At 43.1% G+C, this 72,089-nt stretch overlaps 1 protein-coding gene and 2 non-coding genes across 5 annotated transcripts; 2 read left to right on the top strand and 1 right to left on the bottom strand.

Annotated features, from left to right (window-relative positions):
• The first annotated feature begins 13,581 nt into the window (after positions 1–13,581).
• ZNF365 (zinc finger protein 365) lies at positions 13,582–41,200 on the top strand. 3 transcript variants are annotated; one of them, XM_038744343.1, is made up of 5 exons: positions 13,582–13,602; positions 14,809–15,552; positions 30,566–30,746; positions 37,051–37,088; positions 37,946–41,200. In XM_038744343.1, the coding sequence occupies exons 2-5, from the start codon at positions 14,822–14,824 to the stop codon at positions 38,205–38,207; spliced, it is 1,212 nt and encodes a 403-aa protein (XP_038600271.1). In that variant the 5' UTR covers positions 13,582–13,602; positions 14,809–14,821; the 3' UTR covers positions 38,208–41,200. The 3 variants fall into 3 exon arrangements, with proteins under 3 accessions (XP_038600271.1, XP_038600272.1, XP_038600270.1); XM_038744344.1 differs by lacking the exon at positions 13,582–13,602 and adding an exon at positions 13,647–13,700; XM_038744342.1 differs by lacking the exon at positions 13,582–13,602 and adding an exon at positions 14,070–14,116.
• On the top strand, positions 18,760–18,897 carry LOC119925969. The gene has a single exon (XR_005449889.1). It is a non-coding gene; the product is annotated as a small nucleolar RNA SNORA7 (small nucleolar RNA).
• Positions 41,201–48,525: 7,325 nt separating the features above from the next.
• Positions 48,526–48,662, bottom strand: LOC119926188. Its single transcript, XR_005450085.1, has one exon. It is a non-coding gene; the product is annotated as a small nucleolar RNA SNORA7 (small nucleolar RNA).
• Positions 48,663–72,089: the final 23,427 nt, after the last annotated feature.

The following is a 72,089-nucleotide window of genomic DNA, read 5'->3' as shown; positions in this document are numbered from 1 at the left end:
GGTTCTTCAATTCTCATAACAAAGCAGGGCTGGCCAAATGGTGACCCCTTCTCAGCAAGCCACAGGGAATGTCAGAGGAGAAGATATTCATGCCTGAAGATGGAACCCACCAGACAGGAGACTGTCATCATTCATGTTCTGTCACATTCCTATGGGCAGGAAATACATCTCAGTTCTCTATAATACTTTTCCCAAACAGTTGGTACAGTGCATTACACCCAATAGACACTCAATAAATAACATTAATAAATAATTATTATTATTATTATAGTATTTGTTAATTGCTTACAATGTGTGAGGCACTGCACTAAGCACTGGGCTGTATATGAGCAAATCAGGTTGGATACAGTCCCTGTCCCACATAGGGCTCACAGTCTTATTCCCTATTTTACAGATGAGGTAACTGAGGAACAGAGAAGTGAAGGGTTTAGGAAAAATCCTTGACTTGCCTAAGGTCACACAGCAGACAAGTGGCAGAGCTGGGATTAGAACTCATGACCTTCTGACTCCCAGGGCTGTGCTCTATCCACTACGCCATGCTGCTACTCTAGTACTGCTGCTACTAGTAGTACTACTGTCAAAGGACTATCCCCTTGCCCTGAAAAATTGCTTATCTCTAATAATGGGGAATAAAAGTTGCAAGAATAACTGAAGTGGTCATAATCCAAAACTTCATCTTTTTGTGATTCCAATCTTCTCCCCTTCTTTGTCTTTTGGACAGTCAATCAATCAATAACATTTATTGAGAACTTATTGTGTGCATAGCACAGTACTAAGCGCTTGGGAGAATACACACAAATTCGTGAAGCGTTCCATATTTTTAAGCCCTACTGAGAGCTCACCTCCTCCAGGAGGCCTTCCTAGACTGAGCCCTCTCCTTCCTCTTCCCCTCCTCCCCCTCCCCATCCCCTCTGCCCTACCTCCTTCCCCTCCTCACAGCACCTGTATATATGTTTGTACATATTTATTACTCTATTTTACTTGTACATATTTACTATTCTATTTATTTTATTTTGTTAATATGTTTTGTTTTGTTGTGTGCCCCCCCCTTCTAGACTGTGAGCCTGCTGTTGGGTAGGGACCATCTCTATATGTTGCCAACTTGTACTTCCCAAGTGCTTAGTACAGTGCTCTGCACAAAGTAAGCGCTCAATAAATACGATTGAATGAATGAATGAATGAATGAGCACAACACAGCAATATAGCACACACATTCCCTGCTCACAATGAGTTTACTGTCAGAATGGCAAAAAGATGCAACATGTGACACATTTGAAGTTTGAAGTTTGATACTACTTTATCCTTTAGGAGTTTAGTTAACCTGTAAAGAAATGGCCTAAAGAGGGCAGCAAGAGAAAAAAGGAGAAATTAAGAGCCTGTATAATCCACAAACTCAGTCTTTGGATATTTTCTTTAAGGGAAAAAGAGTTTTAGAATTTGTTGTTGGTAAATTTTCAGCACAGCAAACTATATTTTCCTTCCATTTTCCACAGAATATGATATGCTAAAGATTTTGAATCATTTCCTGTAGCCCCCATCTGTTGGGGGGGAGGGGGGGCGGGAGAGGGTGTAGTTGCTTTTAGAGATGTGCTATGAGCAATTAATCCAATGTACTTACTCACCATTCAGGAGTGATGGAGAAACTAATTAGTATTTTTGAAGTAGGAGGAGTAGGGCTAAGGAACTTTATAAATAGTGGTTGATTTAATTTTATGAGAGTAAGGAGAGGGACATATACTAATATGTTGATTAAAATATATTTATTTCCTTTAATGTTTATCTAGAGTGAAAGCAAAATGCTTTTATATATCTTTTTTAAAAAAGCTAACAAAGTGAAAGTTTTAAAGAACATCAGAATTTGATGAATATCTTCAAATTATATGTGTAAGTAACAATAATATGAGAAAACTTTACTTACAACAGAATCTCTTCTCAATAATTTGGACTTCGGCAAATAAGCAGTAAAACATAATAATAAGGGGGAAAGCATAAAAATTAATGAAAAAAAATAATAACAACACCAATATAGCAACTGCAATGAGGATATACTATAAAGAAGTTGGATTTTTTATAAGATCAATCAATCAATCAATTATATTTATTGAGTGTTTACTGTGTGCAGAGCACTGTATAAGCACTTGGGAGAGTACAGTTGGTAGACATGTTCCCTGCCTACAAAGAGCTTGCAGTCTAGCTGGGGAGACAGACAGTGTATGTGTTGTGGGGCTGAGGGAGAGGTGAATGAAGGGAGCAAATCCAAGTGCAAGAGTGAAATGGGAGGGAGTGGGAGTAGAGGAAGTGAGGCTCTTGGAAGAGATGTGCCCTTAATAAGGGTTTGAAGGTGTGGAGAGTGATCATCTGTTGGATTTGAAGGGGGAGGGCGTTCCAAGCCAGAGGCAGGATGTGGGCAAAAGACTGGCAGTGAGATAGGTGAGATCAAGGTACAGTGAGTAGGTTGGCATTAGAGGACTGAAGTTTGCAGTCTGGGTTGTAGTAGAACATCAGAGAGGTAAGGTAGGAGAGGGCAAGGTGATTGAGTACTTTAAAGCTGATGGCAGGTGGATGGACAACAAGTGGGGGGTCTTGAGAAGTGGAGAAACATGGAATGAACATTTTTTTTGAAAAATGATCCTGCTAGTAGAGTGAAGTATGGACTGGAGTGGGAAGAGACAGGAGACAGGGAAGTCAGCAAGGAGGCTGATTTAGCAGTCAAAGCAGGCTAGGATAACTGCTTGAATTAATGTGAAAGCAGTTTGGATGAAGAGGAAAGGGCAGATTTTAGCACTGTGAAGGTTGAACCGACATGATTTGATGATGGATTGAACGTGTAGGTTGAATAAGAGAGATGATTCAAGCTTGTGAGACAGGGAGGATGGTGGTGCTGTATACAGTGATGGGAAAATCGAGAATGATTGAGAAGCAGCATTGCCTAGTGGATAGAGCATGGATCTGGGACTCAGAAGGACCTGAGTTCAAATCCCTTCTCTGTCACTCGTCTGCTGCATGATCTTGGGCAAGTCACTTACCTCATCTGTAAAATGGGAATTAAGACTGTGAGTCCCTTGTGGGTCATGGACTTTGTCCAATCTGATTAACTTGTATCTATCCCAGAGCTTAGTACAGTGTCTGACACGTAATAAGCTCTTCACAAATACGTTAAAAAAAGTCACAGGGAGGACAGGGTTTGGGTGGGAAGATAAGGAGCTCTGTTTTGGACATGTTCAGATTTGAGGTGTTAGTGGGCCATCTAAGTAGGGATGTCCTGAAGGCGGGAAGAAATACAAGACTGCAAAGAAGGAGAGAAATCAAGCCTGGAGATTGACAGGCAATAGAGGAGTGAGTGAGGTAAGTTCAGTAGAGAGAGTGATGTTGAGGGTGTCAATTTGGTCATCTAGGGAAAGTAGTTTGGGTATGAAAACTAAATGGGGCTTGGTGACTTGAGAAAAATGGATGGGGTCAAAAGATTGGTGGTCTCTATGGGGGAACAGGATGGATTTGTGAGGAGGGGTTGTGTGGGAGAGAAGGCAAGTGAGGAGGCCATGTTTGGATACAGGGATTTCAGAGTTGGTGAGGGTAGAAATTGTACAAGTGACTAGAGATGATGAGATCGAGTGGGTACCTAAGTTGATGAGTGGATGAGGTGGGGTAAAGTAGGAGGTTAGTAGAGTTGAAGGGTGAGAGGCAGAGGGCAGTGGAAGGGTCAGGGTCATCAGGAACATCCGCATGGATATTGAAGTTCCCAAGGATTAATGTAGGAATAGAGAAAGAATGTGTGAGAAAGGGGAAGGCGAGGGGAGAGCAAGGGGGCCACTAGGACAGGATAATAGAGATGGAGTTGGGGCGTGGGAGGAGGCCCAAGAGTTGGAGAGGGTTGGTTGGAGGGCTGAGGGGGAGTGCAGTGAAGGGAGGACAGGGATGGTTCATTCATTCATTCAATCGTATTTATTGAGTGCTTACTGTGTGCAAAGCACTGTACTAAGCGCTTGGGAAGTACAAGTTGGCAACATATAGAGACGGTCCCTACCCAACAGCGGGCTCACAGTCTAGAAGGGGGAGACAGACAAAGGGGATTGGGGGGAATATGGTGGGATCAGAGAGGTTTAAGGGTTATAAAGTGGGGTTGTCAACAGCAGTAACTACTTAAGCTGTAGTTCTTGAGTAATTGCTGACTTGAATCCGGGTACTTGAGACTGAAGAGGTGAATGTTTAGGACTCAGCAGAGGGCTGGGGTGATGTAAAGGCTGGCACCTGCTGATGTGTAAAAATCCTGGTCATTGTCATGGGGTGTCAGACAGACACACCTAACCTGTGGATTTAGGCCCGGGGTGCAGGGAGATGGAAGATGAAGGAAAGTCTGCTTCTCAGCCACAGAAGTTTGGGAGCAAAATCTCTTTGACCTGGCGGGCTGATGGATAGCAGTGGTTCCAATCAATCGATCAATCAACCGTATGTTAGTTGACCTGGACAGGCTGAGGTCCTGGTCATTGAATAGTATTCTTGGTATGGTTATTGGCTTTCCAATTTACATTTCTACTTAGGTTTCTTGCTATGACAGATGCATAAAAACGTGAAATATTCTATCTTTGTACCTATATAAGGATGATTCCTATTTCATCCCATGCACAAGAGAGACTCAGTTACCTAATGCAACTTGGGACCTCTCTAATTTCCCACCTACCTATATGGTTGAATGTTTTTAAATGATCCTTCAAGGTAATGATTTTTATGCTCATTTAGTGCTATGCACTCAACTTTTCAACTCTACACTCCGAAAGAGAAAGTTAAAGACATAATCCATTTTTCAAACTTTATATACTGAATTGTGGACTGTGTGCTTTCTCAGTTCCTGCTTTTCATTTTTCTCCTAAAAATAACATGCCTAAATAGCTAAATGACCCTCCTTTTTGCCCTTGATGCTTGGATTTTTTTTTATGTAACATTTGCACCAAATGATGCACCCCTCCCTGTAATTCACAACTTCTCACTTTCTTCCCCTACTCCTCCCTCCTTATTCCCCTAGACTGCAAGCTCACTGTGGGCAGGGAATGTGTCTGTTTATTGTTACACTGTACTCTCCCAAGCACTTAGTACAGCGCTCTACAAACAGTAAGCACTCAATAAATATGATTGAAAGAATGAATAAGTGCCCTGCACACAGAAGGTGGTATGATGTCAATCACCTTCCTTCCTGCTCCAAAAATCTACCATGCAGGCTTGGCATGTGGTAATTTGTTATATATGATTGGTATGACCCTTTTAGAGACTTTGGTGCCATCAAAATTGTTATCCTTGCTTATGTGCCTGTTTGGTTGCCATGGTGAGTTGAAAGGGTTGGTCAAGCTTTGCTGAAAGTGTTCTGGCCTGGAATTATAAATAACCAGTTTCAGGTAGTGGCTGGACCCTTCATGGTCCCCGTCTTCATAAGTTGTCACCTCAGCTGTTATAAAAATAAAAAAATAGTCTTATTCCCTCTCTGCTAACTTTTGGAGTTTAATACTTCCTTTGCCCAACAATCAATCAATCAATCATATTTATTGAGTGCTTACTATATGCAGAGCACTGTACTAAGAGCTTGGGAGAGTACAATATAACAGATTTGGTAGGTATGTTCCCTGAATCATCATCATGAACAGCATTTACTGAGTGTGTGCTTACTGGAAACAGACAGAAATAAAACCCACAGTCCCTATCTTACAATCAAATGTGATGTTTTAATATAAGAATGTAAGAAATGTCACAGTGCCACAAAACATTGACCTAGTGAGTCCAATATTCTTCCTTCAGTGGCTCTAGGTTGGTTGGAAGAATAATGTGATGAAGATCTCTCCAGAGAAACAATGAGGCCTTCCCAGACTAAGCCCCCACTTTCCATGTCCCCTCAACTCATTCTCTTTGCTCTCCCCCACCTCCCCACCCCACAGCACTTGTGTATATATATACATATCTATAATTCTATTTATTTATATTCATGACTGTTTACTTGTTTTGATTTTACTGTCTATAATTCTATTTACTCATATTGACACCTGTTTACTTGTTTTAATGTCTGTCTCCCCCCTTCTAGACTGTAAGCCTGGTGTGGACAGGGATTGTCTCTCTTCATTGCTGAATTGTACTTTCCAAGAGCTTAGTACAATGCTCTGCACACAGTGAGCACTCAATAAATACGATTGATTGAATGAATGAATGAACCTTATATTTATGAATGTGCCTTCTAGAAATTCTAAACGTTCCCTTGAATCATGCATCCTGGATCCATCTAATGATCTTATGCCTTCTAGCCCACAGAGTACCTAAATGGTTCATTCTGGAATTATTAGAACTCTCCCTTTCCTTCATTTACAATGGGGACTCAGCTATATTTCAACAACCCTTGATCATGGTGGACATGAATTCCTGACATTCCCAGATATTGACCAAACTTCATTTTCCCACTAATTCCCACTCTAATAGTTTTGCTCTTTAAACTGAAACTGGCCCCTCCTTGGATTGAAACCTATAGTTATTGTTTTGGGGCTCCAACATTGCCCTCAAGCTTGGCTTAAAGAGTGAACCCAAAGAGTGGACTCGTTCGCTCCCATGGCTTCAACTACCATCTCTATGCAGATGACTCCCAATACTACATCTCCAGCCCTGACCTCTCTCCTACCCTGCAAATTCATATTTCCTCCTGCCTTCAGGACATCAATACCTGAATGTCCGGCCGACGCCTCAAACAAAGCATGTCCAAAACTGAACTCCTTATCTTCCCACCCAAACTCCATCCTCCCAGATCTTTTCTATCACTGTAGACAATACCACAACCCTCCCCATCTCACCAGCCCATAACCTTGGCGTTGTCCTTGACTCATCTCTGTCACTCCATCCACATATTCAATCACTAAATCCTGTCTCAACATTACTAAAATCCACCCTTTCCTCTCCATCCAAACTGCTATCATGCTGATCCAAGCACTTATCCTAACACACCTTGACAAGTGCATCTGCTTCCAGGATGACCTCCCGGCCTCCTGCCTATCCCCACACCAGTCCATATTTCACTCTTCTGTTCAGATCATTTTTTCAACAAAAATGATCAGTTCATGTCTCCCCACTCCTCAAGAACCTCCAATGGCTACCCATCTACTTCAACATCAAACAGAAACTCCTTACTATCATTTTTAAAGCACTCAATCAGCTGGTCTCATCCTGCCTCACCTCAGTGATCTCCTACTAAAGCCCAGCTCCTGCTGGGCTTTCCACTCCTCTAGCACCAACATACTACCTCTGCCCCAATCTCATTCATTCATTCATTCAATTGTATTTACTGAGTGCTTACTGTGGGAACAGCACTGTACAAAGTACTTGGGGAAGTACAATAAAACAAAAGAAGCAGCTTGGCCTAGAGAGCAGAGCATGGGCTTGGGAGTCAGAGGACACGGGTTCTAATCCTGACTCCACCACATGTCCGCTGTGTGACCTTGAGCAAGTCACTTCACTTCTCTGTGCCTGTTACCTCATCTGTTAAATGGGGATTAAGACTGTGAGCCCCACGTGGGACAGGGATTATGTCCAACCTGATTATCTACCCCAGCGCTTAGAACAGTGCTAGGCACATAGTAATTGCTTAATAAATACCAGAATTCTTCTTATTATTATTATTAAACAGACACATTCCCTACCCACAACAAACTTACAGGCTAGAGTGGGGAGGCAGATATCAATACAAAGAAATAAATTTGGAGATATGTATGTAAGTGCTGTAGGACTGGGACGGGGGAAGAACTAAGGGAGTAAGTCAGGGTGATGCAGAAAGGAGTGGAAGAAGAGGAAAGCATGAGACTAGTCTGGGAAGGCCTGTTGGAGGAGATGTGCCTTCAATAAGGCTTTGAAGGAGTGGGAGAGTAATTGTCCAATGAACTTGAGGAGGGAGGGTGTTCCAGGCCAGAGGCAGGATGTGGGCCAGGAGTCGACAGTGAGAGGCGACGCCAAGGAACAGTGAGAAGGCTAGCACTATTGGAGAGAAGTGTGTGAGCTGGGTTGTAGCTGGAGTAATGAGGTGAGTTAGGAGGGGCAAGGTGGTGGACTACTTTAAAGACAATGGTGAGGAGTTTTAGTTCGATGGGAGGGTGAATGGGCAACCACTTGAGTTTTTTGAGGAGTGGGGTGACATGTCCTGAACAATTCTGTAGAAAAATGATCCAGGCAGCAGAGTGAAGTATAGGCTGGAAGGTAAGCAAGGAAGCTGATGCAGTAATCCAGGTGGGATAGGATGAGTTATTAATATGGTAGCAGTTTGGATGGAGAGGAAAGGGCGGATTTTAGCGATGTTGTGAAGATGGGACTGACAGGATTTAGTGCAGGATTGAGTATTTCTCATCTACCTTGGCACTAATCTGTTTCCTGTGTTCTTCCTCTAGCCTGAAACTCCCTTCTCCTGCACATATGCCAGACCACCACTCTCCCCATCTTCAAAGCATTATTAAGGTCATGTCTCCTCCAAGAGGTCTTCCTCAATTAAGTCCTCTTTTCTCTGACTTGCTCTCTCTTCTGCGTCGATTTGGATCTGGGACCTTTGGGCATTTGATATCTGCCCCACCCCCAACCCCACAGCACCTATGTAATCATGGATTAATCAATTGTACTTTTAACCTTAATCCATTGTATTTATTGAGTGCTGCTGTGTGTGGGGCACTCTACTAAGTGCTTGGGAGACTACAATATAACAAGATAACAGAGTTGGTAGATATGTTCCCTGCCCACAACGAGCTTACAGTCTATGTAGATATTATTAAATTTTATATTATCAATGATTTACTTATATTAAAGTCTATCTCCCTCTTCAGACTGTAAGTTCCTTATGGGCAGGGAATGTGTGCTAATTCTGTTGTACATAATAATAATAATAATGATGGTATTTGTTAAGCCCTTACTATGTGTAAAGCACTGTTCTAAGTGCTGGAGAGATACAAGGTGATCAGGTTGTCCCACATGGGGCTCACAATCTTAATCCCCATTTTACAGATGAGGGAACTGAGGCATAGAGAAGTTAAGTGACTTGCCCAAAGTCACATAGCTGACAATTGGTGGAGGCAGAATTTGAACCCATGACCTCTGACTCCAAAGCCCATGCTCTTTCTACTGAGCCACGTACGTACTCTCCCAAGTGCTTATTATAGTGCTCTGCACATAATAAATACTCAATAAATACCATCGATTCACTGATTATGCTGTTTATCTTTATGCTGTTTAACTTTTCCCCTTTTATCCCTAGCCTAAGACTGAAAGATGTCAGCTTGTCTGAGGCCCCTGAACACCTGCAATGGCAGGGCAGAAAGGAATCAAGCAGGGGGCTTGGCCACTTGTAGAAAGTGGCAGGGCCTGGAAACAGGAGCCCGGTGAAATTGATAGTTCTAGGAAACTGCCCATTTTGCCATGCACTAAAATCGGCTCTGGTTCCAATCATCTCCCCTTTGGCCAGAACTGTTCTGGAGGAGCAAAACTAACAGGTTTGAATTTCAACACCACTCCTTGCCCCAGCTGATGTAGATGCAAATAAGTAGTGAAAAAGCCAAAATACAGGTAGCTAGATTGGAGAGGGAAGGAAAATTGGGAAGGAGGAGCAAGAGACCTAGACAATCCATAGATCAGATAGTCAGCCCTGGAATACCCTGTATGGAGATAGTCAATCAGCCACAGACGTATTAGACACCCAAAGCTGTATAATAGACGATTGATTCTTTTTCTTATTCAAGAAAACACACCAAACGGGTCCTAGCTTGGCAATGGAAATATGGGCAGCCTTGTCCTAGGAGAATACTATTTTTAGTTCTTCACTCAGGACTGGGTTTCTGCTGATGCACTCAGAGAACTGCTGGATTAATGGAACTCATTGGATGCTGCTTTTCAGTTGCCATGCCAACTAAATGCATCTATGTAGGGATTTCTTTCACGCCATTCTTATGGTCGTGGCTTTTAAAGGGACTCCAAAACTCTAATCCTTCTGGATAATGCATTTGGATGGGAAAATGGTTTGTCAATCAGTCAGTATTATTTGTTAAACATTAACAGTGTGCGACACCCTGTACTCAGGGCTGGGAAGAGGACATGGAAATTGATTAAGATCCTCTTCTTGACCCACAAGAGGCTCATAATTGAAAGAGGGGAGGACTGATTCACAGGGAAATGTGGTTCAGATTTCAAAGTAACAATAACAATTCCATAACATCAACAACTAAATAATGGTTCATTACTGCTCAGAGACCCCAGTCAGGATCAAATCTGGAGAGTTTCCAGTACTCTACCCATCTCAGCTATGGGAGGAAGAGTCAAGTGGAGACATACCCATTCCATTCCTAGCTTGGGCAGTGGCTAGTGAGTGGAAGGTAATTTGCCACAAGTCAAAACTCACCTGCACTGGGCAGTAGCGGCATAGTAGAGAGTCGACAGCAGAGATTCAAGTTTACTGCATGGAAGAAGGCAATGGTAAACCACTTCTGAATTTTTACCAAGAAAACTCGATGGATACACTACCCAAATGACTGCAGGTGGAGATGGGGCATTCTGGAGACATGTGCCCATGGAATTGCTAAGGGTTGGAGATGGCATAAGACAAGGTGAGACTGCTCAGAGGGACACCTTGATCCAAACAGCACAGAACCAACATTTGAAGGGGCTCAGTAATCTAAATCCCTACACTGATGAAACAAGTTTACTATTACCTTCCAGTGGTGGTACAAAGTTGAGTTATAATTTAGTACTTCCTCTAAAACTATTTTATGATTCACTGGACAGGGTCTGATCATCAGGCTACTTATAACTCTATAACAAGGGGCATCATTTATATTGCCCAAAATTGCAAACAGAGTTGTTGGAATGTAAGTAGTGTAAATGAATACCACTGTACAATTTACAATTTACAATATGCAAATACTATTTGCATAGCTATCTTTTATCCAAGGTACATCAACCGTTTTTCTAACAATATGTCATTTGCATCTCTCCCATTTCTCTGTGGCAGATCGTTGCCGAGCATTGTTATCTGTATTTTATACAAAATGGATTTCATGCTGAACTAGTTGTCCAGCTAAAGCAGTTTCCCATGGGACAAACACATTCTATTATATTGTCTTCACCAGTGGATTCGGGCTGAAACATCTTGGGGAGGAAGAACCCTCTAGCTCCTTCTTCATTCCATGGGATAGCTGGAGAAAAGTAGATCATGGAAGGGCTGGGCTTTGGATACCTTTCAGGGAAGTTAAAATATTCTGCATAAAGAGCACAAAAAATGTAATCCTTTTAGTGTCCTGTTCAGTGAAATCAATGGATCACAGTTCTTTCCATCATATACCATTAAACCTTACCCAGAGAGGTAGGATTGTCTAGTGATTATCGTGGGTACAAGTACATGTGCCTAACAAAAGACCAGATAGTAGTTCAAAGGGACGAGATTAGTTCTAAGTTATAAACAACTATGTTGCAATGATATTTAACACTGAGCAAAGGGTGGAGGGTAGAGTCTAACAAAAGATCATTTGACAGATGAGCAAAATGGTTTCCTGTGAAACAAAAATTAAATTGTAGCTCTTTATTGTTGTACAGTCAAAAGGGATTTGCTGATAATTGAGCCATCTACCAAGCAGGCTCTTCTTGGGAAAAGCTCAGACTGGGAAAGAATGAACGACATACAGTGAAGTCATGGTCGGGGAGATTTCTGACACCTACTGATCTCAGGTAGGCAAGATCTGGATTGAACAATATCGCAAATCTGAGACCTTTTCCTTTGACGGGGAGAAAGATGGGGGTGAGAAGGTATAATCATAGCATATAAAATGCACTGCTGTTGGCCCTAGGGGGAGGAAGATATTGTCTGTCTCCCCCCTTCTGGACTGTGAGCCCTTTGTTGGGTAGGGACCGTCTCTATATGTTGCCGATTTGTACTTCCCAAGCACTTAGTACAGTGCTCTGCACACACTAAGCGCTCAATAAAGACGATTAAATGAATGAATGAATGATCTGAAATGAAAAAAAGTCTGCTGAGAGGGAACTTCAAAATAATCCAGTATGCACAGTTGCATGACACAGGCATTACTGCTGAAACCAATGCCAGGGAGAGTTACTGTCTAGAAATCAATCGATCAATCAATCGATGGTATTTCTGGAGTGCTTCCTATGTGCAGCGCACTGTACCAAGTTCTTGGGAGAGAACGATACAGCAGAATTATCAGACACATTCCCTGCCCATACCCCAGGGACTTTCTAAAGGTCGCCCCAGGTAGGCACCCCTAGGCCCTGCACCCTGTGGGGTGCAAACCCAGTCTTGGGCTGTAATTTCAACGTGTCCCTGGGGGAGATAGTGCACTATGTTTAGAGCACATTCCCGGGGCAGGCTATTTGTTCAATCATATTTATTATAATAATACTAATGATAGCATTTATTAAGCGCTTACTATGTGCAAAGCACTGTTCTAAACGCTGGGGAGTTACAAGGTAATGAGGTTGTCCCAAGGGGGGCTCACAGTCTTAATCCCCATTTTACAGATGAGGGAACTGAGGTCCAGAGAAGTTAAGTGACTTGTACAAAGTCACACAGCTGACAATTGATGATGATGATGATGATGATGATGGAAACCGCTCCTCCCTCCCTCCTCCTCCTTTACCTCCTCCTTCTCCTCCTCCCTTTTTCCCTCCTCCCCCTTCTCTTCCTCCCTCTCTCCTCCATCTGTCCTCCTCCTCTCCTCTTCCACCTCCTCTCCCTTTCCTCCTTCCCCTCCTCCTCCTCCTCCTCTCCCTTTCCTCCTCCTCCCTCTTTCCCTCCCCCTCTCTCCTCCTCCCCCTCCTCTTCAACCTTTCCTCCTCCTCCCCCTCTCCTCCTCCCCCTCTCCTCCTCCCCCTCTCCCTTTCCTCCTCCTTATTCACTCAATCGTATTTATTGAGCGCTTACTGTGTGCAGAGCACTATACAAAGCGCTTGGAAGGTACAAGTCGGCAACATATAGAGACGGTCCCTACCCAACAACGGTCTCCCAGTCTCCCTCTCTCCTCCTCCCTCCCTTTCATCCTCCTTCTCCTCCTCCATCTCTCCTCCTCCTCTCCCTTTCCTCCTCCTCCTCCCTCCCTTCCCTCCTCCTCCTCCCTCCCTTCCCTCCTCCCTCTTTCCCTCCTCCCTCTCTCCTCCTTTCCCTCTCCCCTTCCTTATTCATTCAATCGTATTTACTGAGCGCTGACTGTGTGCCGAGCACTGTACTAAGCGCTTGGGAAGTACAAGTCGGCAACATATGGAGACGGTCCCTACCCAACAACGAGCTCCCAGTCTCCCTCTCTCCTCCTCCCTCCCTTTCCTCCTCCTTGTCTTCCTCCCTCTTTCCCTCCTCCTCCCCCTCCTCCTCCTCCTCCCTCTTTCCCTCCTCCTCGCCCCCTCCTGGTTCTCCTCCTTCTCCCTCTTTCCCTCCTCCCTCTCCTCCTCCTCCTCCCCCCTCCCCCAGGTCCTCCTCCTCCTCCTCCTCCTCCTGCAGCCCGAGCAGCAGCAGCAGCAGCAGCAGCAGCAGCAGGTCGGGCCCCGGCTCCGTCTGCAGCGGCGGGGGCGGGGGCGGCAGCAATAGCAGCAGCAGCAGCAACAAGTCCGGTAGGGCCGGGGTCGCTCTCTGCACCGGGCAGTGGCAGGGGCAGGACCCAGGAGGAGAGGGAATTGGCCGCAGGGGCAGCCGCCGCCGCCGGGAGAGAGTGAGGCCGCGGGCTCAGAGGGGACCCCCCTCCCTCCCTCCCTCCCCCCACCTCCCCCTCGCCCTCTACCTCCATCTCCCTCCTGCCCCGGCAGAGGAGAACCAGGGCTCCTCCGGGGCGTCACCTAGGTTTGGGCCCCAGGAAGCTTCCTTGCACCCACTGCAGTGCTCAAAACGTGTGATGCGCCCCCCCCCCCCAAACACAAATGCATACTGCCCCCTCAAAAAGCGAGGTTCCCCCGCACCCCCATCTGTACGCTAATATACCCTTCTGCCTCCGAGAGCATGTACCTAGGCTTTCTTCCTGCACCCTGGCTAAGCCTCTCTGCCATCTTCATGCCCAAGGAGAAATTGCATGTCAACATATTTACCTGACAACCTGCATACCTACCAGTGCAGTACCCTGGCTGTATATATGTATGTATGTATGTATGTATGTATGTATGTGTGAGTGTGTGTTTGCATGCAGTCCTTAGGTAGATTTCTGTCTATAAGGCTGGATTCCCCTGGCAGGCCTGCCTTTCAGTGTATGCCCTTTTTACATGTGGGTTGCACAAACATATTGGCTTCTGATGGCAACCATTACTTAGGATGAGATGGGGCTGCCCTCGTTGACCAGCTGCTAAGGTGAAAATAATGATTTTTATGTAAAAATAATAAAAGCCCTCCATGCTTCAAAGAGTTATACCAGAGGTTAACCTCGAAAAACTAGATATTTCCGTACTGTGCCTTCCTAAAATATTCTGCTATGGTCATAAATTGTTTTAATATGGCTACAATTGATAGTTTGTCTAAGGACAGTTGGGATGTGGAGTTTGCAAGTTAGAAAATGATAAATTGATGATTGCTTATTTTTCGTTTCAGGCTCATTCGCAATAGCTCATGATTGGGGAAAAAAGTTTTCTTGTTTTTCCTTGCGACTAAACAGGCCTCTCTAGCAAATTTCCATCATCCATCATCACCCCCAGTTATATACATAGTTGTCATTGGTCACATCATTGAAGCATGCGGCCTTCTTGTGTGTGTGTGTGTGTGTGTGTGTAAATAGGTCACCCATGCTTTGTAAGGTAACTTGGGAACTAGTTGATCTTTATTTGCCCCCTCCCCAGGATTTTGAGAGTAATGCAACAGAAGACGTTTGAGGAAAGCAGATACCCCTGGCAGGAGTCATTTGAAAATGTCACCATTTGCCTACCTTTCCGGTGCCCAAGATGCGGCGACCACACCAGGTTCAGAAGTCTGTCTTCCTTGAGGGCCCATTTGGAGTACAGCCATACCTATGATGATAGAAGCCTTCTGACCAATTGCAGCCTGTTCGCTTCCCTCAAAGACACGGACCTGATAGCTCCTTCAGAACCTCTGATCCAGGGAAACCTGGGAAGTGATTTCAAAGTGGTCAGACAAAAACCGGCCTGTGTTAATTTATGTGACCTAGTGTATGAAAATGCCAAGAACAGGAAGCCAGTTGAGGTGTTAGCCGAAAGACCCATCTCTTTCGGACCAGCTTATACCTCCACAGACTCCTTAGATGACCGCCTATCGAGCCCTGGGGTCCCAAACGCAGACTCCAAAGTTTCTTTTGAAGCTCACGTGAGGGAGAAGTTCAATCGGATGGTAGAAGCTGTGGATAAGACGATAGAGAAGAGGATCGATAAACTTACGAAGGAGCTGACTCAAAAGACTGCCGAACTGTTGGAAGTCCGGGCGGCTTTTGTGCAACTGACTCAGAAAAAGCAAGAAGTTCAGAGGCGAGAGAGGGCCTTGAACAGACAGGTTGATGTTGCAGTTGAGATGATTGCTGTGCTGAGACAGCGCCTCTCAGAGTCTGAGGAGGAGCTTCTCAGAAAAGACGAGTAAGTGGAATTGAAAGGTTATTAACGAAGCGGAGCTTTGTGATCTTTGATGTTCTTGGATCCAGTGTCAAGTACAGCATTTGTATTTGGAAGGAAAAAACAGAATCAGGAAATACCATAGTACAGGCCTAAACGGCAGTCTCATCTCCTTTGGCCTGAAGAATTCTTATGTTTATATTCTAGAATTTCGCATGTTGTTTGAGAGGGTGTAAGATATCCCACAGACTTACCTAGATTTCAAACTCAGATAGATGGCCTTTGCCAAGAGAATCCTGTTAGAATGAAATATCATTTAGCATTTTCCCTATAGTTCTTACGGCATCCAGCAGGTAGCAAGCATTTGCATATTATTGGGTAAAGTAGAGTTACTTCAACCTTGAGTTCATCAAAGGAATCCAAATCCAAAGAATTGCCACTCACCCTTCCAGTAAGGCAGAAAATTAACTTTTCAAATGTTAACTTAAATTATTAGTTATTTTTGCTGACTGTTAGATATGAATTTGTCTAGCTTTGACATGTTCAGCAATTAAGCTAAGTACCACGTAGTGGGGGCAGATGGCCAAGTCTCTGCAGTGTTGGCACAACAAAGATGTTGGTTGGTTTTTAGAAGCTCCAGTGGGCACGTCAGGAGTTTTGGACCTGTCAGTATCTACCTTGTCACTGAAGGTTCAGAGTGGAGCTTGGAAGTTCTAGGGAAAGAGCCAGCCAGGAAGAGTCAGATCTCTTACTGGCCCTCCTGCTTCCCCTCCCTGAAACTCCCCTAGGTGGTTTCTCAAGCCTTCTCCCCCACCACTGTATCATCATCATCATCAACAACAATTGTGTTTTTTGAGAGCTTACTATGTGCAGAACACTTCACTAAGCGCTTGGGAGAGTGCAGTAATACAGAGTTGGCCTACATGTTCCCTGCCTAAATGAACTTACAGTGAAGATGGTCTCCCCTCCCCTCAGTTTCCCATGGCTCCTGTTCCTGCAGCTCACTCATGCCCAATGAAGCCCTTACACTAGTTAAGGGATCAGAAAGATTTGGAGGAGGGGTGGTGAAAACACATATGTATTTATGGTTCTGTTTTTCCCAGCATTCCATATTATCCCTGATGGCAATAATAATAATTGTGGTATTTATTAAGCACTTAGTATGTGCCAGGCACTGTACTTAGCACTGGGGTGGATACAAGCAGATCGGGTTGGACATAGTCCCTGTCCCACATGGGGCTCACAGTCTTAATCCCCATTTTACAGATGAGGTAACAATCTCCATTTTTCAGACGAGGTACAGATGAGGCACAGAGAAGTGAAGTGACATGCCCAAGGCCACACAGCAGACAAGTGGCAGAGATGGGATTAGAACCCATGACTCTCAGGCCTGTACTCTATCCACTATGCCATTCTGCTTCCACTATGCCATGCTGCTTCATGTCCCTCAGCTCAGTCCAGGGTGGGAGCCCAGGGATCATTGTGTGCCACTGTGGACCCTTCAGACCTAGAACTGGCACGGAGCCACCTGAAGTCCTTATGTTGGGCCTCACTTAACATGACTGCCTCCTTGGGGCTCTATTTGTAATGGCAGAGGACACCAAGAAACCCCCTGTTTCCACCATATGCCCATAGGGCAATAGAACCCTAGAATGCTAGAGAGGTAGGTTGAGCCTGAGGCCTCTCAAAGCATCGACCCAAAGGGAACCTTGAACTGACCCAGGCTTCCCACAGGGCTTTGGGCTGGAACAGTGCGGATCCACACTGATCAGTACTGATCAGTAAATCCGGATCTTCCTTTGACTGGAACTGAGCCAAATGGGAGCCACCTGCCATTCTGCTCTTGGTTTCCTGCACTCAGTCATGCACCAGTAGGCCCAACAGGTGTTCACAAAGCTCTCTTTGTCTACCAACTCTATTGTATTGTACTCTCCGAAGCACTAAGTACAGTGTTCTGCACATAGTAAGCTTTTGATAAATACCATTGGTTGATTGATAGACTCAGAAGTGCCCTGGGGGAGAGGGTGGGGTGAATGTCAAAAGTCAAAAGGTACAGATCCAAATGCATAGGTGACACAGAAGGGAGTAGGGGAGATGAGGGCTTATTTGGGGATGGCCTCTTGGAGATGTGATTTTAATAAGGCTTTAAAGGTGAGGAGAGTGGTGGTCTATTGGTCATAAAGTGGGAGGGAGTTCAAGGTCAGTGGGAGGATATGGGCAAGAATATCGGTGGTGAAACAAACCAGACCCAGGTACCATGAGCAGGATTTTGTTAGAGGAGCAAAATGTGTGGACTGAGTTGTTGTAGATCAGCAAAGTGAGGTCGGAGGGGGTGAGCTGACTGAGTGCTTTAAAGCCAATGGTAAGGCATTTCTGTTTGATTCAGAGGTGGATGGGCAACCACTGGAGGTTCTTGAAGAGTTGGGAGACATGGACTGAAAGTTTTTTTAGAAAAATGATCCCGGAAGCAGAGTGTAGTAAGGACTAGATGGGGAGAGATAGGAGACTGCGAGGTCAGTGAAGAGCACTTGGATCAGCTGAGTATAAGTTTGGGTGAGAGAGAAGGGCAGATTTTAGCGATGCTGTGAAGTTAGGGAGAGGTAAAATGAATGAATTGCTGCTTCTGAGCCACAGCAGTTTGGGAGTGAGGTCCCACAGGCAGTGGTTCTGATGTTAGATGGTCCTGGGCCAGCTGAGGCAATCCTGGTGAAAGACAGAGATCTCTGTACCCTGGCACAGATGTGCCCTGTGGTCAGATGGTCCCTGATGGCTGATCAGGGCTCAGTGCTCTGAGTAGGCCTTTTTTTTCCTTTTTTTTTAAATGCCATTTGTTGAGCGCTTGCTATGTACCAGGCACTGTTCTAAGCACTGAAGTAGATACAGGCTTATCAGGTTGGACATGCCCCTTGTCCCACTTGAGGCTCACAGTCTTAAGTAATCCCCATTTTACAGATGAGGTAACTGAGGCACAAAGTGAAGTGCCTTGCCCAAGGTCACACAGCAGACAAGTGGCGGAGCTAGGATTAGAACCCAGGTCTTGCTGACTCCCAGGTCTGTGCTGTACCGACTAGGCCACGCTACTTGGCCTCAGCAGTATGGCACCAGAGGGAGAAGCAGTAAAATCAATTAATCAATGGTATTTATTGAGTGCTTACTATGAGCAGAGCACCATACTTAGCAACTGAGAGAGTACAATACAGTAGAGGCAGTAAACATGGTCCCTACCCTCACAGCCTCTCAGGGTTGCACCTGGAGAGTTTCCAGTGCTCTACCAGTCACGACTACAGGAGGGAGAGTCAAGCAGAGGCATACCCATTCCACTCCTAGCTTGGTCAGTGGCTAGTGAGTGGAAGGCAATCTGCTACAAGTCAAAACTCTCCTGTGCTGGGCAGCAGCAGCACAGGAGAGAGTCGAGGGCGGAGACTCGTTTACTGGGTGGAAGGAGGCAGTGGTATATCACTTCCATATTTTTACCAAGAAAACTCTATGGATACCAGAACGATTGCTGATGAAAGTGAGGCATTCTGAGAGAGATGTGTCTTTGGCGTCGCCATGGGTCGAACACGACTCAACAGCGTAAGACTACAGTAACCCTCACAGAGCTTACAGTTCAGTGGGAGAGACAGACATAAAAATAAATAAGAGATAAGGGAAGCAATCAAGTATAGGTACATAAGTGCTTAGTTGATGGAAGTAAATTCATGGATGAGGCAGTAAGGAGGGAAAGTAGTGAGGTGGAAGAGATAGGCTTTTAGTCAGGCTTTGAAGATAGGGAGAACATACCCACAATGTCCATCCAATTGAAATACACTGATACAGAAAAGCCTGGGATGGTCAGCTTGGAAGGCTACTCTTCCAACCAGCATTTTAATTTGTTGGCCAAACCTAAAATCCCCAAAATATGGTATTAGCCACCTCAATGGGCTCAGGTCCAACCCATACCCCTCCCAGGCTCACAATAATAATAATAATAATGGTATTTGTTAAGCACTTACTTTGTGCCAGCACTGTACTAAGCGCTGGGGTAGATCCAAGCAAATCGGGTTGGCCATGGCCCCACCTAGGGCTCACAGTCTCAATCCCCATTTTACAGATGAGGGAACTGAGACATAGAGAAGTGAAGTGATTTTTCCAAGGTCACATAGCAGACAAGTGGCAGAGGCGGAATTAGAACCCATGATCTTCTGACTCCCAAGCCTGCGCATGAGGCCTGGCAGTGACTGAGCAGATGCCCAGTGGCTCTTTCAGCTCCGAGAAGTTGTCAGATTTGGTTGACTTCATCTCCAAGCTTACACCGGGGATGTGCCAAACCCCTTCCTACGGCTGGTCTGCTGATGCAGTTACGTATTGGTGCATAGGCCACACTTGAAGAGAGCTGAATCGCTCCAAAACATTCTTAACTAAAATGATTTAACAACTGAATTAATTTTTAGAGTGAAATTAAATTGATCATTAGCACTATCTTGACTACTTTCTTGAGGTGTAATGGGAATGGGGGCTGAGGGAGTGTCATGGCACAGGAACAGTGGTCCAGAAATAGTGGGGAGAGAAAGGTAGGAAGGATGACAGTGTGACAGACAAGAAGGAGAGACAGAGACACAGACACAACATGGAAATCAGAAGTTCTTTCCTGTGGAGGAGAACTGACTGGAAGCAGCAAAAAATGTATGGGAATAGAGGGGGTGAGATGGTTGTGGCCACCATGCCATTTTTGCTGGCAACCCTTTCGTGCTCCAGACTGGAGGTGATGCCCCTACTGCCACCAGGACTGTTCTCTAGGGTTTCTGGAGCTTGCATGCAGCTTGTTCCTGGGGGACCTAGGAGAGCAGCCCCCAGTAGAGGCAATCAATCAATCATCAGTGTTATTTACTGAGTGCTTACTGCATGCACTGTACTAAGTGCTTAGCACTTAACAAGCAGTGGCACATGCTCTCAGTCTGGAGCATGAGCAGAATGCTAGCAGGGACTATGTAGCTACTGGATAGAACATGGGCCTGGGAGTCAGAAGGATCAGAGTTCTAATACTGGCTCCGCCACTTGTCTTCTGTGTGACCTTGGGCAAGTTACATTATTTCTCTGTGCCTCAGTTACCTCATCTGTAAAATGGGGATTAGTACTGTGGGCCCTATATGGGACGTGGATCGTGTCCAACCTAATTAACTGTGTCTACCCCAGCAGTTAGAACAGTGCCTGGCACATAGTAAGTGCTTAACAAATACCATAAAAAAGAGAGAAACCATGCAAATATCATCAGCAAAAGTCAGAAAAAATGAATAAATGAGTGAATAATAGTCTAGTGGATTAATTTATAACATATACCAATCAATTGCATTTACTGAGTACTTATTGTGCACAGAGTACAGTACTAAGCACTTGGGAGAGTACAATATAACAGAGTTGGTAGACACATTCCAAACCCATATCAGGCTTGCAGCACAGACGGGGAGACAGACATTAATGTAAATAAATTACAGATATGTTCATAAGTGCTGTCAGACTGAGGGTAAGGTGAATAAAAGGTACAAATCCAAGGGAAAGGGCAATGCAGAAGAGAGTGGGAGAAGAGGAATTGAGGGCTCAGTCGGGGAAGATCTTTTTGTGGAGATGTGCTTTTAATAAGGCTTTAAAGGTGAGGCAAGTGATCATCTGTAAGATATGAAGGGAGAGAGTATTCCAGGCAAGAGTGGTAAGTGGGCGAGGGGTTGGTGGCAAGATAGATGAGTTCAAGGTACAGTGAGTAAGTTGGCATTACAGGAGTGAAGTGTATGGACTGGGTTGTAGAAGGATATCAGAGAGGAGGAGGAAAGATGATGTAGTGTTTTAAAGCCAATTGTAAGGAGTTTCTGTTTGATGTGGGGGTGCAAAGGCAACAACTGGAGGTTCTTGAAGCGTGGAAAGACATGTACTGAATATTTTTTTAGAAAAATGATTCCAGCCGCAATGTGAGTTATGGACTGGAGTGGGGAGAGATGGGAGGCAGGGAAGTCAGCAAGGAGGCTGTTGCAGTAACCAAGGCATTCTAGGATAAGTGCCTGGATTAATGGGGTAGCAGTTAGGTTGGAGAGGAAAGGACAGTTTTTAGCAATGTCGTGAATGTTGAACCAACAGGATATGGTGAAAGACTGAATATGTGGGGTGAATGAGAGAGATAAGTCAAGGATAATGCCAAGGTTACAGGCTTGTGAGATAGGGAGGATGGTGGTGCTGTCTACTTGGATGGGAAAGTCAGGGTGGGAAAGATGGGAAGACTGGGTTTTGGTGGGAAGATGAAGCATTCTGTTTTGGACATACTAATTTTGAAGTGTTGGTGGGAAATCCAAGTAGAGATCTCCTGAAAGCAAGAGGACATGACAGACTGCAGAGGGGTAGAAAGATTAGGGCTCGAGATGTAGATTTGGAAATCATCAGCATAGAGATGGGAAGATGAGGATGTTTTGGACATATGAGGGATGTGTGTGAAGTGGGGAATAATGAGAGAATGCCTCCTTGGAGAAAGTGGTTTTTAGAGTTAGGGTTTTGAAGTTGGTCAGGGATACTGATTTGAATGATGGGGGAGAGTTATAGACAGTCAGTGCTCTGCACACAGTAAGCACTCAATAAATATGATTGAATGAATATCCCCAGTTGTAGAAATCCTACAAAAAGGAACCAAAGTCCTTTACCATTATCTTGAGCTGGAGTATCTAGGCAACCAGTCTTGGTTGAACACTCAGTTTTTTTTTCAAAGTAAAAGCAAAGACATCTGGGCCTCTCTCTTTACATTCCTAACTGTGGCCAGCCAATGGACCACAGACAACCTAGTCACAACTTGAATGTTTCCATCTTATCACAGGGAGTTCATTCTGCCTTACTTCTCTATCACTTTATGTAGAGCAGATTTACTCAGTGTAGAATGTTGCAGTTAAAAAACATGTTTGGCACCAAATCCTCCATGCAACTTTCTCTTCAGTTAGTTTATTCTCAAAATATGCCTCCTGCTTAGCAAAAAGAAATAGTCTTCACCTACGTGGGCTGACACATTTTTAGATGGGGAGTTGATAAAATACAAATGTTTAAATTATATTACTTTACTGGGATTCTGCAGAGATTTGTATGGTCCAGAAATAGTATTTGCTGATGCTAGTCTATAAAAAGAATTCAATGTGTGCCTTGCTGGGCATATGCAAGATGAGGAGGGGTACACTGAAGTGGTGTGTGTGCCTCAGGTGTAAAATTGGTTCTGGTTGGGGTGAGATTTAGTGAAAACTCCAGGGCTGGGAGATTTGCCAAGTCATACTTCACTTATACTTCAGTGGGAGTAACAGATTATCTTTTAGGTGGTTCTTTCTAAAAGTGTGCCCGATGCCTTTTTTATCCACAAGATATTGCCTAGCCCAGAAAAGAGTTTATCAGAGGAATGCACAAACAAGATTAATCCTGGCTGGATGACTGAACTATCTGCTGTGTGGGAAGTCTGAAGACCAATGGCTAGAACATCTTAGCTTGTGGGTATTTTTATCCATTAGCAGTACCAGCTTGCTTACTCAGGAAAAGATTTTTAAGATGATGAGTCAGTGACTTATAATAGAATTTAAATCATTGAGTGGTTCACTGATTTTTGGGGACACTCTGACATTAAAGTATACTTTGAAAAAAGAAAAGAAGTAGCATTTTATGTTCCAAATGGAATGTATCTTGAAGTTCAGCCAAACCATATTTTTATACTCATTTACACTGTGAACACATTTAAAGTGTTCTGGGATATTGAAACACCCTCTGTTGATTTGGTACAGTGAGATATGTGGTTATGCAATGTTAGTCAGTAGTCTTTTCAGAGCACTAACTCTTCACGGAGCACTCTACTTAACACTTGGAGGAGTATAGTAGAGTTAGTAGACATGATCCTTGCCATCAAGGAGCTTACTATCTAGTGAGGGAGGCAGACACTAAAATAAATTACAGCAAGGGGAAATCAAGTTTAAAGATATGTATATATGACTGCTTTCTTAGTGCATTGGTGATATGGAAGTACTTTAGTGGCATTAGGGAGAAATGGGGTGGGGAAGTAGATTAATCAGGGAAGGTCTCCTGGGATAAAGGTATTTTAGAAGGTCCTTGACCATGGAGAGAGCAGTGGTCTGCTGAATGTGAAAGGGGAGGAGAGTTCCAAGCAGAAGGGAAGGCATGGTAAGAGGTCAGTGGAAGAGAGGTGAGAATGAGGTAGGTACAGTGAGTAGTTTGGCTTGAGAGAAGCAAAGCATGAAAGCTGGGGTTTAATAGGCGAGGAGTAAATAGTAGGGGGAGAGAGATATGATTGAGTGCCTTAAAGTCAATGGTCAGGAGTTTCTATTTAATGTAGAGAAGAGTTAGCAACCATTGGAGGATATTGAGGAGGGCGGAGATGTTTGCAAAACAGTGTTTTAAAAAATGATCCAATAACCAGAGTGAAGTATATGGATTGTGGAGAAACTGGAGACTGGGATGTCGGAAAGGAGACCGATGTAGTAGTCGTGTCAGGACATGACAAGTGCTTGGACCAGCATGATGTTAGTATAGATGGAAAGAAAGGGGCAAATTCTGGAGATGTGAGGGAAGAACTACTAGGATTTGGGGAATGATTGAATATGCAGATTAAAAGAGCTAAATCAAGGATAGTGCCAAAGTTGCAGGCTTAGGAAAAGGGGAAGGTGATGGTGTCGTCAGTAGTTATGGGAAAGTTAGGAGTAGGGGAAGGGGAGAGAGAAAAGATGAGTTAAATTTTGGACTTGCTCACCTTGAGGTGCCAATAAGACCTTCCACGTAGCTATGTCGTGGAGACAGTAGGAGATGCAAAACTGTGAAGTGGTAGCAAGGTCAGGGCTGGTGAGGTAGATTTGGGAGTCATCTGTGTAGAGATGGTGTCCTTCGCCCTCATGAATGAATGAATAAATGAATGAATGGATGGATGGTTGAATAAATGAATGAAAGGAGATGTGCCTTTAGGAAGGCTTTGAAGGTGGAGAGAGTGACCATCTGTTGGATATGAAGAGCAAGGGCATTCCAGCCCAGAGGCAGGATGTGGGCAAGAGGTTGGCATCGAGGTAGACAATATGGAGGCATAGTGAGTAGGTTGGCATTAGTATTGAAAGTGTGTGGGCAGAGTTGCAGCAGGAAATGAGCAAGGTGAGATAGAAGGGGGCAAGAGCAACTAAATTGTTGAAGGTACATTTCCTCCAAAAAACATTCCTTGACCAAGTCCTCCTCTCCTCTTCTCCCACTCCCTTCTGTGCCGCTATTACTTGCTTCTTCATTCATCCTCCTCATCCCAACCGCAATATATATATCTGTATATATCTGTATATATCTATTTATTTATATTAATGTCTGTCTCCCCCTCTAGACTGTGAGCTTGTTGTGGGCAGGAATGTGCCTATTTGTTGTTTTGTTATATTGTACTCTCCTAAGCTCTTAGTACAGTGCTTTGCACACAGTAAGCGCTCAATAAATACAACTGAATGATTGAATTAATGAGCTAAAGCCATATCTCCTCCAAAAAGCTTTCTCTGTCGAGCGCACTTCCCTCCACCCATGTACTGAGTCTCATCTCCACCTCCCAGGCCCTTACCAATCAATCATATTTACTGATGCAGAGCACTGCACTAAGCATATGGGAGAGTACAGTGCAACAGAGTTGGTAGACACGTTCCCTGCCCATAAGGAACTTACACTCTAGAGACAAGCCTATAGCCTAGAGACTGTTCATATGTACAAATTCTTATTCTCAGTTACTTCCCTCACCTGTCATTTATTTTTATGCCCTTGCTTCATTGAGGAGAGGGTAGGATCATATCTACCAACTATATTGCAAGTGCTTAGTACATTTCTCTGTGCACTGATTGAGCTGAAGCCTTAATATTGGATGAGCACCTGAGGGGAGCAGCTTGGCTCAGTGGCTTGGGAGGTCAGAGGTCATTGGTTCTAGTCCCGGCTCCGCCGCTTGTCAGCTGTGTGACTTTGGGCAAGTCACTTAACTTCTCTGTGCCTCAGTTACCTCATCTGTAAAATGGGGATTAAGACCGTGAGCCCCACATGGGACAACCTGATCACCTTGTATCCCCCCAGCACTTAGAACAGAGCTTTGCACATAGTAAGTGCTTAACAAATACCATCATTATTATTATTATTATTATATGGAGAAAAGAAGGGAACCCAGATCTAAACCTCTGTGAGTGGGAGACAGAGGAAGAATGTACTGAAGAAGCCAAGAAGAAGCAGCCAGAAAATTAGGAGGATTGCCAAGAAAGGACCGTGCCAGTGAAACAAAAGATGAGTAGCACAGCTCTACTGAAATGAGCTCTTACACCTGACCCCATTCTAATTTTGCTACCAAGAAGCAAATTGGCAGGGTCCCTCAGTTCTTCTTTACTCTGTCCTCTTCAGTTTCTACAGCCTTCTCTCTTAAAGTGGCTGTTCATTCGTTTTTCAGCCATCTTGTGGACACCATCATATCTGGTCATTTTATTTTAAATGTTCTACCTATCTGCCACCGAGTCCCATCATTTGGAAGTGGCACCAATGTTTACAGGGATTTGGGAAGAGAACGTAGCATGGGGTAGTGAAAAGAGCAGGGACCAGGGAGTCGGAGGGCCTGGATCCTAATCCCGGCTCTGCCACTTGTCAGCTCTGTGACTTTGGGCAAGTCACTTAACTTCTCTGTGCCTCAGTTACCTCACCTGTAAATGGGGATTAAGACTGTGAGCCCCCGTGGGACAACCTGATAACCTTGTATTTCCCCCAGTGCTTGGCATATAGTAAGCGCTTAACAAATTCCATCGTTATTATTGAGAAGCAGTGTGGCTCATTGGAAAGAACATGGGCTTGGGAGTCAGAGGTCATGGGATTTAATCCTGGCTCTGCCACTTGTCAGATGCATGACTTTGGGCAAGTCACTTAACTTCTCTGTGCCTCAGTTACCTCATCTGTAAAATGGAGATTAAGACTGTGAGCCCCACGTGGGACAATCTGATTAACTTTTATCCCCCAGTGCTTAGAAAAGTGCTTTGCACATAGTAAATGCTTAACAAATGCCATTATTAATATTATCATTAGTAGTATTCTCTGTTCTTCAGTTACCTCATCTGTAAAATGGGGATTAAGACTGTGAGCCCCATGTGGGACAACCTGATTACCTTGCATTCCCCTCAGTGCTTAGAACAGTGCTTGGCACATAGTAAATGCTTAAGAAATGTCATTATTATTATTATTATTATTATTATTATTATTATTATTATTATTATTATTATTATCTGTTCTTCAGTTACCTCATCTGTAAAATGGGGATTAAGACTGTGAGCCCCATGTGGGACATAGATTGTGTCCAAACTGATTATTTTGTAACTAGCCCAGTCCTTAGTACAGTTTCTTCCACATACTATTAAAAACAAAACAAAAACCCGCAGTGGCTCTGGAGCCAGGCCCTCAGTGACATACTCTAGGTTCTGTAGATTTCCACAAATAACCTTGTAAAATCTCCTTTTCCTGCTAGGTTGTGAGCTCCTTGAAAGCAGAGATTGTGTCTACCCACTGTACTGTACACCCCCAGGCCCTCAGGACAGTAGTCTACACACAGTAAGCTCTCAATAAACACTACTGATTGATCAATCACTTTAGGTTACCTACATAAAGTACGTCTGTTATTTCTGGATTAGCAAAGGGATGTCTGGCATCAGTCCACCAGTAACCACCCTTTCCCACTCTGGTTTTGTGACACACTGCACCAGAGAACAAATTCCCTAAAGCCTTCAAGAGCAGATTTCTTCCCTGCTAACTCCACTGTGCCTCTGTAGCAATACTTACCCAAGGGAAAGGATCCTTACCAAACCAGGTGTTTAATAGCCAAGAATGAGTCAGCAGAGAGAGGCCTCAAGAGGTGAGTTTCCATGCCAAAATGGGAGAGGGATTCTGGGGAGGACCTAGGACAGGGTAAGCGTAACTGGAGAGAAAGAAAATGAAATAGGAGGAGACTATAGCTGCCATCACACTTGGCAGAGTGAGGCCTCTAAGGAGGAGATGATGGAACAAACCCATATTCCTTTGGCTAGCTCTTATCCATTTGAGAATTTGAAGGAACAAAACAAAAAGTCATGCAAGCTACGTGAAAAACATGGAGTGTCTCTTTAAGAGAGGAAAAAAACAAAAGATGACAAGGATGATTGTCTTATTAACAACAGTAGGAAAATATGGCATCTTGGAGGAATTGTGGTTCAGAATGCTTCCCATTAAGTCCTCAAATTAGTTGAGGCGTATTAAAGACGGATTATAAACTTTACAATTTTCATGGCTTCTGTAAATTGCCATTAAGATGGCTAGACTTATTTAAGGCCAACAAAATGTAGAAGAAACTGAATTCTCAGAACTGCATGGGACCAGGCATAACTTGGACAAATGACAATTTATACTATTAGTCTAGTAAAATATATTAAGTGCTTACAATGTTCAAAGGAATTACATGAAAATCTAATTATAACATGAACCCCTTAGAAGTTAAGGAGTTAAGTTAAGGAGTTAAGCCCACCTTCTCCTTAGCTTCCCCTTCCCTCCCCATTGCCCCGACTCTCTCTACTGCCCCCTCGCCCCACAGCACTTATGTATATATGTACATATCTATAATTCTATTTATTTATGTTGGTGCTTTTGATGCCTATTTACTTGTTTTGATGTCTGTATCCCCTCTTCTAGACTGCAAGTACACTGTGGGCAGGGATTGTCTCTCTTTATTGCTGAACTGTACTTTCCAAGTGCTTACTACAGTGCTCTGCACATAGTAAGTGCTCAGTAAATATGATTGAATGAATGAATGATTAAATGAACAGTCACGTGTTGCAATGACAACAGGATTTTTTTGTGGTATTTGTTAAGTGCTTACTATGTGCCAGGAACTGTACTGGGATAGATAATAATGATGATAATAATAATAATAATGGTATTTGTTAAGCACTTACTATGTTCCAGGCACTTTATTAAGCACTGGGATGGATACAAGCAAATCAGGTTGGACACAGTCCCTGTCTCATGTGGGGTTCACAGTTTCAATTCCCACTGTACTGATTAGGTAACTGAAGCACACAGAAGTGAAGTGACTTGCCTAAGGTCACACAGCAGACAAGTGGCAGAGCAGGAATTAGAACCCATGTCCTTCTGACTCCCAGGCCCAAGCTCAAAGCCTTTGCGTAAGTAAAGCACACCGCATTCAATCAATCATTCATTTATTCAGTCATATTTATTGAGCATTTACTGTGTGCAGAGCACTGTATTAAGTGCTTGGAAAGTACAATTCAGCAACAAAGAGAGACAATCCTTGCCCAAAATGGGCTCACAGTTCAGAAGGGGTGAGACAGACAACAAAATAAGTAAACAGGCATCAATATATATATATATATATATGATAGTTTACTTGTTTTGATGTATATGTATATACATCAAAACAATCATATTTATTGAGCACTTACTGTGTGCAGAACATTGTACCAAGTGCTTTACTTGGTCATGGTTCATGACCAGTTTTGGTTTGAATAGTGAAAAACCCAAAGAAATAGTAACATCTCCAAAACTGGGCTACTACTTGGATCTCTGACCTTTGGGCATTTGATATTTGCCCCACCATCAGCCTCTCTGCACTTATGTACAGATCTAAAATTATTTAGTATAAAGTATTTATATTAATGTCTGTCTCCTCCATTAGGATGTAAGCTCACTGTGGCCAGGGAACATGTCTACCAAGTCTTATTGTATGTATTCTCCCAAGCACTTAGTGCAGTGCTCTGCACACAGTAAGTGCTCAATAAATACCATTGATGATGATGATGATGATGATGATACACCTGATAGTTAATCTTTCCTATCAGAAAAAATTTCCACCCAAGATGCAGATTTATCATTTTAACCAAAAATGTTACCTACTTTAAGCAGAAGTAATATTTGGAATAGTGCAAGTTTGATTGAAAAGTAGAAAGAATACAACGGAAAATACAAAACACTTAAGCCTCAGGGCCTAAGATAATTGCCTGAGCTAGGTTAGGAAAGGATCCTTCTTTTCTCTGACATAACACTTCAGAGTTTGTGAGATTCATAAATTCTAATTTAAAAAGTTATTTTATATAGTGCCGGCAGCAAAACATTACATGATTAAAAACACGTCTGCAATAATAGTCTGAGACTGCATTTAGATTTGTTATGGTGCATTTGTGGAGGTTAATGCTAGGAGGCAGATTAAGCTATCATTTGGGTTTTTTTCATTCACTGAAAACTGTGTGGGAGAGGAAAGGAGGAATAAAAATTGGACTTTCTCAGATTTGCATCTGAAGTTTTGGAGCGGTATTGACTCTTTAACTACAAATTGGAATATCCTCTGACTTAACATCCTAAATCTAAATCTATCCTAAATCTCATCTTTTGGTGAAGGGATTAGTGAGGGGTCTTTGCTGTGTGTTTGAGTCATAGGGAAATTAGGTCATAGCCTTGGGCCAATCCATTTTAGAGGCCCCATGTAGAGTTACCCATAACTTCACTATTCCTTCACCTAATAGTGGTTTTGTCTTTAAAGCTGGTCATGCTATCAGGAAGACCATAACCTAAAGGGGAAAGAAGCCAAAAGGCTATTCTGCTCCCAGACTGACTTGACCTGTAGTAACTGACTCTGTCTCTCTGTTAAGTCATTCCACTCGATATTTACAGTTGAGTAAGAGGCAGGTCAAATCATGAACTTAAAGTTCAAAATGGATTTACCTTTGTTCTTTGAAGCTCAAACACTAGTGCCTGTAAACTTGATGTACTTTTTCCAGGAGTAGTTTAAAAGTACCTAGAGTAAAGGTTGGATCTGCAGTAAATCCAGGGTATAGCAACACATTTATTTCCTGTGATTAGAAGACAATCTATAGTTCAGTAGTATTCAAATGTTCAGGCTACAGATCTCACTTGATTCCCAGCTAGGAACAGTAAGAAGTATGAACTGTCCAGCCCAGTAGTCTCCCCCATCTAATTTAAGTTTTCCCTTTTTCTATTCCATCATTTTACCTTGCAGAGAAGTTGTGACTTTCAATCACTTCCTGGAAGCAGCAGCGGAGAAAGAACTTCAAGGGAAAGCCAGACTCCAGAACTTTATTGAGAATCTGCTACAACGAGTTGATTTGGCAGAAAGACAGCTAGAATATTATCAAAGTCAGCAGGTTATGGGACACTGCAATGATGTCAGCGAAAATGTGGTGAGTCCAGCACACTGTATAGTTTAAACCTGAATTTAAGTATGAGCATATCTTATGTAGTGAGAAATTCAGTGGCCGGATGGACAGTGATTTCGAGATAATAATTGGGACAACTTCAGTTGCTGAACCCCAAATTAGGCTAGGCTTTTCACTCTGAAGTAAAATTCTGATCACCCGCCCCTTTCCCAAAAATCTAATTTTTTTTTATGGTGTTTAAGTGCTTACTATGTACCAGAAACTATACTAAGTGTTGGGGTAGATACAAAGCGCTTAGATACTTAAGTGTTTAGTACAGTGCTCTGCACACAGTAAATGCTCAATAAATACAATTGAATGAATACAAAGTAATCAGATTTGACACAGTCCAGGTCCCATGTGGAGCTCACAATCTTAATCCCCATTCTACAGATGAAGTATGGGAAGCACAGAAAAATTGTGTCTTGCCCAAGGTCACACAGCAGATAAGTGGCAAAGCCAGGATTAAAACCCAGGTCCTTCTAACTCCCAGGGCCATGTTCTATCCACTAAGCCACACTGCATCTCTACTAGGTCATGCTAGTTTGCTCCCTTTTAAAGTCTTATTTGGTTATTTCCAGCACAATATAATTGTGTTCTAAACATTATTCATAGTCATTTTGACTGGAAAAATAGCAGAGTCAAACAGGAGACTAAGGAAGTCTAGTACATTCATGGTCTTAGAATAACTGGTTAATAGTCTTACCAGAATATTTAAAATAGAACCATAATTAGGAAGAAAGGGAACAGAGGTATTCATTCACCAAAGTCATATAATTAAATAAACAATACAATTGTTTCCAATTTGGATGTTACTTGAGTGATGTTAAATCAATCAGTCAGCTGTATTTATTGAGTGCTTACTAGGTGGAGGGCACTGTATTAAGTGCTTTGTAGAGAATATAACAGTTGGTAGGCATTTTCCCTGCTCACATGTCTAGAGAAGGAGACAGTCATTAAAATAAATTACAGATATGTGTATAAGTGCTGTGGGGCAACCACATTATTTTTCCAACTACCAAGTCTCCACAGTCAGCAGGATCTTAGACTGGGTGAACCGTAGGTCTGGTTGAGTAATGGTGTCTCATACTTTTATGTTGTTAATCTATTAATGCTGCAAGGATTGCTGTTTAGTTCTCAGAAATTGCTGCCCATGTCAAGAGTTTCTGGCCCATCAGCATCTTCTAGACTATGAGGCCTTTGTGGGCAGGGATTGTCTCTATTTTTTGCTGAATTGTACTTCCCAAGTGCTCAGTACAGTGCTCTGCACACAGTAAGCGCTCAATAAATACGATTGAATTGAATGAATGAACATCTAGTGGGATGTGTTCAGGGAGAGAAACGGCAGGAGAGCTTTGGGAAAGACAGTGGGAAAGTAATTTCTATGTATTAATGCCTATATCCCCCTCTAAGCTGTAAGCTTGTTGTGGGCAGGGAATGTGTCTGTTTTATTGTTGCATTTTACTCTCCCAAGCACTTAGTACAGCGCCGTGCACACAGTAAGCACTCAATAAATATGACTGACTGACTGCTGATGGAAAGTCATCGAGAGACTCAGCCATTGGGTGACTATCCCTTTTGGCTCTCTCCGTGCCCATTCTTTTCAGTTGCCTTTCCTGCTGCACACTAAACTCCCTCCAGATTTGGACTGTGGTATGTGGCAGTACTATGCCAACAGCAGCAAGTTAGAAGGTGCAGGAATCAGATTGCTGCTAGTGAGCCTGGAATGCAAGAACCATCTGTTGGCTGAAAATGGCAATCAATCAATCAGTGGTATTTATTGAGCATATAGTGTGCAGAGCACTGTACTAAGCAATGACTCTCAAGTGTCTAAAGGATTAGAAACATTAAATCAAGTTGAGCCAAAAATGGCAATCAATCAATCAGTGGTATTTATTGAGCACATACAGTGTGCAGAGCACTGTACTAAGCAATGACTCTCAAGTGCCTATAAGATTAGAAACATTAAATCAGGTTGAGCCAAGATAAACAGTACTATATTTATTCATTCGTTCATTCAGTCATATTTATTGAGTGCTTACTGTGTGCAGAACACTGTACTAAGCACTTGGAAAGTGCAATTCAGCAATGAAGAGAGACAATCCCCACCCACGATGGGCTTATAGTCTAGAAGGGGGAGACAGACATCAAAGCAAGTAAACAGGCATCAATAGTATCAATATAAATGAATAGGATTATAGATATATACACTTCAAAACAAGTGAACAGGCATTAATATAAATAAATAGAATTATAGATATGTACATATGTACACAAGTTCTGTGGAGCAGGGAAGAGGGCTAGAGCAAAGGGAGTGAGTTGACGCAATGGGGAGGGGAGGGGGAACTGAGGAAAAGGGGGGTTAAATCTGGGAAGGCCTCTTGGAGGAGGTGAGCCTTCAGTAGGTCTTTGAGGGTGGGATAGTGTGATTGATGGATTTGAGGAGGGAGGGCATTCCAGGCCAGAGGTAGGACATGGGCCTGGGGTCAACAGTGGGACAGGCGAGAACGAGGCACAGTGAGGAGGTTAGCGGCAGGAGAGGAGCGGAGTATGTGGACTGGGCTGTAGAAGGAGAGAAGGGAGGTGAGGTAGGAGGGGACAAGGGGATGGAGAGCTTTGAAGCCAATGGTGAGGAGTTTTTGCTTGATATGGAGGTTGATGGGCAACCACTGGAGATTTTTGAGGATGGGTGTGACATGCCCAGAGCATTTCTGTACAAAGATAATCTGGGCAGCAGAGTGAAGTATAGGCTGAAGTGAGGCGAGACAGGAGGTTGGGAGGTCAGAAAGGATGCTGATACAGTATGTAAGAACCCTTTATTAGTGTTTGGATGTTAAGGAAGTTCATGCCCAATTTTAAAGGGAAATGAGTAACTTCTCATTTTTATAGTACACTCAGTTCTACCATAACACCGATTCACACTGTATGCTTTGACTAGAACATTGTAATGGGATTAGGAAACATTTGTCTGACAATATGAGCCTGTTTGGATACAATACAGCAGGGTATCAGAAACAGTGATTTCTGTGAATACCAGTGGCATCAGAATGCGTGAGTGCATCAGAGTGACTTTTCTTTAATGTAGGGTTTTGAAAAAATACAATTTCTGTGTTATAGAAGAAATGGGTGTTCTTTAGCTTTTGGGTTAAATTTTATGTTTATAAAACTTATAATATAAATAATACCCATAGTAAGATTGACTGTCTTTAAACATGTGTCAAAATAAAATTGAAAAAAGTGTCCATAATAATAATCATAGTTTTTAAGTGCTTACTATGGGCCAAGTACTTACCAAGCACTGCAGTAGATACAAGGTCATCAGGCAGTCCCTCTCCCATATGGGGCTCACAGTTCAAATGGGTGGGAGAACAGGTATTGAATCCCTATTTTACAGATAAGGAAACTGAGGCACAGAGAAGTTAAGTGATTTGCTCAAGGTCACAAGCAGGCAAGAGGACAAACTGGGATTAGAACCCAGGTTCTCTGACTCCCAGGACTATGCTCTTTCCACTAGGCCATGCTGCTTTCCTCAAGAACTTAACTCTTCCAAATCCCTATTGATTAAATCATTTATGTCACATAGTTTTACGTAATCCAGTGTTTTCAGTAAAGCATCTAGAAAATATTTTAGTGGAGTTGCTACTGTATCATGGCACTGAGTCCTTGAAGATACTTCAGCTACACTAGCCCAGAAGATAAAGTGGGAGATTGAAAGAGTAGAAGTAGTTAATAGTTAATATGTTTTGTTTTGTTCTCTGTCTCCCCCTTCTAGACTGTGAGCCCACTGTTGGGGAGGGACTGTATATGTTGCCAACTTGTACTTCCCAAGTGCTTAGTACAGTGCTCTGCACACAATAAGTGCTCAATAAATATGATTGATTGATTGATTGATTGGTGGGGGAAGGACAGAAAGTTAGCCCAGTGGTCTCTTTCATCTCTCTTCCCTGTCTTCCCATCCTCTGAATGGCTTTGAGGGATTTCCTAAGTGAGTCCATGGCACTAAAATGAAACTTGTGACTGAAATTTTCAGATAATGCCATTTCTCTAGGCACAATAGCTAGTTCAAAATCCAGAACCTGGGAATTACATCTCATTGTCTAGAAAGTATAATCAAACATCAAGTACTTTCTTAACTCTACTAATCCTTCTTTTGGATTAGTTAGAATCCACCATTGAAATAATAATAATAATGGCATTTGTTAAGTGCTATGTGCCAAGCACTGTTCTAAGCGCTGTGTACTGTTCTAAGCACTGTAATGAAAACCTACCTGTAAAATTTGAAAAAATGTATGCAACAGCAATGATTAGAAAATCAGTTGTTGGAACTCACTGCAATAAGAAGAGCCTTTTAAAATATTAAAAAACCCCCGCAAAACCTTATTTGCTTAAAACATCCCTGCGAGCACCAATTAGAATATTGTACCAAGTAGAATAACTCTGCGTATAAAGATAAGTTTTTTATACATAGTATTTGTATTTTGTTTATATCTCTGCACATAAAAATAGGTTTATAAATAGAAGATGTGTTTGAAATTTTAGGGGAATTCAAGTCTAGTTTAACACTGGGCTCAATTTCACACACCCACAAACAACTTCCTCATTTGGGATAATTAATGTGTGTCCTGACGACAACAAGATGGGTTCTCTCCAGGTGCTTTTAGCTTTTGATAATAGTGGATTTATGGCGATGATAACAAAATCCTGGGCCCAGAGTTTGAGAAAGCAGCAATCAGGGCTAGCTAGTCCTATGGACTGCATCTCCCAGAAGCCCCAGCTTGCAGTAGAGTCTTCATCATCATCATCAATCGTATTTATTGAGCGCTTACTATGTGCAGAGCACTGTACTAAGCGCTTGGGAAGTACAAATTGGCAACATATAGAGACAGTCCCTACCCAACAGTGGGCTCACAGTCTAAAAGGGGAAGACAGAGAACAAAACCAAACATACTAACAAAATAAAATAAGTAGAATAGATAGGTACAAGTAAAATAAATAAATAAATAAATAGAGTAATAAATATGTACAAACATATATACATATATACAGGTGCTGTGGGGAAGGGAAGGAGGAAGAAGGGGGGATGGAGAGGGGGACGAGGGGGAGAGGGAGGAAGGGGCTCAGTCTGGGAAGGCCTCCTGGAGGAGGTGAGCTCTCAGTAGGGCCTTGAAGGGAGGAAGAGAGCTAGCTTGGCTGATGGGCAGAGGGAGGCCATTCCAGGCCCGGGGGATGACGTGGGCCGGGGGTCGATGGCGGGACAGGCGGGAACGAGGTACAGTGAGGAGATTAGCGGCGGAGGAGCGGAGGGTGCGGGCTGGGCTGTAGAAGGAGAGAAGGGAGGTGAGGTAGGAGGGGGCAAGGTGGTGGAGAGCCTTGAAGCCGAGGGTGAGGAGTTTCTGCCTGATGCGCAGATTGATTGGTAGCCACTGGAGATTTCTGAGGAGGGGAGTGATATGCCCAGAGCGTTTCTGGACAAACAAAGCAACTGCCCTGTTCTACCATGAAGGACTGTGGGAGGGATATGAAAAGTAGCAGCTTCAGAGGAGATAACTGAGGCATGGAGAAGTTAAACGACTTACCCAAAGTCACACAGCTGCCAAGTGGCAGAGCAGGGGCTAGAGCCCATGACCTCTGACTCCCAAGCCTGTGCTCTTTCCACTAAACCATGCTGCTTCTCATAGTTAATATGAAGAAATAAATTACAGATATGTGCCTAAGTGCTGCCTATATCCAAAATGGAAGATGGCTAGGGACACAATTAAGTTATTTTGCATGCACTTATGGCCATAAATATATTAGTCTGTCCTCCCCCTTCCATTCCACTTCCCCCACCCCAGCTGTTGGGAATTGGTGATCAATTCAGCCAGAATCCAACAGGAAATAGTTGAACATCATTACCAGCTGTTATAACATGTTAGTCACTGCTGTAAAGGGTGAGTCTCAGGGAGTCTGTGGTACTCTGCCATTTGGGATACAGATCTGTTATTAAAAATGATGGTATTTGTGTAGTGCTTTATTTAGGCTGAGCCTGGTCCATGAGCACTCTCAGAGCAAATGTTTGCGACCCCTTGGCAACTAAAGAAGAAATCCAGGTTGCTGGACATGAGGAATGTCAAGCATAAAAATCTCTTGTCAGCTACCAACGTTGAAATTTAGCCTCTATTATGGTGAAGCAGCTGGGTCCCAATTCGTTGTATTCGTCTTTTTGAATGTCATCTTATTTTTTTGAAAGTCTAGAGAAGTGTGAAACCTGCATGTGAAATAATGTATTTTCTGTTTTCTTTTCCTTCAGTTTACAGACATCTGCTCAAGTAGGAAGCTCAAATGCCTGTATGTATGCAGTTTGTTTCAGCCATTTAATTGTTATAATAAAGAATGTTTTTCTATGGCTAAGCATGTTTCTCCATTACAGATCAGGGAGCAATTTAAAATGATGTCTTGCTATGATTGTTACATTTTAGGCAAAGAATCTAAACTATATGGCATTGTGCTTCTGAAAATTTAAAGAGAGTAATGGGCATAAATAAATTGGAAGTTCTTAAAAGCTCAGTCAAGTGGCTAGAGCTTTGAAGAGTGATAGGGACCCAGATTCATACCTTTCCTCCACCGTTGACTCCTTGTGTCATCCACAGGTGGTGATTTAGTCTATCTGTGGCTCAGATTTTAAATTGGGGAGTGGAGAGAATGAAGTAATTCACAAGAAAATGTTTGGAGACCTGTAGAATACAGGTTCTATGCCAAACTTAAGTATTTTAAATTTTTTTTGATTATAACAGTAAGTGAATCAATGATATTTATTGAGCAATTCTTTTGTGCAGAGCACTGTAATTAGCACTTGGGAGAATACCATGCAGAATAGAGTTAGAAGACGTGATCCCTGCCTTCAAGGAGCTTTCAGTCTAGTGGAGGAGAGAGACATTACAATAAATTAAGAATATGAAGATAAGGGCTGTGGAACTGAGGTGGGATGAGTATCAAAGGTGCTTAAGGTTATGTGGGATTGGGGTCGGGAGAGAATCAAAGTGTTTAAGGAGTATAGACCCAATATTAATAATTCTTGAAGGACAGAAACGTTCTTGCAATTACACAACTTCCTCACATAGCAAGCTCATGCTAGCTAAAAGGCAGAAAAAGAGAAAAATCAGGACCCTACATAGGAGCTCATTGGGTTTTTTCCTTTGTTACAGAAGTCGAGGGAACTCGTATTCTGCTGGTAACAATCTTGATCTCAAACCACATTTCCACCCAAAAGGAAGAATCTTTCTGAAAAAGACCAAGGATGATAAAACCAGCATGCAGCCGGCTAAATTATTTCATGAACCAGCTGATTCCCCAAAGGAGCTCTGGAGAGCATCCAAGAAAGGTGAACCCTTGGGTGCCACCCGAAAGGTTAATGTCAAATCTAAAATGGTGAAAAAGAAACAGACAGTTCTAGTGAATATAGTGTAAAAATGGTGGTGGTTCAGGGCTACCCGCCTTGGGCCTCTGGCAGAGTAAGTGCGTGATCTGGTATTGATTTAGCCCATACCCTGGCACCTCACCTTTATCGAGTAGGGATATTAAGCATTCATATTATTTATTTGTCAGGTTTGCATAAAAGAAATCTTCCTCAAGTTACATTTTTCCATTTTCAAGGGCTTTCTTGTTTTGCTAGAGGCATGTGTAACATGACTTGGGTGCCTCTCTGTACTGTTCTATGGCTGTGCATTCTGTATCCCAAGACACCGGTGCCAGCATGTCGGCTATATAACTCTGTGGCTGTGAAGTACAGTAGAATCCATTTAATCAGCACCCAGATCTCATCGGGGTGACTAGCAGGTATAATATTCAGAGTCTTTCATTCCAGGGTCTGTGAACGCTAGATAAGTGGACACACCTGGTCCAGGTTAATGCAGTATCATATCTAGGGTTGTCTGCCAGTCCCCTCTGTAGTAGCTAGAGGTGTGAATTTGTCTTAAATAGCCTGGCTTCCCCCCTTGGACTGCCCTTATCTTCATTCTGAGCTGCTTCTGTGCTACCTTGTGACTGATGAATTCGTGGACCTAGCCTCTAAGCTGATATTTTAAATGTTGAGTGCTGTAACCTGCCTGTATTTTAATTAATCCCTGAAATAGAACCTGTGTGGGCCTGCATACTGTGTACACCAGTGAGTCCCCTAAAAGCTATGTCTGTTTCCAGAAAAGTGTGTCTATTAAGAGGATTCTACTGTATCATCATTTTCTTCTAAAAGGAATTTCCAAGATTTCTGATCATAATTCCTCATTCAGCATTTCAACTGCTATCATTTTTGTACATTTTTTCAAAAATGCCTTCATTCTATGTATAATTTATTTTTAAAGACTCAAGAAGCAAGTACGTGTGACTCTGTGGAGGATTATTCTAAAACTATGTCTGGAAAGGTCTTTGTAAATTGAACTCTTTAATTCCCTCCCCCCAAATATTATTATAACCTAATTATCAATAGTGGAAAAGCATATCAACATGCTTGCTTGTCTGCTGCTTACTGTAATAACAGGGTTTTGAAATGAATCATAATGAATTACAGTGACAATGAATTACAGTCAGTTCTTTTTTAAAGTAAATTTTCAGTATGCATTTATGGAAAGAATATGATGGAAGAATCAGAATGCCTTTCTGGCAGCCTGCTCTTGCCTACATAGAAAATTATGCAATGTTGAAAGAAATGGTTGGGAGCCAGTGTGTGGCATCAGACAAGACGTGAATGTGATAAATCAAGTTTACCCTAGTTCAGAGTTCTTTAAGAATGCAAGCCCTGCATCATTGGTGAACTGACTGTGGTGGAAATGCATGTAAAATGAAGCACATACCATATTTACTTGCATAACTTCTCCACTCTTTCTGCATATTAAAAAAAGGTAAGCTCTGGAGTCATTGAAAAATTAAGTCTAGAAATAAGGGAAGAAAATGCAAAAGATGAGAAAAGAAGAGGCAAGGAAGAGTAATGAGGACTGCATGTCTTATTTCTGTTACACCCTCCAAAGTGCTGCATACAATAGATATTCAACAATTAACACCCCCCCGTGTGTGTTCTCAAGTTCTCACCCTTCTGCTCTTCCTCCCCAGGATCAGATCACTCTCCCCAACCTCCTGTGTCACTGTGTTTTCAACAATCGGCTTCTTCTTCCCAGCTTGTAAATGAACTCCCCCTAACATGTTTTTCCAGTTCTCTGGTCTGATCCTCCCCTCTCCAGGTGGGCCCTATCACTATTTACAATTAAATGGGGCCAAAAATAATGTTTTATTTCCTCCTCATAAAGGAAGTAGAGCAATTATGTGAGTAAATATGGTATCTAGTTACCTAAAATATCTTAAAAGTCTCCTCCTAAGATCATTTGGATTTCTGCTGACACTAGTGCAACATTCAATTATATGGAGTGTTTCCAGGGAAGAAATTGGTGTGAGTATCACTGTTTAGTTTGATAATCATGTTGTAAAAAAAATTCAGGTACTGTAAGTTGTAATGTGATCTTAATATTTATTTGGAAGACCTCCCAATGACCAGTTGTTATTTGTTATCACTTTATAACCTTCTTGCACTTTAACCTTGTAAATCATATTGCATGTCCTCCTTTTGTCAGGTAATGTAGGTATGATAATAATGACAACTTATGTGTTGCATATCATGTGGGCTAAAATGATTTACCCCTTTCTAGTTCTGCTCCCATTTCCAGTTTCCTTTTATATGCCTAAAGGAAATTTCAGCCCTCTTTTGACAGATAATGAACAGTGATCTTCAGAAAACACTACAGTGTGTCTATACTTACTGTCCGCATTATAAAGAAGAAAAAAAATTAGGATCTCAGTAATTTTTCACATAGGTATCTGTTATGTTTGGTCGTTAAATTGCTTTTAAAGCCAAAACTGCAGTTAAATTCTCACCCAGTTTTGGAGGTCACATAAGGTATGGGTATCAACATGAGTCCTTGCATCATGTAGCAAATATGAGCTCACTGCTGAGGCCTGTAGGAAAACTTGAAATGTAAGGCCTGCCTCACCCTGGGAGTTGCTTCCTTGTGGCCCTAAACCTCAGTTTGTCCCCCAGAGAACCTGGGTGTGTATCAGGGCCTCTTCTGTGTCTTTCAAAATGTCTCTTCTATCTCACAGGGAGTGAACGGGAATCATGAGGTAGAACAACTAGCTTTTTGTCTTTGCAATCTTGGAAATTACATGGAAAAATGCATTGTATTGAACTGAATCATTAATTTATTCTATATTACTTGAAATCTTGCTGTTTAACTCAACTTAAATATCTTACATCTTCTTTTACTCCATTTCCAAAGTTCAAGTTACTTAAAGACACTGTTTTCCAACCCTCTGCAGGGCCGGCCATTTGCAGAGATGTTGGAATGTACTATTCCCAGAAAAAAGAAATGTTTTTAGATTATAAAGCAAATCTAATAATAAAGATATATTTCTGAGTATTTGTGTCAGTATGCGTATGTAATACTTTGTGGAACTGAAATGTTTTCAAATTAGTGCACAGCAGAACAACAACACGAAAGACACTTTTCAAGGCTAAATAGTTTATCGCCAATTTGATAGCTATTCTTTTATATCTGTCTCTGGTGACTGCACAGAAACCTTAGAATGCTATCCTGGGGTGGAATCTAAGTGAAATGAATCTTGTCAGCATACATAGTAATGGTATTTTTTGAGTATTGTACTGTCTGCGGGGCTCAATTCAAAAGTATAATCAATCAACTGTATTCATTCATTCATTCAATCATTTATTGAGTGCTTACTGTGTGCAGAGCACTGTACTAAGCGCTTGGGAAGTACAAGTCAGCAACATATAAAGACGGTCCCTACCCAACAATGGGCTCCGTTGCTTACCATGTGTGGAGCACTGAATTAAGCACTTGGGAGAGCACAGTGTAATGGAGTTAGTAGGCATAGTCCCTGCCCACAACTTGGTCTCTGCCCTTGTGGACTTTACAGTCCAATAAGGGAGCTGGTCAGCATAAACTGATGAGTAAAATAATGTGAGCATAGATTTCAATAGGTGAACACAAGTGATAAATCCATAACGCAAATAAATATGCACACTAACTATGAATGTCGAGGTGACCGAATGGATGGAATGACTGGAATGGATTTCCCTGTGGGGTATTCCCTATTTATTTATTTTTTTTCAGGAAATGGGGAATGCCTCATGGGAGAAGGTGGTTTCTGTGGGGGACAGGAACTGTGTCCAACCTGATTACCTTGTATTTACCCCAGCACTTAGCACAGTGCATGGCACATAGTAAGAGCTTAATACCACAATTTTAGAAATTATTTGAAGAGAAGACAAAACTGAGGCTACAGAGATGGGGAGCCATGATGAACAGGTTGTGGGGTTGGGAGGGAGGGAGGGAAACAGACCAGATATGATTTTCCCACTTTCATTCATTCATTCATTCAATTGTATTTATTGAGTGCTTACTGTGTGCAGAGCACTGTACTAAGCGCTTGGGAAGTACAAGTTGGCAACATATAGAGATGGTCCCTACCCAACAGTGGGCTATTTGAAAGCTCATGTTTAAAAGTCCTAGTCCAAGGTCCATATTACTGCTCTTCCCTTACCCCCTACACCCTTTTGAAATTCTCTCACATATCTATTAATTGATCACTTACTGTGTGCAGACCACTGTACTAAGCACTTGGTAGAGTACAATGCAGCAGACTTGGTAGACACACTGCCTGCCCACAAGGGGCTCACTATCTAGAGGGAGAGACAAAGAAAAGACTTCTCACTCCAAGAAACAGCCACACACATGCTTTAGGTATATAGATTTTGTTTTGTATTTTCTATTAGTGTTGACATTTGTATAGCTCACAGAATGGCTAGGGTAAGTCATTGGAAAAGAGGCCCTAGGTACAAGGTTTAAGATATACAGATTGTCCATGTTTGAGGAGCACCTGGTGCTTTACAAATAAAAATGATTACTTCAGACCCCTCTTAATCTATTAATCAATATAAAAAGTTGGCTGGGTTGCACTGTTTAAAAATGACTTTGCATTTTAGTAAAACACTCTCTATCAATCCCAGGTAACAAAGCCATTTTCTCCATTAGAAATAAGCACACATGTACAAATGTGTTGATTATGTTAAATGCTGGTGAAATCCCACAAGTTCTAGCCTTGTTACCGATCCTTGGGGAAATCATTCAACAGAAAATGGCATGTCCAAAACAGCTGGGCTTCAGAGGTACCTTGAGTATTTTCAATGGCTTCAAGTTTTAGCAGTTGGGATTCCCTCACAGACTGATTCAAGGTGCCTAGTATTTAAAATATTGTTCTGGGGTAAAGATTCTGAACTTTGTGCCTCTGAGTCTGTTTGGCTCCTATGGATATTTCTTCAAACCCCTTCCTGTTTTAGCAAAACTAAGACAATATTGCCCTGTTCTGCAGGTGCTACTTTCCTTTGAAAAGAAGGTTACTTTTAGAAGTTATATAATTGAAAGAATAGATAATCAGTTCTCAATAGATGATATTTACTGAGCACTTACATTGTATGGAGCATTGTACTAAGCACTTGGAAGGGTACAATACAACAGAGTTGATAGATCTCTAGACTGTAAGCCTGTTGTGGGCAGGGATTGTCTTTACTGCTGTATTATACTTATACTGTATTTATACTTTATTATACTTAGTACAGTGCTCTGCAAACAGAAAGTGCTCAATGAATATGATTGAATGAGTGTATTCCCAGCCGACAGAGAGTTTACAATCTAGAGGGGGAGACAGACAAAAATATAAATAAATTACAGCTATGTACAAAAGTGCCGGGGTTTAGGGGGAAAGGAGAAGCGGTGAATAAAGGGGCAATCCAAGTGCAAGGGTCATGCAGAAGGGAGTGGAAGATGAAATGAGGGCTTAGTTGGGGAAGGCTTCCTGCAGGAGATATGTTTTTAATAAGGCTTTGAAGGTGGAGAGAGTGATCGTCTGTTGGACTTGAAGAGAGAGGGAGCTCCAGGCCAGAGGCAGGATGTGGATGAGGGATTGGTGACAAGATAGATGAAACTGAAGTACAGTGAATAGGTTGGCATTCGTGGAGCAAAGTGTGCATGCTGAGTTGTAGTATGACATCAGTGAGGTAAGATAAGAGGGGGCAAAGTGACTGCTTTAAAGCCTATGGGAAGGAGTTTCTGTTTGATGATGAGGGCAATCACTGGAGGTTCTTCAGGAATGGGGAAACATGGACTGAATGATTTTGTAGAAAAATGATCTGGGCAGCAGAGTGAAGTATGGAGTGGAGTGAGGAGAGAGAGGAGGCAGGGAGGTCAGCAAAGAGGCCCTCTCAGGAGTCAAGGCAGGATAGGATAAGTGCTTGGTTAAACATAGTAGCAGTTTGGATGGAGAGAAAAGGGCAAATTTCAGTGATATTATGAAGGTAGAACCGATGGGATTTGGTGACAGATTGCATGTAATAGTTGTGGTATTTAAGTGCTTACTATGTGCCAAACACTGTACCAAGCGCTGTGGTAGATACAAGATTTTACATGGGGCTCGCAGTCTAAGTAGGAGCGAGAACAAGTATTGAATCCCCATTTTGCAGACGATTTAACTGAGGCCCAGAGAAGTAATGTGACTTGCCCATGGTCACCCAGCAGGTATGTGGCAGAGCTGGAATTAGAACTCAGGTCCTTTGACTCCCAGGTCCATGCTTTTTCTGCTAGGCCAAGTTGTCTCTCTATATGTGCGTTGAATTTGAGAGATTAGTTGTGGATAATGTCACTATACCCAGGCTGCACACTTTGCTCCTTTAACACAACCTACTCACTGTGCCTCACTCCTAACTCTCTTGCTATTGACTCCTTGTTCACAGTCTTCCACCTGGTTTGAACTCTCTCCCCCTAAAGACCTGACAGACCCCTACTCTCCCCATCTTCATAGCCCTACTAAGATCCCGCTGCATCACTTAGCACTTGACTCCATTCTCTCTAACCAGTTGGGATACTCAACCATTTCTCTCTCACTCCCTCACAGCACTTATGTACATATCAATCAATCAATCAGTGATATTTATTGAGCACTTATTATGTGCAGAACTCTGTAATAAGCACTAACATAGCCTTTCACTCAGTTTCTTCTCGTCATTAATTTATTTTAGTGCTTGTCTCCCCCTTCTAGATTGTAAATTGGATCCATCTACTTGGTTGTACTCTCCCAAGCACTTAGTACAGTGCTCTGCACACAGTAAATACTCAATGAATACATTTGGCTGATTGACTGACAAATGTAGAAGAGGCCAGAAGAATTGTCCTGTTGAAAAATCCCAGAATTTACATAGTAAATTTTATCTGAAGAGCTCAAGTGTATAAACATCATAATAAAATAAAATGCCTTGGATTTATATAGCATATGCATCCGCCCCCCCGGCCAGAAATGATTTTATTTATCTCCACTCTTGGAAAGAAGTTCAAATGGATGAACAATGAACCAAAGAAAGCTATTGCCCCCTGACAATGCGACCTCATGTTCAATAGTACTAATGTTTGTTAAGCACTTACTCTGTGCCAGGCACTGTTTTAAGTGCTGGGGTAGATGCAAGATAACTGGGTTGGACACAGTCCCTGTCCCACCTGGGGCTCCCAGTCTTAATCCCCATTTTACAGAGGAGGGAACGGAGGTACACAGAAGTTAAGTGACTTTCCTAAGGTCACACAGCAGACAAGTGGTGGAGTCAGGATTAGAACCCATGACCTTCTGACTACCAGGCCTGTGGTCTACCCACTAGGCCAAGCTGCTTCTCTAATACCAAGCTGAAGGGCAGCCTATGGTGATGTATAACTTTCTACTTGACTGAGAGACCTGGCTGCCATAGACAGCACCTCATAATAATTCTGGTATTTGTTAAGCACTTACTATGTGCACGGCACTGTAGTAAGCACTGGGGTGGATACAAGCAAATGAGGTTGGACACAGTCCTTGTCCTACTTGGGGCTCACTGTCTTAATCCTAATTTTACAAATGTGATAACTGAGGCACAGTGAAGTGACTTGTCCAAGGTCTCACAGCAGATATGTGGCAGAGCTGGGTTTAGAACTCAGGTCCTTCTGATGCTCAGGCCTGCGCTTTCTCCACTAGGCCAGGCTGCTTGTCTCAAGCAGTTTCATCAGTGTCAACCTCAATCCACACAACATCAGTGGACAAGGCAGTAACATCAATTATGTAATCCTTGAATGCAGTTAACTCATCAGCAGTGAGATCATGCTGAAAGGAGCACAGCTATACGGGGCGACATGTGAGAGAAGAATGGATAAGAGCAGCAAACTCATAGCTCCAGTATGGTGTACTGAAATAGAGCATAAACAGGATGAATGATTTTAAAGATACACATTCCCAGTATGGGTTGGCAGCAGATTTCAGAGTCACATGACCCTGAGATGTGGCAATTAGCTTTTCCTTCTTTTAGTAAGAATCTTTAGAAAAAACAGAAATGCAAGAGCTCGTAAAATATTAGAGTAGTAAAATGTACAATAAGTGGCAGTCTTACTTTCAGTCACAATCACATTCATGAGTAGGATATCAATATCGATATAAAGGGTAGACGTTTATTTGCATGCACAGATTAGCACAAGAACAGGTATAGAAATGGGTTAAGGAGTTTATCCAAGATTGCAGTCACTGGTGAAATAATAATTGTGATATTTGTGTTCTTTCCTGTGGTATTTGTTAAGCACTTACTATGTGCCAGGCACTGTACAAAGTGCTGGGGTAGATACAAGCTAATCAGGGTGGACACAGTCCCTGTCCCACATGGGCCTCAAAGTTTTAATCCCTATTTTACAGATGCGGTAATTGAAACAAGGAGGAGTTAAGTGACTTGCCCAAGGTTACCCAGCAAACAAGTGATAAATCTGGGATTAGAATCCAGGTCCTTTAGACTCCCAGACCCGTGCTTTATTCACTAGGATACAATGCTTCTTGTTACGTCCCTACTCTGTGTCAAGTACTGTTCTAAACACTGGGATAGATACAAGATTGAGAGCAGGGAATGTGTCTACCAACTTTGTACTTTTGTACTCTCCCAAGATACTGCACCCAGTGCTCAATAAATATCATTGATTAATTGATATGGGCAGGAAATCTGTTTATTGTTATACTTTACTGCCCCAAGTGCTTAGTAAAGTGCTCTGCACACAGTAAGTGCTCAATAAATATGATTGAATGAATGAATAATCAAGTTATCACACTTTCTGCTCCATATGGGTTTCACAGTCTAAGGGGAAGATGGAATAGATGTTGAGGAAACAGGCATGGAGACATCAAGTGACTCGCTAAAGGTCACATTGCAGACAAGCGGCAGAGCTAGGATTAGAACCCAGGTCCTCTGACACACAGGCTCTTTCCACTAGGCCATGTTGCTTCTGGAATTAGTATTAGATCTCAGATCTGAAAAGCAGCCTAGCCTAGTAGAAAGTAATAGCCCTGAGAGTCAGGTGACCTGAGTTCTATCCAGGCTCCACCCTTTGCCTGCTGCATAATATTAGGTAAGTCACTTAACTTCTCTTTGCCTCAGTTTTCCCATCTGTAAAATAAAGGATATTACTGTTCTCCAACCTACTGTGAGCCCCAAGTGGTACAGGAACTGAATTGGTTACCCTGTATCTACCCTAGTGCTTGGCATTGTGCTGGCATATAGGAAGTGCTTAACAAATATTATTATTATCATTATTATTATTGTTAGTATTGTTAGTATTTTGTCTTGAAGCACAATTAAGAACTCTTGGCACTAGACTTCTTGTCCATTGAAATTATTTCGATAATTGAATCAGTGCTACACTTTTCTTTTGCTATGGCGTCCTGCCAATTGATGAGGAATTAACAATGAGTATGTTTAAAGGCATGGGAGGGGAAAGATATCAAAAGGAAAAGAGAAACATGTACTAGTAAAATATCAGTGATGGTCTTTAAGCCCAATCATACACATCATTCATTCAATCATATTTTATTGAGTGCTTACCGTGTTCAGACCACCGTACTAACTGCTTGGGAGAATACAACAATAAACGGACACATTAGCTGTCCACAATGAGCTTACAGTCTACATCATAATTAATAGAGAAGAGAAATTAATCAGAGAAGGTCTTCTTAGGGGATATGATTTCCAAAGGGCTTTGAAGAGGAGGAGAGCTATGATCTGGTGGATTTAAAGAGGGTGGGAGTTCCAGGTAGGAGTGAAATATGTTTAAGACGTCTGTGGCAGGAGAGGTGAGAAAGAGGCATGGTGAATACGTAGCTTGAGAGGAAGCAATTGGAGGTCCTCGGTGTTTAGTCCTGTGTCCCCTTCTGTTCTCAATCTACACTTGGTCCTTTGGAGAACTCATTCACTGCCGTGGCTTCAATTACCATCTCTACAGAGATGATTCCCAAATTTACCTCTCCAGCCCTGATCTCTCTCTGCAGTCTTGCATTCCTCTTGCCTTCAGGACTTCGCTACTTGGATGTCCCACAGACACCTCAAACTTAATAAGTCCAAAAGAGAACTCATCTTCCCACCCAAATCCTGTTCATTCCCTGATTTTCCTATTGTCTTGTCTTATGCCGTTGAGTTGTTTCCAACCCATAGCGACCCCACGAACACACCTCTCCCAGAATGCCCTGCTTTCCATCTGCAATCGTTCTGGTAGTGTATCCATAGAGTTTTCTTGGTAAAAACACAGAAGTGGTTTACCATTACCGACTTCCGTGAAGTAAACTCGAGTCTCCTCCCTCGACTCTCTCCCATGCCGCTGCTGCCCAGCATGGGTGAGTTTTGACTTGTAGCAGATTCCTTCCACTCGCTAACCACTGACCAAGCTAGGAATGGAATGGTTAGGCCTCTGTTTGACTCTCCCTCCCATAGCCAAGACTGGTAGAGTCCTGGAAACTCTCTAGATGTGATGCTGAGAGGGGCATTTTCCTATTACTGTAGACAGTAGCACTCTCCTCCCTATGTCACAAGCCCCTAACTTTGGCAATATCCTAAACTCATCTCATTCAACCCACATATTCAATCTGCCATCAATTCCCGTTTGTTCTACCTTCATCATAAAATTTGCTCTTTCCTCTCCATCCAAACTGCTATTATTGCTAATCCAAACACTTACTCATATCCTGCCTTAACTACTTAGTCAGTCTCTTGCTGACCTCTCGGCCTTCTGTCTGTGTCCACTTCAATCCATACTTCAGTCTGCTGCCTGGATCATTTTTGTACAAAAATGTTCAGTCCTGGTCTCCCCAATCTTTAAGATCCCCCAGTTGTTGCCCATTCACCTCTGCATCAAAGAGAAACCCCTTTTAAAAATTTTTTGTAATGGCATTCATTAAGTGCTTACTATGTGCCAGGCAACTGTACTAAGCACTGGGGTAGATACAAGGTAGGATGCAGTCCATGTCCCACATGGGGCTCACGGTCTTAATTCCCATTTTACAGATGAGGTAACTGAGACATAGAGAAGTTAAGTGACTTGCCCAAGCTCACACAGCAGGCAAGTGGCAGAGCTGGGAGTAGAACCCAGGTCCTTCTGACTCCTGAACCCATGCTCTATCTATTAAACCACACTGCTCTTCTCTGACTCCTTATATGCCTTACCATCGGCTTACCATCAGCTCACACCCTCCTATCTTACCTCACTGATTTCCTACTGCAACCGAGCCCACACACTTCACTCCTTCAGTGCCTACTACAGTGCTAGAAAAGCCGTGTTACTCAGTGGAAAGAGCACCAGCTTGGGAGTCAGAGGACATGGGTTCTAATCCTAGCTCCGCCACTTGTCTGCTGTGTGACCTTGGGCAAGCCACTTAACTTCTCTGTGCCTCAGTTACCTCATCTGTAAAATGGGGATTAAGACTTTGAGCCCCTTGTGGGACAACCTGATTACCTTGTATCTACCACAGCACTTAGTGCTTGGCACATAGTAAGCACTTAATAAATACCATTATTATTATTATTATTATTATTATTATTATTATTATTATTATTATTACTTATTTACAGCACCTTGATCTCTTCTATCTCACAGCTATCCTTTGCCCATGTCCTCCCTCTGACCTGGAACTCCCTTTCCATATATGGCAGACCACCATTCTCCCGAGCTTCAAAGCTTTATTAAAATCACAATTCCAATAAGAAGCCTTCTTCACTAAACCTTCATTTCCCTGCTCCTTCTCCTTTATGCATTACCATTGGACCTGGATCTGACCCTTTAAACACTTGATATTCACCCCACCCTTAGTCCCACAGCCCTTATATACATATCCATAATTTATTTATTTATGATAATATCTCTCTCCCCATCTAGGCTGTAAGCTCCTTGTGGGCAGAAACCATGTCTACTAACTCTGTTGAATTGTACTCCCCCTAGCTCTTGGTACAGGACTCTGCACAAAGTAAGCACAATAAATGCCATTGATTGTTGGTGTAATCATAATAAAAAATATAATAATGATGTTATTTGTTAAGCACTTACTGTGTGCCAGATACTGTACTAAGCATGGGGAAGATACAAGCAAATCGGGTCGGACACAGTCCCTTGTCCCAAATGGGGTTCATAGTCTCAATTCCCATTTTACAGATGAGGTAACTGAGGCACCGAGTAGTTAAGTGACTTGCTCAAGGTCACAGAGCAGACAAGTGGTGGAGCCAGGATTAGAAACCCATGACCTTCTGACTCCCAGGCCTATGCTCTATCCACTTCGCCATGCTACTTCGCTGTACAGTGGGAGAAGAGAGTGGATAGGTAGTTTCTGTTTGATGTGGAGAACAGTTTGAGGATTGGGGAGATGTGTGCAGAAGGATGCTTTAGAAGAATGATCTGGGCAGTAAGCAAAGTATGAACTGAAGAGGGTGGAGACTAGGAGCAGGGAGACCCATGAGGAGTCTGATACAGTAGTCAAGCTACGATATGACAAGGGTCTGGGCAAGCATGGTGGTGGTTTGGTTGGAGAGGAAGTGGCAGATCCTGGAAATGTGGAGGAAAGCCAACAGGATTTGTCAACAAACTGAATATGCTTTCAATTGCTTCACACACACCCAATTAAGAGGCCCAATAAATACTACTGTTGATGTTGCTAATAAAGCCCTCTATAATCTAGATACCTGTAGGTGGAAGAGTATCAGTAGTTACTATTAGTTTTTCCTACCAAAGGGTCAATTTGATTGTATCCCATTATGTGTAGGATGTTATTTCATCAAAAACAAAATTAACAAAAGAATCCAGAATGGCTACATGATAAATTTAAGAGAAATGTTCTTTTGAGGTTGGTTCCTTTAACTGCCATAAATATAAAATGGGGAAAAGGAAAACTTCATGGATCCTGAGACTTAGTATTATAGTTTGGCTTTCATGCAAATTACAGTCTAATACTAAGCAAAGCAGTGAGATGGATAGCCTGTCAAATCTTTCATCAGAACTATGCTTAGGGGTTGCTGTAATTTCATGTGCTGCTACTAATTAAAGGGGCGGGTTCTTCAAAGACTCCTGAAGCTTGGCCCCTCTGCATCTCAGTACTCCAGAGGTTGTCAGAGGATTTGAGCTCTAAATGGTTCTGTTTGTCTAGCAGGCAAATATTGGATGTAATATTCAAACAAATATTCCCATTGAAGGGAGTGGGCATCAGTAAGAACACTTACTTTACCTACCAAATTACCACTTACATTGTTCTCAAAAATTTATCACAATGGTAGTCAACTCCTCAAGTCTACTTTAGCTAAATCCTGCTCTTCTGCCTCCTTAGTTTGCGTCACTAAATGTTTGTTCCTCTCTGCTGTTGCATCAGCCTAATACCGATCATTACCGAACATCCTGTCTGAAGTGCTTGGAGTAGACTATTTTAGTGTTTGGTGCATAAGCAGTGTTTTTCTTGTTTTTTGTTTTTTTAGATACCAGAAAACATTCAATAGGCTCTTATAAATAGAACCTGGTACAACATGAACAGAATGTCCATTCTTATTTCTCTGAATGTCGTATTCAATTTAGTGGCAGTCCTAACCCGCAACCTTTTCACCTACGGCCTGGGAAAGAGAAGAAAAAAACAAAAATTAACTCATCTTGATAAATGCACTTGGCAACCTAGATTAGAACCCTGATTTGTTCATTTGATCTAAAGAAGATAAGGAAGCTGCCTAAAACCTGACCCTCCTTGTTTCCTTTAGAGCTTTTCTTTTTTTAAAGGCCCTGGCTGGGTTTAGAGTGGGTCGATGGTGGGAAGATCTTTGAGAAAAAGGAAGTTGTCTTTCTTGATTAATCCTGTCACCCCACCTTATGGCACCAGCTCATTGCAGTAATTAACAGCTTTAATTGAATAACTAATTAATTAGAGGCAGCACCCTGGGCACTTCAGGCAGCGTCGGATAGGAAGATGGAAAGCCTATAGCTTGGAAACAGAATTTGACGAAGTCCTTCTACTCCAGAAAGTTTTCAAATATCCAACGTACAAGGATTGCTCTAAAAATGCCTCCTGATAATAATAATAATAATAATAATAATAATAATGGCATTTGTTAAGTGCATACTATGTGCAAAGCACTGTTCTAAGTGCTGGGGGGGATACAAGGTGATCAGGTTGTCCCACGTGGGGCTCACAGTCTTAATCCCCATTTTACAGATTAGGTAACTGAGGCTCAGAGAAGTTAAGTGACTTGCCCAAGGTCACACAGCAGACATGTGGCGGAGCCGGGATTAAAACCCACATCCTCTGACTCCCAAGCCCATGCTCTTTCCATTGAGCCATGCTGCTTCTCCAACCGATCCATTCATCTGTAGAAATGAGGCATATTTATAGTGGCCAGGACTATTTAATACTCTTTATCTAAGTCTCTGATGCTTAGTAATAATAATAATAATAACAATAGTGGTATTTGTTAAGCACTTACTATGTGCCAAGCACTGTCTTAAGCGCTGGAATAGATACAAGGCAATCAGGTTGTCTCATGGGGGGCTCACAGTTTTAATTTCCATTTTGCAGATGAAGTAACTGAGGCACAAGAAGTCAAGTGACTTGCCCAAAGTCATACAGCAGACAAGTGGCGGAGTCGGGATTAGAACCCATGTCCTCTGACTCCCAAACCTGTGGTCTTTCCACTAAGCCACGCTGCTTCCGGTGAAGTTGAAAATTGAGGCTATTGCCAGATAATTTGTACAAAGGCATCCTGCCTTAACCAAAATATCGAGGTAATTGAGGAAGATAATATTCAATCAATTGTATTTATTGAGCGTTTACTGTGTGCAGAGCACTGTACTAAGCACTTGGGAAGTACAAGTTTATTCTCTTTTACATCAGTGATCCGGACACTTGTTCAACCCTCCTTCATGTGGTACTGAATAGAGGATCTAGGCAAAAATTAGTGTTTGCACCGACAGGAACTGGCACTTACTCCTAATACACCCCAGAACAAATTAAACCCTGCTGTAGGTCAGTTTATTCCAATGAGGTGGTACAATATCCTTCCTCATCCATTCACAATATTTACTGAGTGCTTTCTTTATGTATGAAAAGCACTGTACTAAGTGCTAGAGAGAGTACAATAGAGTTGTTAGACACCATCTCTGCCCCCAAGGACAGAGAGAAGAGAGAAGTCAGAAGTGAGAAAAAACGGTGAAGAACAGCAGATGTAAAGCATTTATTTATACTAATGTCTGTCTCTCCCTCTAGACTGTAAGCTTGTTGTGGGCAGGGAATTAATCTGTTTATTGTTATGTTATACTCTCCCAGTGCTTAGTACAGTGCTGTGCACACAGTAAGCACTCAATAAATACTATTGAGTGAATGAATTAATGAATTTATAATAATGATAGCATTTTTTAAGTGCTTACTATATGCCAAGCTCTATTCCAAGTGCTGAGCACTGTTCTAAGTTCTGAGCACTGTTCTAAGCACTGAGCACTGGTTTATCTTTTAAGAGCCTTGAATTTGATACGTCACACAAACAAAAACCTCTTCCTTGCTGACTAATGTGCATTTTAGTGTTCATCTTCACTAATAATAAATTGGTGTGGATATTAAGTACTTTAATAGAGAACTCTTCACCACATGGAAAAAAAGGGGAACACCTCACAAAGGGAATGAAAAAACCCAATTTATGACCACTTTCCCATTTCATAGTGGGAACTAGGACTAATCAACAACTATAGAATTGTGGATCCAATTAGAATATAATGGAATGCACATCTTGAGCTCACAAACCACTTGATAGGTTAAGTACAAAATAATTTCAGCAACAGGCATGATGTGTTGCACTATTGTTATTTGTTGGGTTGTCAGGATTATTTTTAAAAATCTGATAGAGTCACTTAAAATATGCCGAACCTCATTTTGTATGGTGCATTAGAGTTCAGAGTGACCAAAGTACAAGGCACCTTCTAAAAGAATGGCTCATGAAAGAATAAGAACAGAAAATAAGGGGAGAAAACCTAGAGGAAAATGAGCTCTCAAAATAAAGGAAAACCTTTAAATTAGTGAGCTTTGGGGAATGGATCATAAAATATAAAGCTCTCAAAAAAAACCAAAAGTACTTGCAAAGGCAAATTTGGGAGACCTATGCTAATTTAGCATATACCATGAGTGGGCAAATCTGATGCTATCTAACTGTGTTACCATCTCATAATTTGCCAGACCTTCATCCTCTGCTGCCCTATTCTGATTCCATCCCACACTAACCCTGTGCTTCCCTATGCCATGCCCTGCCTATGCAGAGAGGGGAATGTCCGTGTCCTGTAAGTGTTTCGATTTGGTTCCATTGTTTTTCCTCAATTGTTTCCCTGAAGAGGCCTATGTTCCAATATAGGCCAAGGCGTAAGACAAATCCATCCTTGCATCCATAAGCAGCTACATTGGATGAGCTGATTTGGACCAGCGAGTCACTGTTGGGCACCCCCTTCACTGCTTTATCATCATCTGGAGCATACTACCAAAGCAGCTATATGGGACAGGCAATTTGAGAAGAATTCCAAAGCTGAAAATTTCTCTGTGGCATTTGGCAAACTTGCCTAGTCTTATGCTGTCAAGTCACCATTGACCCATAGCAACTCCATGGACACATCTGTCCTAGAACACTCCTCCTCCTTCTGCAATTGTCCTGGTAATGTATCCATAGAGTTTTCTTGGTAAAAATATGGAAGGGGTTTTACCATTGCCTTCCATGCAGTAAACTTGATTCTCCTTCCTGAACTCTAGCCCATGCTGCTGCTGCCCAGCACAGGTGAGTTTTGACTTGTAGCAGACTGCCTTTCACTCACTAGCCACTGCCCAAGCTAAGAATGGAATGGATATGCCTCTGCTTGACACTCCCTCCTACAGCCGAGACTGGTAGAGTAATGGAAACTCTCCAGAAAAGGCAGGAAAGGGATTTTGGCAAGCTAATGACTGGATATTTCAATTCCTCGCTGAACAAAAATGTATATTCAGTATTCACAAATTACAAAAAGTTCCATGTGTCTTTGTACTTCATTCTTAAGATGTGAATTCACAAATATTCACTCAACTCTAAATTCCCAGACATTTGTATCTACAGTTCCTTTAATGTTATGTTTATTAAAAACTTTCTGTGTGTCAGTTACTGTGCTAGGTGTTGGAGTAAACAATTTAGGCATGGCCCCTACCACAAGAAGTTCATATTCAAAGTGGGGTAGAATCAATCAATCAATCATGTTTACTGAGTGCTTACTGTGTGCAGAGCACTGTACTAAGTGCATGGGAGAATACAATATAACAGGACTGGAAGACACATTCTCTGCGCACAGCGAGATTAAGAAAGGGAACCAATAATGCAAAACAGCAAATAATACAAAACTGAGGGACATGTAATAATAATAATAATAATAATAATGGTATTTGTCAAGTGTTTACTATGTGCAAAGCATCGTTCTAAGCGCTGGGAAGGTTACAAGGTGATCAGTTTGTCCCACGGGGGGCTCACAGTCTTAATCCCCATTTTACAGATGAGGTAACTGGGGCACAGAGAAGTTAAATGACTTGCCCAAAGTCACACAGGTGACAATTGGCGGATTTGGGATTTGAACCCGTGACCTCTGACTCCAAAGCCCGGGCTCCTTCCACTGAGCCACACTGCTTCTCAATAAGGGAATAAGGGGCGGTGGAGACCATCTGCCACGCAGGGAATGGAGAGATGCGGTATAGAGGCAGCAGAGGTGGGTCCTGGGGGATGGGGGAGGGAAGATCCGCTCCCCTCCCCACAGCACCTGTATATATGTTTGTACAGATTTATTACTCTATTTATTTACTTGTACATATTTATTATTCTATTTATTTTATTTTGTTAATATGTTTTGTTTTGTTGTCTGTTTCCCCCTTCTAGAATGTGAGCCCGCTGTTGGGTAGGGACTGTCTCTATATGTTGCCAACTTGTACTTCCCAAGCACTTAGTACAGTACTCTGCACACAGTAAGCACTCAATAAATATGATTGAATGAATGAATGAATGTCTAGCATATCATCTTCAAAAATACACATACACACATACAAGCGTACACACAGAGACTCATGCACTCAATAATCGGAGGTGGTCCCGGCTCAGCAGAGCCCGAGATGGCCTCTGTGATAAGTTGAGGATCCTCTCTGTGGGAGAGGAAAGGTGGACTCACAGCTAATGAGAGTTTACTAGATTACGACAGAAAATGAGTGTGATTGACGGTATATTGGGGTGACCTATTTTAGATTTAAAAATGGAATCAAAGCAAAATGAAGGGAACTCTGCTGAAAGGCAAGGTGGATCAATAACCAAGACTTTAGCTATCTGGGGCCCTTGGAGTTGATGGTCAGGCACATGTTACCCTGCTTCTTTTGATCTATGAACTGACTAAAAGTTGAAAGAGGAAAAGGCCACCTAGAGTGGCACCTACTGTTATTTGTTCTCCTATGTTATCCTATGAAAACGATGACGGATGGTAGAGAGCAGGGAGTGGGGCCAGAGAGTTCAGTCTTCCAGTAGGAAAATGTGCCATAACTAGAACTTTATGCCCCTAATTTGGAACAGCCCGAGGGAAAGCAAATCGGATGGCCCAATTAGAGATGGACCCCTATATTTGAGTAATAGTAATAATTGTGGTATTTGTTAAGCAATTACTATGTGCCAACCACAGGTCCGAGTGTTGGGGTAGATGCGAGGTAATCAGGTTGGACACAGTCCCTGTCCCACATGGGACTCACATTTTTAATCCCCATTTTACTGATGAGGTAGCTGAGGCACAGAGAACTAAAGTGACTTGCCCAAGGTCACACAGCAGACATGTGGCACAGCAAGATTAGAACCCACATCCTCTGACTCCCAGGCCACTCCTCTTGAGTAATTTGTGACTAAATTATGCCCCATATTCTTAGTGATTCCTACAGATTTAACCCCATTTCTAAAACAGATGGGTATGTATGTTCACCCATGAAAAACAAAGTTGGTCAGCAAGAACAGATGTAAGAGAGAAAGTCTAGAGGCCTGCTGTCATTGTTGGGGTCATGAGGAGCACAGACCGGCAATAGGAATCCTGTTTATTAGGCAGAAACAATCCTTCAGAGTGGCAACCATGCATGGCCAATTCTGTCCTAAGTATACTTCCTCCTTCCTGTGAGTTTCTTTTCTCTGCTTTTGTAGCATGTGGTAACAGCACCCACTGCTGTCTGGAATTAATACGAACCCACACCTGTGTAGGTAAAGTGGCATTAAGGTGGCATTCCTTTGTAATGTTTTTGAGATCTATTACCTGTGACCTGGTAATTTCTCTGGTGCTTTGTGAAAAAGTCAATTCCCAGACTGCCCTTTTGGGAGATAAAAATCAATCAATCGTATTTATTGAGTGCTTACTGTGTGCAGAGCACTGTACTAAGCGCTTGGGAAGTACAAGTTGGCAACAAAACATGTGCCTTGTAAAGATATGGTTCTTGTTTTCAAACTAAAGCTTAAGAGATAGATATCTTTGGGGATATGCTCTTGCCTCTGCATGGACAGCTGTGCAGTGTATTTATAGATTTGAAGGTTTCAGGAGTAAAGATTTAAGCCTGTTAGGGGTAGGGAACTTGTCTGCTCATTCTGTTGCATGTACTCTCCCAAGCACTTTGTGCTCTGCACAATCAATCAATCAATAAATCAATCAATCAATCGTATTTATTGAGCGCTTACTATGTGCAGAGCACTGTACTAAGCGCTTGGGAAGTACAAATTGGCAACACATAGAGACAGTCCCTACACAACAGTGGGCTCACAGTCTAAAAGGGGGAGACAGAGAACAGAACCAAACATACCAACAAAATAAAATAAATAGGATAGAAATGTACAAGTGAAATAAATAAATAAATAGAGTAATAAATATGTACAACCATATATACATATATACAGGTGCTGTGGGGAAGGGAAGGAGGTAAGATGGGGGGATGGAGAGTGGGACGAGGGGGAGAGGAAGGAAGGGGCTCAGTCTGGGAAGGCCTCCTGGAGGAGGTGAGCTCTCAGCAGGGCCTTGAAGGGAGGAAGAGAGCTAGCTTGGCAGAGGGGCAGAGGGAGGGCATTCCAGGCCCGGGGGATGACGTGGGCCGGGGGTCGATGGCGGGACAGGCGAGAAGGAGGTACAGTGAGGAGATTAGCGGTGGAGGAGCGGAGGGTGCGGGCTGGGCAGTAGAAGGAGAGAAGGGAGGTGAGGTAGGAGGGGGCGAGGTGATGGAGAGCCTTGAAGCCCAGGGTGAGGAGTTTCTGCCTGATGCGCAGATTGATTGGTAGCCACTGGAGATTTTTGAGGAGGGGAGTAATATGCCCAGAGCGTTTCTGGACAAAAATAATCCGGGCAGCAGCATGAAGTATGGATTGAAGTGGAGAGAGACACGAGGATGGGAGATCAGAGAGAAGGCTGGTGCAGTAGTCCAGACGGGATAGGATGAGAGCTTGAATGAGCAGGGTAGCGGTTTGGATGGAGAGGAAAGGGCGGATCTTGGCAATGTTGCGGAGCTGAGACCGGCAGGTTTTGGTGACGGCTTGGATGTGAGGGGTGAATGAGAGAGCGGAGTCGAGGATGACACCAAGGTTGCGGGCTTGTGAGACGGGAAGGATGGTAGTGCCGTCAACAGCGATGGGAAAGTCAGGGAGAGGACAAGGTTTGGGAGGGAAGACAAGGAGCTCAGTCTTCGACATGTTGAGCTTTAGGTGGCGGGCGGACATCCAGATGGAGATGTCCTGAAGGCAGGAGGAGATGCGAGCCTGGAGGGAGGGGGAGAGAGCAGGGGCAGAGATGTAGATCTGGGTGTCATCAGCGTAGAGATGATAGTTGAAGCCGTGGGAGCGAATGAGGTCACCAAGGGAGTGAGTGTAGATTGAGAACAGAAGGGGACCAAGCACTGAACCTTGGGGAACCCCCACAGTAAGAGGATGGGAGGGGGAGGAGGAGCCTGCAAAAGAGACTGAGAAAGAACGACCAGAGAGATAAGAGGAGAACCAGGAGAGGACGGAGTCTGTGAAGCCAAGGTCAGATAGCGTGTTGAGGAGAAGGGGATGGTCCACAGTGTCAAAGGCAGCTGAGAGGTCGAGGAGGATTAGGACAGAATATGAGCCGTTGGATTTGGCAAGCAGGAGGTCATTGGTGACTTTTGAGAGGGCAGTTTCCGTGGAATGAAGGGGACGGAAGCCAGACTGGAGGGGGTCGAGGAGAGAGTTGTTGTTGAGGAATTCTAGGCAGCGCGTGTAGACAACTCGTTCAAGGAGTTTGGAAAGGAATGGTAGGAGGGATATGGGACGATAACTAGAAGGTGAGGTGGGGTCAAGAGAGGGTTTTTTTAGGATGGGAGAGACATGGGCATGTTTGAAGGCAGAGGGGAAGGAACCAGTGGAGAGTGAGTGGTTGAAGATGGAAGTTAAGGAGGGGAGAAGGGATGGAGCGAGAGATTTCATAAGATGAGAGGGAATGGGGTCAGAAGCACAGGTGGCCAGAGTAGCACTTGAGAGGAGGGAGGAGAGTTACTCAGAGGATACTGCTGGGAAGGATGGGAGAGTAGCAGAGAGTGTTGAGAGCCGGGGGGTTGGAGAAAGAGGGGAAGAGACTTTGGGGAGGTCGGACCTGATGGATTTAATTTTGTTAATGAAGTAGGAGGCCAGATCGTTGGGGGTGAGGGAAGGAGGAGGGGGAGGAACCGGGGGCCTGAGAAGGGAGTTGAATGTACGGAAGAGCTGGCGGGGGTGATGGGCATAGGTGTCAATAAGGGAGGAGAAATAGTTTTGTCTGGCAGAAGAGAGGACTGAGTTAAGGCAGGATAGGATAAACTTGAAGTGAACGAGGTTGGCATGGTGTTTAGACTTTCGCCAGCAGCGTTCGGCAGCTCGAGCATAAGAGCGAAGGAGGCGGACAGTGGCAGTGATCCAGGGCTGTGGGTTAGTGGTGCGAGAGCGGCGAAGGGAAAGGGGAGTGAGTGAGTCTAGCTGAGTAGTAAGGGTAGAGTTGAGAGCAGTAATCTGATCATCAAGACTGGGTAGAGAGGAGAGGGCGGCGAGGTGGGGTGTGAGGCGCTCCGAAAGATGGGTGGGGTCCAGAGAGCGGAGATCTCTGTGAGGGAGTAATACGGATTTACAGGGGAAAGGAGTGTGAGTGAGGAGGCAGGTGAGAAAATTATGATCAGAGAGAGGGATTACAGAGTTGGTGAGGGTGGACACAGTGCAGCGGTAGGAGATGATGAGGTCGAGGGTATGACCAAGTTGGTGAGTGGGTGAGGTGGGGTGGAGGAAGAGGTTGGCAGCGTCAAGGAGAGATAGAAGGCGGGCGGCAGAGAAGTCGTTAGGGATATCCATGTGGATATTGAAGTCTCCGAGGATCAGAGTGGGCGTGGAGAAGGAGAGAAGGAAGGTGAGGAAGGGGTCAAAGTCGTTAAAGAAGTTGGAAGTGGGGCCGGGAGGGCGGTAGATGACGGCTACAAGAATCTGGAGGGGGTGGTAGAGGCGAATAATGTGGGCTTCAAAGGAAGGGAAGGAAAGGGAAGGGGGAGGAGGGATAGTGCGAAAGCGACATTGGGGGGCGAGAAGGAAACCGACACCTCCTCCTTTTCTGGTGAGTCTGGGGGAGTGGGAGAAGAAGAGGCCTGCACTGCAGAGAGCAGCAGAAGAGACCGTGTCGTCCGGCGACAGCCGTGTTTCGATTAGGGCGAGGAGGAGTAGAGAACTGGAAAGGAAAAGGTCCAGGATGAAAGGGATCTTACTTAAAATGGAGCGGGGGTTCCAGAGGCCACACTTGGCAGCAGCTGTCGAGGGTGGGGAGGGAGGGGGAAGGGTGAGAGGGGTGGGGAGGGTTTGGATTGGGATTGGATTGGATTGGGATTGGGATGCACAAAGTAAGCGCTCAATGAATGCCATTGATTGATTGATTAATTGAGAGCTAAGGCTGGGATTCACCTGCCACCAAACTTGTAATCTATCTAGAAACATTTATCTTTCCAGCTTTATTGACCAAATTCCCACCATACAAGGAATCCTGTGTACCAAATAGCAGGATCTATTAGTGCAGGAAAGTTTGACCAAGGAAGACCATGGAATTTCCTTTGCTAATGTGCCCAGCTATCTTTCCCAGATGTTTTAGATGTAGCCTTGCCTGGTGGCCAGGAGATGGACTAGAGTGACTGCTATTATTATTATTATCATTATTAATATTGATAATAATAAAAATACATGTTAAGTACTTGGTATGTACCAATCACTGCACTGAGCTCTGGGGTAGATACAGTACAATCAGGTCAGACATAGTCCCTGTCCCTCAATTGGCTCACAATATGATAATATAATAATAATAGTATTAAGCACTTACTAAGTGCAAAGCACTGTTCTAAGCGCTGGGGAGGTTACAAGGTGATCAGGTTGTCTCACGGGGAGCTCACAGGTTTAATCCCCATTTTACAGATGAGGTAACTGAGGCCCAGAGATGTTAAGTGACTTGTCCAAAGTCACACAGCTGACAGTTGGCAGAGCCAGAATTTGAACCCATAACCTCTGACTCCAAAGCCTGTGCTCTTTCCACTGAGCCATGCTGCTTCTCCACTGAGCCACGAATTTAGGTAGGAGATAGAACAGGTATTTAATTCCCACTTTGAAAATGAGGAAACTGAGGCATTGAGCAGTTAAATGACTTGTTCAAGGCCACACAGCCAACAAGTGGCAGAGTTGGGATTAAAACCCAGGTCCTCTAACTCCCAGGTCCATGCTCTTTCCAGAGAAATGGTTTTTAAAGTGCTTTCCAGTTTTATGGTTCTACATTATTCCAGAGACAGTTTGCCTTAAGTGTAGTTAATTTCCTGAAACCCATCTGAGAAATAACTTCCAGTGAAGTGGTAAGTAATAATTGAAACAATGCCCTCTGGCTCTAGAGGGCATATTTCACCAGGGGTAACTTTTTTACGATATTTGTTAGGTGTTTACTGCGTGCCAGGCATTGAACTAAATGCTAGGGTAGCACATGCACATATGCTCACAGTATTGACCCCCATTTACAGGTGAGGTAACTGAAGCAGAGAGAAGTGAAGCAATTCACCCAAGGTCACACAGCAGACAAGTGGCAAGGTCAGGATAAGAACCCAAGTCTCTCAGACCCTCAGGCCTGTGCTCTATCCACTAGGCTATGCAGCTTCTCACAGGGACTATTTCCTTTCAGCTCCCTCCCAACCAGATGGTGTCCCTCAAACCAAGCTTCCTAAATGTCTGATTTTGGGAATCACTATAACTATTTGGACAAGAATTAGGGTCTCAGAGTCTAGTTCTCTGGCTAGTGATACAAGTTTTCCACTTGAGATGTCTCCTTCGTAACTGGGCTGGAGTTGTGATCATCAGCTACAAATTTTCATGGTGATCTGGTCTTCCACAATGGAGTGAGTGGGGCTTACCCCCCAGGGCTGAGTGTCAAATTCAGAACAGGGAAGGGAAGGAGGGAGGATGCTGATGAAGCATTCATCAGCCCAATTTACCTCTCAGTCTGGTGCTGCTGTTGCCTACCTAACTGTGGGGGAAATAGCGTGCTTTCTTCCCTGTGACTCTTATAGACTCTCACTCCCGTGAATGCTGACCCATTAGCTTGGTACACAGCTTTCCCTCTCTGCTATTTGTTGTAGAACTCTCCCTCCCAGTTGGGTCCCACTTCTAATGAGTTTCACTTTCAACTTGTGGACTGTAATGGTGATGGCCCCTGGAGTTGGTGCTTACAGCTAGATTGAGAATGTATTAAAGCATCCTCAGTTTGAAATAAATTTAGATTTATAGAAAGTCACTCATCCTATCCGATCTAGATTATTGCATCAACCTCCTTGCTGACGTCCCAACCTCCTGTCTCTCCCCACTCCAGTCCATACTTCACTCCACTGCCTGGATCATCTTTCTACAGAAACATTCAGGACATGTCACCCACCTCCTCAAAAATCTCCAGGGGTTGCCCATCCATCTCCGATCACACAATAATTCTTCACCATTGGCTTTAAAGTACTCCATCACATTGTCCCCTCCTACCTCACCTCGCTTCTCTCCTTCTACAGCCAGCGCAAATACTTCACTGCTATACTGCTAACCTTCTCCCTGTGCCTTGATCTTGCCTGTCTTGCTGCCGACCTGTGGTCCACATCCTGCCTCTGGCCTGAAAGACCCTCCCTCATCATATCTGACTTACAGTTACCCTCCCCACTTCAAAGTCTCATTGAAGGCACATTTCCTCCTAGGCCTTTCCAGACTAAGCCCCACTTTTCCTCATCATCCACTCCCTTCTGCATCACCCTGACCTGCTCCCTTTGCTCTTCCCCCACTTCCCAGCCCCACAGTACTTATAATGATAATAATAATGGCATTTATTAAGTGCTTATTGTGTGCAAAGCACTGTTCTAAGCACTGGGGAGGCTACAAAGTGATCAGGTTGTCCCATGGGGGGCTCACAGCCTTAATTGCCATTTTACAGATGAGGTAACTGAGGCCCAGAGAAGTTAAGTGACTTGCCCAAAGTCACACAGCTGGCAATTGGTGGAGTCAGGATTTGAACCCATGACCTCTGACTCCAAAGCCCTTGCTCTTTCCACTGAGCCATGTTGCTTCTCACTTATGTATATATCAGTAATTGTATTTATTTGTATTGATGTTTGTCTCTCCCCTTGAGATTGTGAGCTCCTTATGGTCAGGGAATATCACTGTTTATTGTTGTATTATACTTTCCTAAGCACTTAGCACAGTGCTCTGCACACAGTAAGCCCTTAAGAAATACGACTGAATGAATGAATGAAGCCTGTTGCGAATGAGAAGACAAGAAAACCCCTGCCCACTCAGGCCACAGCTATGCAGTTGGGAAAAATGACTAGCAGAAAGAGTAGCCCACAAGAGTCTTGCTCAGTCACTTAATTGGTATTTATTGATAACTTACTGTGTGCCAGAGCCCTATGTTAACTACATGGCAGTGTACAATATAGTAGATAGACATGATCCCTGGGCTTAAAGAACTTACAGTTGTTTTTAAGTGAATATTATGACATGAAATAAATTAAGGATTCTGCTTAGTAAAGATTACAAGTCAAGACTTAAATGCTGGAGGACCCAATCTTCAAAGACAGAAATGCAGTTTCTGTTGAAGTTGAACCTGTAGACTGTAAGCTCCTCTCTAGGCTGTAAGCTCCTTGTGGGCAAGGAATGTGTCTACCAACTCTTTTGTACCCTCCCAAGAGTTTAGTACAGTGCTCTATGCACAGTAAACACTCAATAAATAACATTATTTGGATATCAAAATTTACAAAGTACTAACTTTACACAAAGCATGGTAAAGTAAGTGCTGGGATAAATACCAGCTATTCAAAGGGTTACAAACCCAAGTGAGGCAGAATAGTTATGTAGAATTGTGAGAATAAATAATCAAGGCCAGAAACAATTAGAACAGAAAGTCCAGCTTAAAAAATTTAACAGTCCGAGTTGTGTTAAACTCTATTAAAATGAATCAGTAGTGTTTTTAGTGACCATAGGAAGGTTGCACTCTAGACCAGATAGATTGATGATGCTTTTTACATGGCATATTATAATGTAACAGGTATCTGAGAAAGAAGTTGGATTTCTGGGGGTGTCCTCTTGTGTATTCCAAGTATGAGATTGTCACTTGGATCTCTAAGAGTAGTTGCCAGAAGGAATAACAGAGTGTTTCCCTTTCAAATGCCATTGGTTGATTGACAAGCATTTCACAGACTGCCTGAACAGCAGCAGAAGAGGGTCATTAACATATCAATCAATCATATTTATTGAGTTCTTACTTGTGCAGAGTGCTTAATTAATTAATTAATGATGGTATTTGTTAAGCGCTTACTATGTGCAAAGCATAGTTCTAAGCACTGGGGAGGATACAAGGTGATCAGGTTGTCCCACGTGAGGCTCACAGTCTTCATCCTCATTTTACAGATGAGGTAACTGAGGCACAGAGAAGTTAAGTGACTTGCCCAAAGTCACACAGCTGACAATTGGCAGAGACGAGATTAGAACCCATGACCTCTGACTCCCAAGCCCGTGCTCTTTCCATTGAGCCATGCTGCTTCTCTGCTTGGGAGAGTACAAGAGAAAAGAGTTGGTAGAAATGTCCCCTGCCCACAACGAGCTTTCATGTCTTTGAAAATAGTGTCGGCCAACCTATCTCTTCAGTTTTATTGTTGCTTAGATCAGTAGGCAAAAAGATTACTGTGATCCTATTCTAAAAGGAAGGAATTCACAGAATTCTCCCACAGATTCTACTGAAAACTAAGTGGGAGCAGAAATGGTAATATGCATTGAATGTATTTTTACCCACTGATGGATCTGCATTATCTCTGCTGTCTGATTTCTTGTATGTGACAAGGAATTTGACACGCAATCAATCACTGGTATTTATTAAGCACTTACTGTGGGCAGACCATTGTACTAAGCCCTTGGGAAAGTACAATACAATGAGTTGGAAGACATGATCCTTGCCTACAAGGAGCTTGCAGTCTGCAAGGGGACCCTTGAGGTGCTGTTAATAGTTGAGCAGGAAGCCTGACTCATTCTATGGGTACTGAATCATCTGAGTTTTTTTTCCCTTTGTTCTAGTAGAATCAGGACAGGCTGACTATCTCTGCTTCTCCAATTACTAGTATTCAACATTTCAATATGGAAAGTGGGGGAAAACCATAGAAATTGCTCCCTCACAGATGGACTGTATTAGTGAGAAAGGATTAGTCATTGTTTCACTGACAGTCCTGGAATTCATTATTTTCAGCAGATGGAAGAGGATGCTCACCGCACCTACACAGACAAATTTTTTAATTCTCAGAAGACACCCAACCAGTACTTGCAAACCAGAGGGCCAGACCAGTATGTGAGGAAAGACTCCTGAAAGGAGCCAGCAGAAGGCAGTCATTAAAGATATGGGCTAATGGAGTGTGAACAGATTGAAAAGTCTGAAGATGTTGGTAGACAGGAGAAGAGGTTATAAGAACTACTTAACCGCACTTAACTGCTCTGTGCTTCAGATCCCTAATATGAAAAATGGGGATCAAATATCTGTTCTCTCTCCACCTTAGATTGTGAGTCCCTTGTGGGACAGGTACGGTGTCTGATTTGATTGTATAGTAAGAGGTACAGAAGATTGTTTTTCCTGCTGACAACTTTTGGAAAAACAAATGACTGATAACCAAGCATTGACTGATGATATTTCATTTTCCATATTCATTCATTCATGCAATCGTATTTATTGAGCGCTTACTGTGTGCAGAGCACTGTACTAAGCACTTGGGAAGTACAAATCGGCAACATATAGAGATGGTCCCTACCCAACAATGGGCTCACAGTCTAGATCAAAACCTGAAATTCAATCTCCAATAAAATTGCAGTGTCATTTGTTGTGTGCTTTCTATCTGTGGAGCACTTTACTCAGTACTCAGAAGAGTACAATATGAGTAGGTAAACATTAACCTTTCCTTCAAGGAGTTATGCTGATTCTATTAGGAAGAGAACTAGAGATTAGGGCAAGGATAATTTTTAAAAATTAAATTTGAGTTTAACTTTACATTTTGTCTACCAGTTTGGGTTGTATCTGATGCAAGAAAGATTCTCCTTAGAGTGAGACGGATTAGATGTGGGAACAGGAGGATGAAGACGACACTCTCAAGCCCCAGATTCTAGGATCTCTCTGACTTAGGATCGTGCCGTGGGTGTCTGGGAACAGTTGAAGTTGCCTGCCTTGTTCTCCTTTGCCAGGGCCATAAGTATAAGGCACGATGAGCTCAGGAGCCAGGTAACTAGATTCCTACATTAAACACCCAGGCCCCCAGGATTTCTGGAGTCACAGTCATCAAAGCAAGATTCTACCCCTCCGAATTGCTGCCAGGAAGAGAGATGAATGGATTCTTCCAAAAGAAAGCCCTTTGGAAGACTAGAGCATCTATTCTTACTCCTAGAAAAAATGAGCTTAACTTGCACTCCAACCTAAGGTAAGAGGAAAGTCTCTTTCAAATTAAAGCATTTGGTACACTGATCCTAATGGTCACAGCTACTTACACTGGTATGTCTCCCTCCAAAAACCAAAGCATTCCTTTATAACACCAAAGCAAAAAAAAATAGACAAAGTCAATGTTCAAAATGGATTTATTCATGCCCCTCCAGGCTTCCCAATGAAAAGGATGGTAGCGATCACTCTAAAATACCATATGAAAGAACTGTTGTCTGTCTTCACTAAGAAGCCAACCAGTCAGAGTTGGTTTTGTGAAACAAATCATTTATTTATTTAAAGGATTAAATTAATCCATGTCAAACTCCATTCCATAGTGTCCTGTTCTATCTTGTAGTACTTCCAATATTCCCTTCCTCTCAAGGACATATAACCATGTATAATAAACATTGACTTTTTATATTCTAACATCAACATTTGTTTCAAAGAGCTTAAACAGCCTCAATTAGACTTTCAGGCTGCCTGCTAACCCCAGTTGACCTTATTCAGTGTTGGATCTTTTGTGTCCTGGCCCGATGAGAATGGGAATGATTGGATGGTAATGGCGACCCTCATGGATTCTGTCTGTCCTCATGAATTCTGGATGGACAGACACTTGTTCCATGGCAAAGCAAAATGGCCACTGCAAAGAACACAGGACCGGGAGCCAGAAAACCTGGGCTCTAATCCATGTTCTGCCACTTGCCTGCTGTGCAATTTATGTCACTTAACTGCCCTGGGCCTCAGTTCACCCCATCTGCAAATTGGGGCTCAAATATCTGTTCTCTCTCCCCCTTGGGCCATGTGACCCATGTGGGACAGATACTGTGTCTGATCTGATTGTATTGTATCTACCCCTAGTAAGTACTCAATAAATACCACAATTTACATTATTCTTATTATATATCTTGTTGGAGAAGTAGTGCAAAACAATGATTTCCAATACATTGCTTTTCAGAAATCTGTCTGATTAATCTAATCAAACAATCAGTAGATTTATTAAGCACCTACTCGGTACAGAGCACTGTACTAAGCATGGCATGTGGGAGAATACAATAGAAATAGCACTAACTAGGGATCATATCTAATTCTCACCCATATATTTTTCCCAGCCCTTAGTACAGTGTTCTGCACACAGAAAACACAGAAGCCAATTTATATGGTAACTGCTACTACTACTACCACTACTGCTACTATACAATTTACTCTCAAGGAGTTTACAGTCTAGAAGGGGCGATAGATGTGTAAATAAATTACAGAAAAGAGGAAGCAATACTATAGATGTATATACTGTATATTACATATCTATTTATTGATATCCCTGCAGCTCTAATCTGGCCTCTACCATACTTAGGCATCAAGTCAAATGTCAATGGCAAGATAATCCTCAAACATGATCTTCAACTCAAATGACTTGATTTTCCAGGGAGTTTCAAAGTTGGGTCCTGATCCCATTTAATTACTGGAAAGCAGCTGAGTCCACCTACTGCTTAATAGACCAATTGTTCTCGGCCTTGTTTTCAATCCGAAAGAAGTGAACCCATTCTTGCAATTGATCCCCGTTCTCCCTGAGGATCTTCAGGTAGGCTGGTAGAAATGCTGCTGTGGGTATCCAGTATGGCAGGTTCTTTGTGCAGGCCTTCTCAGTGGCCCACGAGAATGCCCAACTGCAGGTGGAGCCTGGGTCTGCCAATGGCAGGGCTTTCCCAGACAAACCTCTGGCCTATGTGAGCCCCGGGAGCTACCTGGAGGCCAGCCAGGTCTACAGTGGGCTACAAGCCCAGACCAACGTAGGTCTCAGCAAAAGAGAATCAGTCTTTCTCCATGTAGCATCCACGCTTAAATTTAAGTTTTTCCAATGAAAAATTGTCAGATAAAGGATACTCACTTGGGGTAAACTTGATTAATGCATGAAGCCTTCAAGGATATCATCAAAGGTCCCCAGTGAAACAACTTTTAGGGTGGGACTCCATAAGGTTGTGGCAAGAGAGGTAAGAAAAGACTTTATAGAAGGAATTTTTTTATCCTTTATCCTGTAAGCTCATTATAGGCAGGGAATATGTCTACCAACTCCGTTATACTGTACTCTTGTATATATTGTACACGGAAAGCAACATGGCTTAGTGGAAAGAGCATGGGCCTTGGAGTCAGAGGACCTGGGTTTTAATCCCAGCTCCATTACATAATAATAATAATAATAATAATAATAATAATAATAATAATAATGGCATTTGTTAAGCGCTTACTATGTGCAAAGCACTGTTCTAAGCGTTGGGGGGATACAAGGTGATCAGGTTGTCCCACGTGGGGCTCAGTCTTAATCCCCACTTTACAGAAGAGATAACAGGCTCAGAGAAGTTAAATGACTTACCCAAGGTCACATAGCAGACATGTGGCAGACCTGGGATTCGAACCCACGACCTCAGACTCCCAAGTCCGTGCTCTTTCCACTGGGCCACATTGCTTCTCTAATACTTTCCCTTGCCCTACCCCTATTCCATTTTTTTATGGCATCTGTTAAACGCTAACATGTGCCAAGCACTGTACCAAGCACTGGCATAGATACAAGCTAACCAAGTTGGACACCATCTGTGTCCCACATGAAGCTCACCATCTTATCCCCATTTTCCAGATGAGGTGATTGAGGCACAGAGAAGTTAAGTGACTTGCCCGACGTCACATCACAGACACGTGGTGGAGCCAGAACTAGAACTCAGGTCCTCTGATTCCCAGGCCTGTGCTCTTTTCATTAGGCCCCGCTGCTTCCATTCTTCCTGTTCCTGTCTCTCCCCTCCTTTTTTAAAAGTCCCCTTCTTTCTCTTCCATTTGCATCTTAGCTCCTCCACTGCCTTGCTTTCCATTCGCTCCCTTATTTTCCACCACCCCAGCTAGTTCTGTTGTTACTGTATCAGCCTCCTCTCTGATCTCCCATCCTCTTGTCTCTCCCCACTTCAATCCATACTTCACGCCGCTGCCCGGATTGTCTTTGTCCAGAAATGCTCTGGACATGTTACTCCCCTCCTCAAATATCTCCAGTGGCTACCAATCAACCTATGCATCAGGCAGAAACTCCTCACCCTTGGCTTCAAGGCTCTCCATCACCTCGCCCCCTCCTACCTCACCTCCCTTCTCTCCTTCTACAGCCCAGCCCACACCCTCCGCTCCTCTGCCGCCAATCTCCTCACCGTGCCCCGTTCTCGCCTGTCCCGCCGTCGACCCCCGGCCCACGTCATCCCCCTGGCCTGGAATGCCCTCCCTCCCCACATCCGCCAAGCTAGCTCTCTTCCTCCCTTCAAGGCCCTACTGAGAGCTCACCTCCTCTAGGAGGCCTTCCCAGACTGAGCCCCCTCCTTCCTCTCCCCCTCCTCCCCCTCTCCATCCCCCCGCCTTACCTCCTTCCCTTCCCCACAGCACCTGTATATATGTTTGTACATATTTATTACTCTATTTATTTTACTTGTACATATCTATTCGATTTATTTTATTTTGTTAATATGTTTGGTTTTGTTCTCTGTCTCCCCCTTCTAGACTGTGAGCCCACTGTTGGGTAGGGACCGTCACTATATGTTGCCAACTTGTACTTCCCAAGCGCTTAGTACAGTGTTCTGCACACAGTAAGCACTCAATAAATACAATTGATTGATTGATTGATTGATTACACGGCCCTGCTGTCCCACACTCCACTTTAATGCCTCCTCCTTTCCTCAACTCGTTTCCTGAAACATTTCTCCACTCCCAAATTCAACACTGAACCCCAGGAGGAGAAATAATTTAGAAGACTACTTACCAGTATCAGCCCAGCTACTGTGTTGGCAACTGAACCTTGAGCAACAGCACCCTGATCTTTTTCCTTCTGTTGGAATAAGTAATCTATCTTACCCTAGTCCGCAGTAAACCTTTACTGACTTACGACCACATTTACCTTTAACCTCCAGCGCTTAGAACAATGCTTTGCACATAGTAAGCGCTTAACACATACCATCATCACTATTATTACTATTCACTTCTTCCTTCTCAGTTGTGAAGGCCTTTGACAGACATGCTAGAAAGTACTTTCAGCCCTTTAGAAGGCTCCTTACTAAAGTCAGGGGAAGAAAACATTGAAACATTCCTGCCAGATGCCACTTTTTTCCTGAGAGGCCTAAAGTATGGATTTTAATCTATCCCTAGTAATTTGATATGGTGTTCTTTGCAACTACTTCACAGTTCAACTGAAACCACCTCTCCTGTGAGTATTTAACATGTGTCTGGTGGGAGACCTTGGGCAAGTCATTTCATTTCTCTGGGCTTCAGTAACCTCATCTGTAAAATGGGGATGGAGAGTGTGAGCCCCATGTGGGACAGGGAATTTGTCCAACCTGGTTATCCCAATGCTTAGAACAGTGCTTGGCACATAATAAGCACTTAACAAATATCACAATTATTATGATTATTATTACTCTCCCAAGTGCTTAATACAGTGCTCTGAATCCAATAAGCATGCAATAAATATAATTGGTTGATTTATTGAATTTCACAGTCATGTATGATTTCAGGACCTTGCTGGATGGCTGATGTCAAAAATAGAAAGCATAGTAATGGAAATCAGTGCTTCCACCTCTGCTAGCATCTCCCTCGTGACTGGTCTTGGGCTTTCCCCCATGGGCTAAGGATCCTTGGGTGCTGTGAACTCACCAGGAGTTCAGGCTGAGCCAATTTCCAGGCTGAAATCTGTACTTGAAGGCCTTGTCAATGGCCTCACTCAGTCCTAGCCCAGAACTCGTCCAAGGATCATCAATCAATGATGGTATCTGTTAAGCATTTACTGTGTGTCAAGCAGTGCTGGGGTAGATACAAGCTCATCAGGTTGGCCGCAGTCCCTGATCCACATGAGGCTCACAGTCTTAATCCCCATTTTACAGATCAACTAACTGAGTCCCAGTGAAGTGAC

This window comes from Tachyglossus aculeatus, chromosome 3, assembly GCF_015852505.1.
Source record: "Tachyglossus aculeatus isolate mTacAcu1 chromosome 3, mTacAcu1.pri, whole genome shotgun sequence".
In the NCBI taxonomy this organism is placed as follows: Eukaryota; Metazoa; Chordata; class Mammalia; order Monotremata; family Tachyglossidae; genus Tachyglossus; species Tachyglossus aculeatus.
The sequence above is the reverse complement of the archived record's forward strand: the minus strand, read 5'-3'. Positions and strand labels throughout refer to the sequence as shown.

Coding starts and splice junctions, on each gene's coding strand:
- ZNF365 (XM_038744342.1), top strand. Junction 15,553..30,565: donor GAGCTTCTCAGAAAAGACGA/GTAAGTGGAATT, acceptor TTTACCTTGCAG/AGAAGTTGTGACTTTCAATC. Junction 30,747..37,050: donor ATGATGTCAGCGAAAATGTG/GTGAGTCCAGCA, acceptor CTTTTCCTTCAG/TTTACAGACATCTGCTCAAG.